The sequence below is a fragment of the Trachypithecus francoisi genome, unplaced genomic scaffold, assembly GCF_009764315.1.
Source record: "Trachypithecus francoisi isolate TF-2019V2 unplaced genomic scaffold, Tfra_2.0 Lachesis_group11, whole genome shotgun sequence".
Classification (NCBI taxonomy): Eukaryota; Metazoa; Chordata; class Mammalia; order Primates; family Cercopithecidae; genus Trachypithecus; species Trachypithecus francoisi.
Genome location: NW_022681456.1, coordinates 3,014,548 through 3,085,743, shown reverse-complemented (window position 1 = coordinate 3,085,743; position 71,196 = coordinate 3,014,548). Strand labels below are relative to the sequence as shown.

The 71,196-nt window shown below is 49.8% G+C and overlaps 2 protein-coding genes across 2 annotated transcripts; one reads left to right on the top strand and one right to left on the bottom strand.

The window, feature by feature from the left end:
• Nucleotides 1-51,700: 51,700 nt before the first annotated feature.
• On the bottom strand, nt 51,701-60,121 carry LOC117090769 (basic proline-rich protein-like). The gene is made up of 3 exons (XM_033223370.1): nt 59,614-60,121; nt 54,025-55,145; nt 51,701-53,702 (listed from the first exon to the last, which is right to left on the bottom strand). Exons 1-2 carry the CDS (start codon nt 60,119-60,121, stop codon nt 55,060-55,062), a joined length of 594 nt encoding a protein of 197 aa, XP_033079261.1. The 3' UTR covers nt 51,701-53,702; nt 54,025-55,059.
• Nucleotides 59,990-63,376, top strand: FZD10 (frizzled class receptor 10). Its single transcript, XM_033220111.1, has one exon. The coding sequence runs from the start codon at nt 60,573-60,575 to the stop codon at nt 62,316-62,318; it is 1,746 nt and encodes a 581-aa protein (XP_033076002.1). The 5' UTR covers nt 59,990-60,572; the 3' UTR covers nt 62,319-63,376.
• Nucleotides 63,377-71,196: the final 7,820 nt, after the last annotated feature.

The window sequence follows — 71,196 nt, the reverse complement described above, 5'->3', positions numbered from 1 at the left end:
TTGGGTGCTTTTCGTCACTATTAGACTGGGTTTGAGGGAAGAACGTCAGAGGTAATGTGCCGTTGTCTTCATGTCACATGGGGCAATCACGAGGTGTAAACCTTGGCAACCAGGTGGCGTCTGCCAGGTGTCTCCACTTTTCCCTTTCCCTGAGCTGTTCTTCAGAAGTGAGTCCCTAAGTGCTGGGGGAGGGGGTATAGGAAGGGTCAGTTAAGCTCCTCCTCCCCTGGGAACATCTACTCATTTTATTTGTCGTTCTTCTTTTACCTTTAAACCCTTCTGTGAGGTTTCCCTTTCAACCTATGCACGTATTATTCTAAAATTTAAACATATAGTTCCCCAAACAAACAAACAACCAGAAACAAATGTAAGTCGCTGGACAAAACTCAGGGGTCAGATTCCTTGGCCCTTAGCCAAAAGCAAAGCTTTCTGTTCTTCGGAAAAGAAAACAAACCGAGTTCCCTTTGAGATTCAGGGCAGGGGAGTGGAAGATGACTCGGAAACTCTGTTTTGAGAAGCACTTTGCTGTCCCGGATGAAGGGCCATTTCAGCCCTAAGCTCAAAGCAGGAGCTCCGACCAGCATCCTCCAGCATTCTCCGGACGACTGGGTGCTGGCCATGTGGTTGAGCCAGGCAGGAGGAGGCCTTGTCACGGGGCGCAGAAGAAACCAGAGACTCATTAGCTGGGACCCCAGCTGGGACCTTTGCCCCACAGGTGACCTTGGGAAAGCCTCTTAGCTTCCTTGGCCACTTCCGTGGTGGTCGAGTGAGGATTCCGAGTTCTGCCTGCCTGCGTGAAAAATATCTTTTGATGATTGATTAGCTAATGCTTGGAAACAGCTCTGGCACTGGAAGCCAGTTCCCCAGAAAGTGCTAAGCAGTGTTATTACGGGATCAAACAGGAAGGCCTTTGTGTGTGATGCCAAGATGATTTTGTTAAATTATGAAACTTGCTTTGATAAACTGCCTGGAGGTGCCATCTGTGACATGCTTAATGTTTTTTTTCCCCACTTCCCTGAGCTTATTGAATTATTTGTACACAATTTATTTTACTTTCATAGGGCATTAAATTACTCTGAGACCTTGAAATATTTTACAGCCAATTCAAGGCATCTGGATGCTGTCAGGAGAGTTTTTGATGGATTTTGTCTTTAGGAGATGAAACAGGGGGAGTAGTCTACAAATTAGGGAGGGGGGACCCACAGCGTGTAAAAGTTGCTTTCAACTCTGTTTAACATGGGCGCTTTAAATTTTCAGCTGCCGCAGAAATGGTTTTATAAAATAGATGAAGGAATCGAGGTACATTTAATCATCTCTGTATCTTAATCAGAAACATTTATCAAAGCCCTTTATTGGGGGAAATTTGAAATGTATACCAACGGAGAGAAAATATGATGGCTCCTGGTGGATTTATTACACCGCTTCAGCGATCCTCAAACCGAGGCCAGCTTCTGTGGTCTCTACACCTACTCCTTCCATGAACCCCACGGGGAAGTCTGAAGCAGCTTCCAGACACCACAGTGGCAGTTCGCGAGTAAATAAGAACGCTATTTTTGAGTAGCCCAAGAGCTGTGCTGGTCTCACCTGGGATGCATTAACTATGACCTCGGAAAAGCTCCTCCTCGCCTTGGCAGGGGTCAAAGCCGCTAGGAGGTGGGTCACTGGCTGGAACAAGCCAGGTGTGAAAAGTCAGCACTCACAGGGGACCCCAGTCCTGAATGTTCACCTTCCAGGACAGCATCTTCTGACGGGTCCTAGGCATGAGCGCCGCGCTCCTGGGGAAGCATGCTGAGGTGTTTTTATTGAATCATCTGTGATGTCTCAGAGTGGGGAGTCAAGTCGTCGGCACTCCCTGACAGGCTGTGCTATTTCAGGCACCCTCCCTTAACCTCTAGCTGCAAAGCTTCCTCCTCTAACCTTCCTTCTGCTGTGCTTTCCCGAAACGTGGTTCTCAAAGTTTTCTGTCCATTGGAATCTGCCGGGCAGCTGGCTACAAATCTCGACTGCTTTCATACATCACTGATGGAAGTGTGGGCTGATACAACGTACGGGGAATGCAATGGTGTCAAAACTATCGAACATTTCAAATGCATACACCCTTTGACCCTAAAATAGGAATCTGTCTCAGACAGACTTGCCCATGTGGATTTTTTATTACACCAAAAGACCTGGAAGCCATCTAAAATGGCTAGCCACATAAAAACATGGATGGGAGTTCCTCCATACGATGTAATATAATGCAGGCATTAAAAAGAAAAAGGGAAATTTCTAAAAAAGATAGCAGCAGGGCTGGGCGCGGTGTCTCACGCCTGTAATCCCAGCACTTTGGGAGGCCGAGACGGGCGGATCATGAGGTCAGGAGATCGAGACCATCCTGGCCACCACGGTGAAACTCCGTCTCTACTTAAAAATACAAAAAAAAACTAGCCGGGCAAGGTGGCAGGCACCTGTAGTCCCAACTACTTGGGAGGCTGAGGCAGGAGAATGGCATGAACCTGGGAGGCGGAGCTTGCAGTGAGCTGAGATCCGGCCACTGCACTCCAGCCTGGGTGACAGAGCCAGACTCCGTCTCAAAAAAAAAAAAAAAAAAAAGATAGCAGCGAGGTGCATAACTGTGGAAACAATGTTACCATGGGAGGAATGAAGACAGAATATATATGTGTGTGTCCTTGTGTGTAGGTATCAATATATAAATACAGATACTGTGATGGTTCATTTCTTGTGTCAACTTAACTGGACTAAGGGATTCCCAGGGAGCTGGTTAACATTCTTTCTGGGTGTGTCTGTGAGAATGTGTCTGGAAAAGATTGTCATTTGAATTGTTAGATTGAGTAAAGAAGGTCTGCTCTTGCCAGCGTGGGTGGCATCATCCAGTGTGTGGAAAGTCCGAATGGAACACAGAGGCAGAGGAGGGGCGAATTTACTCGCCCTGTGTGATCTGGAACATCCATCCTCTTCGGCCTGTGGGAATCACAGCTCCTGGGCCGCCAGCCTTTGGATTCGGATCAAGACTTACACTGCCTGCCCCTGCTTCTTGGGCCTTCGGACTTGCACCAAATCACTCTACAAGTTTTTCTGGTTCTCCAACTTGTAGGCGGTAGATCATAAGGCTTCTTGGCCTTCATAGTCTCATAAACCACTTCCTACAATAAATAAGTAAATATTATATGTATGTGTATATAAATATATGTGTGTATGTGTGTGTGTGTGCGGGTGTGTATTGGTTCCGTTTCTCTGGAGAAACCTAATAGAGATACACTTACATATCTATCTTCATAAAGGAAACCGAATGTATTTACACGCATAGATTATATGTCTATAATAGATAGACATCTACTTGCCTATACTCAAATCCACCATTTAACCCTTTTCCCATTCGCACTGAGAATACCTGCCAGCAGCACTTGTGGGCGGTGCGGCATTCTCCCCAAGATAACTTTGTCGTGAAATATCTCACTCTTGTTATCATTTTCACATCGCTCTAGTATGTCGACGTTGGAAACAAAATACATCGTTCTATTTATAGCCTTCTGTTTTCAGCAGTGGCAATTCCATTTACAAAATATGGTAATTCTCCATCACTGGAAATGTCATATCCTAGAACATGTAGCGTTTCTATGCGTGATGTTAACATGGTTCTTGAACAGTTATTAGCTGAGGATTCACTTGATGAATCGGTTTTTCTGAAGTAGACGATTCTTCAGATGATTCTGATGTTCGTTCTGTTTAGAAATAACACCCTGAAGTTGGGTGCGGGGGCTCAGGCCTGTAATCCCAGCACTTTGGGAGGCCAAGGTGGGCGGATCACTTGAGGTCAGGAGTTTGAGACCAGCCTGGCCAACATGGCGAAAACCCGTCTCTACTGAAAATACAAAAATTAGCCAGGCATGGTGGCCGGCACCTGTAGTCCCAGCTACTCGGGAGGCTGAGGCACGAGAATCACTTGAACCTGAGAGGCAAAGATTGCAGGGAGTCGAGTTCATGCCACTGCACTCCAGCCTGGCCAAAACGAGACTCTATCTGAAAAATAAATAAATAAGTAACTCCCTGGATAGGTTTTATATTTTATTTTCCCATGGAAAATCAGACAGACTTGCTTCAGTCTCAAAGAATGTGTTTATGTAAAATTCAGTGAGTGCTGGCAGTGAGCTGCACTTTTTTTTCTAAACAGGAAAAGTGTTAAACATATGTGTATATAGGCCTAAAATATCTCTGTAGAGATACCAAAGCAATTGAACCCATGTCCATTTGCTTCTGAGTAGGGGAACGTAGTGGCTGGAGGTCAAGAGTGAGTAGGAGGAAGATTTATGTTTTATAATACATTCTTTGGTACTGATAAATTTGGTACTATATACATATATCCCCTTTACATAAAGATAAATAAAGTGATTTGTTTATTTCCATTGCCTAGACCCCTCTCCAGACCTACTGAAGCATCCTCTTCAAGCATCCAGCCCAGGCATTCGTTTTTTTAAAACACACCTGCTCTTGTTCTCCTGACACACTCCTGCGCTGAGAATCTCTGCCCTCGGGTTCTGCACTTCTGATATAGATTAACATGCATTTACAGCGTGGGCAAGTGGCTATGCTTTGTCTCCCCAACTACCTAAGCTTTTGAGGGCAAGGACTGAATTTTTTATAGCTATGCATGGAAGATGGGAAAATTTTGAATGTATTCACTTCAATAAATGCCAAGAATACAGCAGTACCATAGCCTGATACTCACACTACTGCTTGGACCAACTGTGGTAGACAAAAAATGACTACAAATTCTTTGCTCCTTCTCCCATTGAGAGGTGGAATTAAATTCCCTTTCTCTTGAACATGAGCTGGCCTTGGTGATGATTTGCTTGATCCGTAGACTAAAGTAGAAGGAATGCTCTGAGCCTTCTGGGACTATGGGATAAGAAGCCTTGCAGCTTTCACTCGGGCCTCCTGTAACACTCACTCTGGGAGAAGTCAGCCACCATGAAACAAGTCAGTCTATCCTGAGACCACCATGCTGTAAGGAAGCCCAAGAAGCTCTGTGGAGAAGACTATGTGGAAGGAGCAGAGGCCTCCAGCCAGCAGCCCCAGCTGAGCTCCCAACTGAGAGCCGATACCAACCTACTGCCCACGTGAGTGAGCCATCCAGGCAGCAGATCCTCCAGCCAGGTCAGGTAGCCCAGCCAACACTGCATGAAGCTAAGATGAGCACCCTCCACCAAGTTCCACCCAAACTGCAGATTCATAAGCAAAATAAATGATTGTTGTTTCTTTAGGCCACTAAGTTTCAGAGTAGTTTGTCTTTCAATAAGAGATAACTAGAATACTCTCTGCCCAGTACAATTGCATCCAAGTGTCCTATTACACAATTTGTGTCAGAAGGTTCTATTAGTTCTCACTGATGAATAATTACAACCAGTTTAGGGCATTCACCATTTGCCAGCCTTCATGCCAAATACACTCTTTAAAACCTATGAGATACTTATTATCCCCATTTGGCAAATTTTACAGAGAACATAAATGCAGTGACCACCACCAAGAGACGTCTACTCAGCCTCCCTTTTCTTGAAACAGGCTCTCTTCAACCATACGGTTGCATCCAGGGACTGCCAGTAACTGTGTTCAAACAGTGTGGACCAGCAGCCACACACCAGTCGATGGAACCAGGAAAGGGCGTTTCACCTCAGTGGGACCAGAGAGTTTCTTCCCTGGGAATCAGGAAGTGGAGCTACGAGGTTGTTGGCTTCATTTGACTTGAAAAGATAGACTTCAACATAAGAGAGACGCTGGTGGCATTGCACCCCACGGACTGAGAAGCGATGAGGGTCAGGTCAGAACCGTGAGCGGAGTGTGTGGCAAACACATGCAGAGAAAAGTGAAGCAAGAAGGCAGGCCCAAGTCCAGCCAGTCTGCTCCTCCTGGGCTTCCATGTTGGGTCCCCACTCTTTTTCTGTGGGCTCTGCTGTTTTTTATCAGTTTTGAGGAAAGGGAATCTGCTTACATTCCGAGAGGAACATTTGCCCAGGACCCCAGCGCCGACTCGCTGCAGAGCCAAGATGGGAACCCCGGCCTGTGCTCCTGACCTCGACCCCTCAGTCGCTGCGGTGGCGGGTGGGTCCTTTTCTGCGCCCTCCACAATTTAATGAAAATCCAGCAAAGTTCAAGCATCCACAAGAACACTCAGCTTTCCCTCTAGCACTACAAGTGGGAGCCCTCTCTCCATTCATCCTGCTGACTTTCAGATCTATTTTAGACGAGGTAGCTGACATCCGTATCCTCCATCTGTAAATATTGAATATGCAGACCTTTCTCAATCTCCTTCCATAACAGAAGCAAACACCACATATCCCCACTACTCAGTGTTGACAACTCTTCCTGCTTTGTCCACCCTTGTGAGCCGCAGGAGTTTGTAACCAGCAGCAGAACAGAGGAGGTGAACATTATCTTCAAGACCCTATCTTTATAGCATTTTACAACAGCAACTTTAAAACATGCATTCAAGTTGGAAGATCTACAGCGTGAATACCCACTGCACCCATGGGTAGCACATACCCTTTTCACCATTGATATTTTCCCCATTTGATCTATCACACATCTCCCCATTGTCCATCCCTCTATTCATCCATTACTGCATCTTATTTTTAATATCATTTCCCCGTCCTTTGCAGACCTCAGTGTCCTCCCCACCTCACGCATCAGCAAGCACCTTTCTTGGACTGTGCTCTAGAACCGTGACCTCTGAGGTACCTCCCCACCACCCCATCGTCAGGGGCAGTTTTAAAAGGAGAAAGAAAAAAAACAACTTTGGAGCAGAAATTTAGAAGAAACTACAATGTTTGTGATATAACTCGTAAAATCATTGAGTGGATCGATTTCTCCTTGAGATGTCCTCTATAGAAACTGTCCCTGTGCAAACACATGACAAAATTAAAGGAAATACAATATAGGTTTGCCTCTCTATTACTGCATGAAATTAAGTAGCAGATTTGATTTTTGCAAAAATTAATTCCTATTTCAGAAGCGCCACATTATACAGGCACTTTACCAACTATACTACACCCATCCTTTTTTTCCCCCTCTAAGGAGCATTTTTATTAGTTACCAGATCTCTAACATAAAACATGTGCTTAAGAGAAAACAGCCCTAAGATCCCTTCCCCTTCGCCTAAGGTCTGTCGTTGGCATCTCTGGACTGACAGAGATTAATGGGCCATTCCCCACGTATGTTCTCCCTCTGTTTCATGCTCCGCAAGTTTTATTTTTCGCAGCAGTTGTAAGCTTTTGGAGATCAGATATGACTCGTAGACCTTAGCAGCACTGAGCTTAAAGAGCATTGCAGGAGAAAAATGGGCAGGGATACATCTCACGTGTAATAAATACATGATGTAATTCTCTTGAAGAGTATTGGTAATCGTCATAAAGATTTATGGAGCACTTACTACATGTCCAGCTCTATGCTGCACTTTGCACGTAGCTTCTTATCTAATCCTATCAAGGACAGGGAGGCCGTGAGCAAGTTGCTCCCTTCTTTAGGATCTAAGGCCAATCCTTTAAGTTGAAATTAACTTAATAAAGGGTCAATTTCTCTGTTGGCTGCACAAAATCAAGGTTAGTACTTCTGGTGAAAATGAACTTTGAGTGATGCACCTACCTTCGGAAAGAATAATCACAGATAACATCCACTGCACACTTGCAATGTTCCGGGCGCTGGACCAACACGGAGCTTTCTATCTGTCCCATTGACTTTTGCGATGCCCTGAGGTAGGTCCTGGTGTCTTCTCCATTTTGCACATGAGGAAGGGGAATTCACAAGAAGCTAAAGACATCTAAGTATCTCTAGAGAGTAAATGTTTTGCAAGCCAGCTATCTGCCCTATCAGTTGGTTCCACTTCTAAGGTTGAAGAGGCCAGGAATGGCATGATTCATTCCATGGACACAGGTTGATTGAAGGCCTCCCAGGTGCAAGCAGGTGTGAATGTGGGGTGAGCTCAAACAACAACACACAGCCTCACGTCTTCTCCCTGGCATCCAGCACAGCCAGATGGGTTGTGGAAGAGTCACCCATCTGTTTCTGTGCCGGCCCACTGACACCCTCTGTACATCCGGCCAGTGTAATTTATTCTCTTCCTCCTTTTTGATAATGAGTGTATTGCTCTTTGTCTCCAGACAGCATTTTTCACTCCCTCTTCTCTCTTGTCTGTAAATTAGTTGGTTGTATCTCCAGGAAGCAGAGACCAAACCAGAGAGCATCACTCTAGATGTCTAGCAGGGAGTGCCTCTGGGGTCAATACCCATGGCACATGGTATGTGCCAGAAATAGCCTCAGCAGTGTTTCCCATCCCAGCACTGGTGACTTCCCCATCAAAGGGTGGGGTCTATGCTCTATTGACGACGTCTTTTATTTTTTGTACCCTGAGGCTTTGACATCTGGGCCTTGCTGACCCTGGAGAGACTGGCCCTCCCTGACTTAGCCAATGTCTAGCGGTAGTGAACAATTCACCTGCAAGTGGTGTTTTCAAATGCAAACCGGTCAACCCGAGTCCATACCCCAACCACTACTCTGCAGGGCTCTCACAGCCTGGATCACTATCCACCTGTTTCAATCATGCCAGGACCAGGCACCGGACAACGAGGGAAGCTCCTAGGCCCAGTACCTACCAGAGTTACTCAGGCCAGTCAATGATGAGCACACTTACCCTGCCTTGCCTGCTGTATTAGTTCATTTTCATGCTGCTAATAAAGACATACCTGAGGCTGGGTAATTTATAAAGAAAAGAGGTTTAGTGGGCTCACAGGTCTACATGGCTGGGGAGGCCTCGCAGTCATGGCAGAAGGTGAAGGAGGAGCAAAGGCAGGTCTTACATGGTGGCAGGCAAGAGAGGGTGTGCAGGGGAATTACCCTTTGTAAAACCATCAGATCTCATGAGACTTATTCACTACCACAAGAACAGCACGAGACAGACTCACATCTGTGATTCAATTACCTCCCACTGGGTCCCTCCCACAACACATGAGAATTATGGAAGCTATAGTTCAGGATGAGAGTTGGGTGGGGACACAGTCAACCCCTATCACCTGCTCCTCCTACAGAAATCCCCAGAAAGGCTCTGGCCCACAGCTTCTCCCTCTGCCTCTGGCTTCAGCTCTATCTGGTGCTCCTGAGTGGCCTGGCATGGCCTGGCATGGTGTGGCCTGTCCCTTCCTCTTGGGAACTGTAACAAACTATCTTTTCAAAGGCCGACGTTTCCTGATTTGTTGGTCTTACTGTACTTCAAATGCTCTATTATACACTGTATTTAAAACATGCCTTCTCCCCTTAAACTAGGTCTCCATGCCTGGCTTTCTAATGAAGTCTAGCAGGACCAGGGCTGCCCAGCTTCCAAGACTAGGCTGTGAAAGGTGACACATCCTTCCCTGGTGCTCTCGGCAGGCACACTTAAGATGTGTGCACCACCATGCAGGGAGTCCAGGTGCTCCGGGGCATACTCTGGAGGGTCACATGCAGAGGCTGCCGAGAACTGGAATGGCCCAGAGAGCCCAGTGCTCCAGCCCCACCTGCGTATCCCCTGGAGGCCAGCCCTACACCCTCTTTCTGCATAACAACCACTCCAGTGCGTCTAGAATTCTGCCATTTATAATAAGATGACTGTGCTCTAAGCCCCCAGAGTTTGGAAGGATTCTTTACACAGCTGGAGGGGTGTGGGACAGCACCTGCTGAGGGGGAAAGAGGCAGCCTGGGTGATGGGAGACAGTGAGGTGGGTGCGGCCCCATGGAGGCAACAGCAACCCCCGGAGGCCCTGACACCGGGCCCTGCAGAGTCCTCCCACGCTGAGGAGGGGGGATGTGCCTTCATGCCCCCAGAGGCCTGCTGTCCATGCAGAGCAGCACGACCTTGGGGCAGGGAAGACTGCAGGGGGGACTCAGCCTCAAGATCTCTGCTGTCAGGTCAGCTGGGAAGCAGGGCTGGGTCTACAACCAGTGGAATCTGGCGGCATGGCGTCCATCAGCCCCAAAGCTAATGGTGCCTCCTGGGCAGCACCTGTCGGGGTCATACAGAGGAGTGCCCATGAAAGGATGGGTGTTTGCTGTGTGGAAAAATCTGATGGTTTCTCAAAAGGTCAAACTCAGAGGAATCCCATGAACTGACCAGTCCACCCAAGGGAAATGAAAGTGCATGTCCTCACCCAAATGTACACGCAGAGGGATGTTCATAGCAGCACCATTCCCAAGACCCAAAATGCGGAAACAGCCCCAAAGTCCTTCAGTGGACACCTGGATGAATAAACTTGGTGTGCACATGCGACGGAATATGATTCAGCCATGAAAAGGAATGCGTCACCAACATGAGTGCCAGGCTGGGGGTGCCAGGAAAGCAGACTTGGAGACAGAAGCCAGACACGGAAAGCCACATGGCCTAAGTCCATGTATGTGAAGTGTCCAGAGGAGGAAAACCTGTGGAGACTGGAAGGGAGAGGGCTGCGTGCCACAGGCTGGGTGAGGGGACGGGGACGTGGGGAGTGACTGCTTAGTGGGTACATGGTTTCTTTTGGGGGTGATGGAAATGTTCTAAAATTTGATATTGCCCATTATCACTGGACCTGTGAATATTTTTAAAACCATGATGAGTTCGAGATTAGCCTGGCTAACATAGTGAAACCCCACCGTTTCTACTAAAAACACAAAAAATTAGCCAGGTGTGGTGTCACACGTCTGTAATCCCAGCTGCTCAGGAGGGTGAGGCAGGAGAATCGCTTGAACCAAGGGGGCAGAGGTTGCAGTGAGCTGAGATCACGCCTTGCACTCCAGCTTGGGTGACAAGAACAAAACTCCTCAAAAAAAAAAAAAAAATGAAATTTTACATATTAAAATGGTGAATTGTGTGGCTGTGGATTATATCTCACTTTGTAGTAGATACAGAAAGCTCTGTTGGCAGAAGGCCAGGGCTGGAAACCCAACTGCCATCCACAAGCTCTGTGACCCTAAGGAGGGTTCTCAGCTTCTCAGGGCTCAGTTTCTTCATCTGCAAAGTGGGGGCAACAATTGGGCTGACCACACAGGGTCTGGACGGAAATGACTGATGTGTGTGCAGAGCTTAGGGCGGTGGTGGGCAGGTGGGGTGTGTGCCCTCTGTGTCGGCTGTGACTGCCTGCCTTCCCTCTCTCTCTCCAATTCCCATGTCCAGACCCTCCTCCCTCATTCCTGGGCAGCAGCGCACAACGCCTGCTCCAACTTCAGCCTGGAGGAGTCTGTTTCCTTTGCCTGAGAAAGCATTTGCTCATAGAAGCCTGCGTGGATGCGGCAGGTAGCAGGCTCTGGCCAAGGTGCCTCCCGCAAGCCCCCTCTGCCGTCTCTCCCACTCTTAGACAGTAGATGCCGTCAGGACCCCTGCCCGGGGCTTGGGGCATGGAATTGTCTGCAGGTCTAGCTAGAGGCAGGGTCAGGATTCCACTCGCTAGGCTGGAAGGTCCGTGGATAGGATGTTGTGTGACTCCGAGCTGCACCCAGAACATGGCCCACCCCGGCAGGCAGGAGGGGCTCCACAAACACTGGATGAATAGGCTGGGACTTCAGCAACCACCTGCAGGAAGGTCCCTGGTGACAAACACTGTTTGATGGCCAGTTCTCCACAGTGGAGGGTGCCATCAGGTGCTTCCGGGACTTCACTCAGCTCCTCTGTGAGCTGGTGCAGATGCGTAGGGCTCTAGGCCTGCCATACAGAGATGGCCTGGGCTGTGTGCCTCATTCACACTATCTTGGAGCATGAGCCAGCTCAGGATCCCCCTCACTGACCTGCCCAGCTTTTCTCAAGATCTGCAGGATTGAGGCTGTGGCTTCAAAGTGCAGGGAGGCCCAACGGAGCCCCTGCAGTGGCTCCCCTCCCAGAGAGGCCAGGAGGAACTCATCATGCCCCCTGGGCTGGCCCAAGGGCAAGACAGACTCTTGACCTCCCCATGGGGGCTGCTGACCCTGGAGCAGAGGCACCAGAGGCCGGGCTTGGCCTGGGGCCCTGCCAGCCGCAGGTCATTCCTTTCCTCCAAAACACACTGCCGTCTCAGAGGGTTTGTTCAGAGGAAGCAGTGGTATGCTCTTGGGAAGGTCTGAAGCCAACGGGGCTGGAAGGAGAGTGATTTGCTACTTAAACCTCAAAGATTTAATTCTGTTTGAAGGCCACCCCTCCAGTGCCACTTCCTAGAGATAATTGTGCAGTTTATAAGAAACTATGAGACTCATTTCAGAAAGCGCTTCCAGGAGGCTGAAGCCAGGGGTCTGGGAGTTGGACGGGCCCTTCCTCCCACCTGCAGGGGCTGCGGGCGCAACCTCACTGCGGAATGAGCAGCCTTCTCTGGAGGTGAAGCTGGGTGGGAGGGTGGGGGACGAGAAGCGGCTGCAGAGGAGGTGGGGGCTCTGAATCCACCCAGCCAGGCCAGCCCTGTCTCTAGGACTACGAAGAATGTTCTGGAAGGGTTAGAGTGCTGTTTGCCTCAGGGGAGAGGGCGTGGTGGGCGGGCTGCTGGACTGGCAGAGTACCAGGGGGAATTCCTAGGACCTCCGCTGGCATCTCTGAGACCCAGCAGGGCAGGGGGTGGGCGGGGCTCCCAGACCTGAGCTGTGGAGGTGGGGCCCTGTCTGCCCCTCACTTTGGAAACCTAATAGGGTTTGTTTGCTTATTTATTTATTTTTTAAAGAAATTTGCTGTTTTCCAGGCAGCTTCATTGAAAGCCAGGGTGTCTTTCCTCTATAGTTAGGTTGTTTACATTGCAAAAGCCTAATCCTCTTGTTAGGCTATATTGTGTCTCCTGGGCTCCTTAATGAAAGGCGTTTGTCCAGGATTATTCCTTCACAGCAGATGAGAGCCTCCAAGACAGCTCCACTCTGAGAACGGGCCTTGGGGCTGCAGCGTGAGCATCAGGGGCTCCAAAGAGAGGGTCAGGCTCGAGCCACTTGTGTACGGGTGCTGCTCCTGGCCTGAGCACCCCAGGCTGGCTCCGAAATCTAGGGTGAGCAGAAAGGGAGGCAGATTCTCACTGTAAGAAGCACAGGGGGAAGACCCCATTTGAGTGGGCTGTTTCCCTTTTGGTTTTGAGCCTGCGGTTTCCCCAAAGGATGTCCACATCCTAATCCCTGGAATCTCTGGGCATGTCACCTGACATGGAACAAGGGAAGTTGCTGATGTGATTAAGGACTCAGAGATGAGGAGATGATCCTGGAGAATATAATCACAGGGGTCCTTGAGGAGGGAGGCAGGAAGGTCAGAAGAGGAAGCAAGAGGCCAGAGTGATCCCAGGAAGGGTTCAAAAGCTATGCTATGCAGGCAGCTCCAGAAACTGCAGAAGGTGGGAAACAGACTCTCCTGGGAGCCTCTGGAAGGAGCACGGCCAGCCCTGATTTCAGCGCTGGAAGACTCATTGCAGACTTCTGGCCTCCAGAGCCGTAGGAAAATGAAGCTGGTTGCTGTTTTGTTTTGCTTCTAGAGACAGGGTCTCACTCTGTGACCCAGGCTGAAGGGCAGCAATGGTGGCAAGGTGCAATCACAGCTCATGGTAACCTGAACCTCCTGGCTCAAGTGATCCTCCCACCTCAGCCTCCTGAGGAGCTGGAGCCACAGATGTGCACCTCCATGCCTGGCTAATTTTTCTTTTTTTTCTTTTTTGTAGAGATGGGGTCTTGCTGTGTTGTCCAGGCTGGTCTTGAACTCCTGGGCTCAAGTGATCCTCCTGCCTGCCTCAGCCTCCCCAAGTGCTGGGATTATGGGCGTGAGCCACTGTACCTGGTCAAGTTGTGTTGTTTTAAGCCATCAAGTTGTTGGTTGCTTGTTACAGCAGCCACAGGAGACCCATGCAGCCAGAGTCCCTCTCCTGCCCTGCCCCTGACGCCAGTCAGCCACGAGACTGGGAGGGTCCTGCCCTGGGAGAGTCCGGCATGAACACAGGGACCAGGTGCAGCAACTGGACTCCAGACAGGAAGCGCTCTGTCCTGAGAGCTGCCCACACCAAGATTAGGGTTTGGGCCCCCAAGAAACCCCCATCCAATCTCTTCCCCACCTCCTTTGTCCCCCAGCAGCCTTGCTTCTCACTCACGTTCTTTTTCTCCCCTGGCTCCAGCTTTTTTCTAGACCGCCTGCCTCCAGCAGAACAAATCAAGAAGATTACAGGGCAGGCGGGTGTGAGAGCAGCTCCCGGGGTGAACCCAGAGGAAAATCCCCTGGCCCTGTTTCCTCAAACCTCCCTTTGATTTTTAATTTTTTTCAAAAGTTTCTTCATCACAAAATTTCCGGATGCGATGTCCCTGGCAGCTCACACAGCAAGTTTTGGCAAACACCAATGTCTTACTTCTCATTGGGCTGCAAGAAATTAGAGTAATCACCTCTGACACACAAAGGCATGAACTCCCGATGCAATTAAGGAGAGGTGAGGGGATGAAAGGAATCCTGGCTGTGGATGAACTCTCCTTCTCTTCTTTTCCCTTAGAAGTCACAAGAGGCAACTTGCAGTCTAGTTGGCTTGGGGGCACCTGGGGTTGGGGTGTAGCAATGTGGGCAGGAGGTGGGATCCTTGGCCTCAGCAGAGGGGCCCCCAAGGTCGTACTTTTTGGCCTGGTTCTGCCAGAGATGATGTGAGCTCCAAGTTCTGGAGCTCCCTTTCAGCCTCGTATCTTCACTTTGGCGCAAGAGGGCAGTTAGGGCAAGTTCCTAGCTGTCCCCAAGGCTCCTCCGCCCCTCCGCTGGGAAGTGGGGTGGTGATACCACCTAGCTTTCAGAGCTGGGTGCAGGTTTAAGGAGGCACGATTGAAACCTGGTGCCTGGCACAGGGAAAGCTCAAAAATGCATGGTGCCATTCTACATGTCATCCACACCTCCACCCCATCAGCACCACCTCCCATGCAACCCTCCTCAGCGATGACAGTGGCTGTGGCTTCATCTCCTTCCATGAAGACGAGCGTGGCTCCCTCCTCTTTGTGTTGGATCTGAGGCCCCGGGAAGAGCTGGGCACACGGCTGGTGTGCAGGAGCGGTTCACTGCTTAGACACCACTGTCTACGGAGGGTCCCCTACTGGGTTGTGGTTGCTGTTCTAAGGCCTCTTATGGAGTCACCATGACACATCCCTCAAAGTCATGGTGCGAGTTACATCCCATCACCAGGCCAAGCACCATCCACACAGCAGCCCCAGACGTGGGGAGCGTCACTGTGGTTGTTATGGCCGACTTGCCATGTAGGCTAAGATCGTGCCCCTTACACACACAGACATCCTCTCTCTCACACCCTCACACAATCCCACACTCATTCACTCCCACATTTACACACGTACACGCTCACATGCATGCATACAGTGGGGCATTCATTTACACACACTCACACCCATGCACACACACATCCTCACACATATGCATCCTCACACACTGTGAAACACACAAGCACTGGCTCCATGGTCACCCCCACACCCACACACTCTACGAGGGTCACACAGGCCTCTCCAACTGTGCCCTCCCTGCACCATGCAGACCCCCAGATCTGGCCTGGGAGGGGACGCACACGCACCACTGGGAGCAGGCCTCTGGTGTCCCATCCCCTGTCCGGGCTGGTGAAAGTGCAGGTAGCTCCTTGGCCACCTGACCCCGTGCAGTGGATGCTGCCCATGGGCTGGGCCGGAGGTCGCCGTTCCCTTGCACACACCAATGCCCTGTGAGGCATCACGGTGGGGACGGGAGCTCACACCTCAACTTAGAGACCCAGTCTACTCACAACCACTTTTAAGGAATGCAGTTAAAAAGGGTGCTCATATCCCTGTAGGGCCCTTCTCACGATGCCCACCATAACAGCCCAGCCCTGCAGGTGCCTGGCAGGGGTCTCCTTCTCTCCAGCACTTCAAGACCTGGCAGCCCCATCCAACTTTGGCGGCCGCAGGGCCTGACCTGGACTGAACCCCGGAGCCCATGACAGGCTGGCCACTCCAGGGCGGGGCCTGAATTCTGCAGCTGCTCCTGAGGCCAAAAGCTGTTCTGAGGGTGGGGTGGGCTGCCAGGCTCCATTGACGCCCTCCCGCACTGCAGGCGCCTCTCTGGAACCTCCCGTATGTCCACCATCAGATTCCATGGTCTGTGGCCTGCGGAGAGGGTGGGGACCGACTCTCTCAACACCTCTGTGTGAACTGGATTCCCTGGGGGACTGGGGGGAATAACAGAGAAGCTCGCAGAGTGCCCCCGAGCCCAGAGCTGTTTCTGATCTCTCCTTAAAAGCAATCTCTGTGGAAATAGCCCAAATGACCATCCGTGGATGAACAGCTACACAGTTGTGGTCCATCCACACAGCAGAATATCATCCAGTCACAGAAAGGGAGGAAGTGCTGATCCATGCTACAACGTGGATGAACCCCAAAAACATGATGAGAGAGGCCAGATACAAAAGGCCATGTAGCATATGATTTTATCTCCACAGAATGCCCAGAAGAGGTGAATCGCAGAGGTGGAGAGCAGAGGACCGGGGGAGGAGCTGGGGGGTCGGGTGGGAGTGAGCAGCGACCGATCACAGGTTCAGGCTTTCCTTTGGGGTGAGGACAACGTTAGGAAGTAGAGAGAGGTGTTTACACAACCTTGTGAAGATATTAAATGCCACTGAACTGTATGCTTGAAAAGGGTTCATTTTATGTTACACGCATTTCAACTCAATTTTTTTAAGTGACCTCTGATTTTTAAAATATGAGTCAATATTCCCAGTGACTCATTTGACCATGGGAAAATCCACTCTTTTATGGGCCAAATGTTTGCAAGGCTAGAGTTCTGTCTGAAATGGAAACTTCATCAACAGCCGGGCATTCGGTGGCCAGGCTTTTACTTGGAAAATTGGACCCGATTTCTTGGCCATCATCTTAATTGTGTTCAACACAGAGGGACAGAAATTTCTAAATCACAACTTTGTCTGAGTGGAGAAATCAAGCCCCAAATTCTTAAAGGGATATAGGAAAGCAAGTCTCTCAGCCATGCTTTTTGAGAGGGATGTTGGTGAAGGGCGTTTAGTCCTCCCCATCATAGAAGAGGAGAATCTGGCCACCCAAAATGCGGGAACTGGGTTCTGTGGACTGGGAAGGTTTGAGAAGAGTATCAAAAATGGGGGAGGTTCGCCTTTCCCAACTGCAGCCAGATGACACACAAGGCTCTCCTGCATGTGCTTCCAGAATATCTCCAGGCAGCCAGAATGTGTCCAAATGCCAGGAGAAAAACAGAGTACAACAGTGTCAATGACCACAGCAGTAATGAAAGCCATAATAATCGTGATACCCTCTACCAAGCCCGGCCCCATGTGTCATCCTGTGCAGCAGCTAGGACGACATTAGTGCCCCATTTCATTCTCCCGTGTCTCCGTCCCTACATCTGAACAACCGGATAAATAACAGTGTCCACTTCATTATGCTGTCATCATTATTGAATGAAGGTTCAACTACCAACATTCCATTTTTTAACAAAAGCCTCAACTCACATTTATTGGCAAGTGTTGATGTCATCTGGGTCCAGTTCTATGCTGCCAACAGAAGAATCATTCCTTATCTTCCCACGATGCGCTATACTTCTCAACAGCTTTGCCTGCATTTGGCAAGCGAGAGTCATCCATAGCCTGGAGTCAATGAGAAGTTTGCAAAGTTGCTGAGAGGTCAGGTTTTTGTGAATGAATTAGAAGAGGATAATACAAAACAAAAATAATAAAATACCCTAGGGAAAAATAATTTATCTCATGCCAACTAGGCCTTGAGAAGGTCATTTCTAAATTACTGTCTCAAGCTGAATTATAAACAATCACTGCAACAGCCCTTTATGCTAAAAACGCTCAATAAATTTGGTATTGATGGAACGTACCTCAAAATAATAAGAGCTATTTATGACAAACCCACAGCTAATATCATACTGAATGGGCAAAAACTGGAAAAATTCCCTTTGAAAACTGGCACAAGACAGGGATGCCCTCTCTCACCACTCCTATTCAACATAGTGTTGGAAGTTCTGGCTAGGGCAATCAGGCAAGAGAAAGAAATCAAGGGTATCCAGTTAGGAAAAGAAGAAGTCAAATTGTCCCTGTTTGCAGATGACATGATTGTATATTTAGAAAACCCCATCGTCTCAGCCCAAAATCTCCTTAAGCTGATAAGCAACTTCAGCAAAGTCTCAGGATACAAAATTAATGTGCAAAAATCACAAGCATTCTTATACACCAGTAACAGACAAGCAGAGAGCCAAATCAGGAATGAACTTCCATTCACAATTGCTTCAAAGAGAATAAAATACCTAGGAATCCAGCTTACAAGGGATGTAAAGGACCTCTTCAAGGAGAACTACAAACCACTGCTCAGTGAAATCAAAGAGGACACAAACAAATGGAAGAACATACCATGCTCATGGATAGGAAGAATCAATATCGTGAAAATGGCCATACTGCCCAAGGTTATTTATAGATTTAATGCCATCCCCATCAAGCTACCAATGACTTTCTTCACAGAATTGGAAAAAACTGCTTTAAAGTTCATATGGAACCAAAAAAGAGCCCGCATTGCCAAGACAATCCTAAGTCAAAAGGACAAAGCTGGAGGCGTCACGCTACCTGACTTCAAACTATACTACAAGGCTACAGTAACCAAAACAGCATGGTACTGGTACCACAACAGAGATATAGACCAATGGAACAGAACAGAGTCCTCAGAAATAATACCACACATCTACAGCCATCTGATCTTTGACAAACCTGAGAGAAACAAGAAATGGGGAAAGGATTCCCTATTTAATAAATGGTGCTGGAAAATTGGCTAGCCATAAGTAGAAAGCTGAAACTGGATCCTTTCCTTACCCCTTATACGAAAATTAATTCAAGATGGATTAGAGACTTAAATGTTAGACCTAATACCATAAAAACCCTAGAAGAAAATCTAGGTAGTACCATTCAGGACATAGGCATGGGCAAGGACTTCATGTCTAAAACACCAAAAGCAACGGCAGCAAAAGCAAAAATTGGCACATGGGATCTAATTAAACTAAAGAGCTTTTGCACAGCAAAAGAAACTACCATCAGAGTGAACAGGCAACCTACAGAATGGGAAAAAATTTTTGCAACCTACTCATCTGACAAAGGGCTAATATCCAGAATCTACAAAGAACTCAAACAAATATACAAGAAAAAAACAAACAACCCCATCAAAAAGTGGGGAAAGGATATGAACAGACATTTCTCAAAAGAAGACATCCATACAGCCAACAGACACATGAAAAAATGCTCGTCATCACTCGCCATCAGAGAAATGCAAATCAAAACCACAATGAGATACCATCTCACACCAGTTAGAATGGCAATCATTAAGAAGTCAGGAAACAACAGGTGTTGGAGAGGATGTGGAGAAATAGGAACACTTTTACACTGTTGGTGGGATTGTAAACTAGTTCAACCATTATGGAAAACAGTATGGCGTTTCCTCAAGGATCTAGAACTAGATGTACCATATGACCAGCCATCCCACTACTGGGTATATACCCAAAGGATTATAAATTACTCTACTACAAAGACACATGCACACGTATGTTTATTGCGGCACTATTCACAATAGCAAAGACTTGGAATCAACCCAAATGTCCATCTGTGACAGACTGGATTAAGAAAATGTGGCACATATACACCATGGAATACTATGCAGCCATAAAAAAGGATGAGTTTGCATCCTTTGTAGGGACATGGATGCAGCTGGAAACCATCATTCTTAGCAAACTATCACAAGAAGAGAAAACCAAACACCGCATGTTCTCACTCATAGGTGGGAACTGAACAATGAGATCACTTGGACTCGGGAAGGGGAACATCACACACTGGGGCCTATCATGGGGAGGGGGGAGGAGGGAGGGATTGCATGGGGGAGTTATACATGATATAAACGTCATGCACATGTACCCTAGAACTTAAAGTATAATAAAAAAAAAAAAAAAAAGAAAGTTACAATTTAAAATATGAAAAAAAAATAAAAAAATAAACAATCACTGAAGGTAGAGAAAGGCGGGTGGGGAAGCAAGTGTGGACAGGGCGCAGAAGGCTTCAGGAAAGACAAAACCAGGGAGGGAGTCAGACTTTGGGAGAGGAGGCTGTAAATCTGTGGGTCTCAGCCTGTTCAGATTGCTGTAACCAGCTACCATAGACCACGTGGTTTATAAGCAAGAGAAACTTATTTCACACAGTTCTGAGGCTGGACATCCAAGATAAAGGCAGGTTGGTGTCTGCCGAGGGTGTCTGCTGAGGGTCCTTCCCACATAGACGCAGGCGCCTTGCTGTGTGTTACAAGGTGGGAAGGACAAAGGGGATCCCTTGGGCCTCTTTCCTAAAGGCACTGACCCTCATCCACGAGGCTCCAGTCTCATGACTGATCATCTCCCAGAGGCTCCATCTCCTAGAATCATCAGCTTGGAGGTAAGAATTTCAACACAGGAATTTTGTGGGGGACGCAAATGTTCAGACCATAGCGTTGTGCCCTCTGCAGAGCTGGCTGAGATTATAAAGTGCCCACTGTACAGAAAGGACCTGAAGCAGAAAGCGTGCCCAGTCTCACCCAGGATGGAATAGTTACTGCAGCGTGGACAAGGCAGGCATGTCAGAAAAAAAAAAAAAAAAGCGCCATGACCATCATCATCGTTATCACCATCATCACTAGCGTTTCCTGAGCCCTTGCTGGTTCCAGAGATGGTGCAAAGTGCCTTACAGGCATCATTTCACTCAATCCTCCCAACAGCCCGGGGACGTGTGTTCTACAGTTACCTCATCTGCTGGATGAGGAAACTGAGGCTCAGGGAGGTTAACAATTTGCCCAAGGTCCAGTAGCAGGTGGGGAGTGTGGGGAGTGGGACCCACAAGAGCCATGGCGAAGCTGAACGTTGAACACCTGTGCAAGGGAAGCCAGGCTCTCTGCAGGGCTCCCACAAGGGCTGCGTTTCTGCCAGGAATAATTGCCAGATACCATTCTTTGCACTGTGACGTGCAAACTCACTGTTTTTCACTAATTCTAAGACACATTCTTTGTATTTTAACCCCTCTAAAGTTAGGATGCTGTGTCATGGCTTAGTCTTAGATGGCAACAATAATGGAATCAATGGTATCTTAGCCTTAATGAAAAGTTGGGTTCCCAAACCCGAGTTCCTAGAACTATTAAGTTTTTGTTTTATGGCAGGCATTTATTTTCTTCTTGTGGCCACTGGAGTTTAAAAAAAAAAAAAAAAAAAAAACAACTTCTAGAGCAGGAGTGTCCAAACTTTTGGCTTCCCTGGGACACAGATTGTCTTGTGCCACACATAAATTATACTAACACTAACGATAGCTGATGAGCTTAAAAACAAAAATCACAAACATTTCTCATAATGTTTTAAGAAAGTTTACAAATTAGTGATGGGTTGCATTCGAAGCTGTCGTGGGCCACATGCAGGCCGTGGGCCACAGGTTGGACAAGCTTGTTCTAGATAAAGAAAAAAAATGTGCGCGTATATGTGTGTGTGTGTGTGTGTATTCATATATATATATATATATATATATATGGGCTGTTAATAAACTACTCAGTTTATGGTGCATGTTATATAAATAACCTAGTGTTCAGATTTCAGATTATCTATTGCTCTTTAACAAATAAAAAATTTAGCAATTTATAAACATGGTTTTCTTGCAATTCCATGGTCTGGAATTCCTGCTGGGCTGGGCTGGGTGACTCTTCTGTTCTCCTTGACCTGGACAGGGCCCATGTGGAGGTATCTGGTTCCAAGAAGAGCTGTTCTGGAGGGTCCACAGTGACTCTTCTGTTCTCCTTGGCCTGGACAGGGCCCATGTGGAGGTATCTGGTTCTGAGAAGAGGCTGTTTCGGAGGGTCCACATGACTTCACTCATACCCTGGCAGGAAGGGCTGGAAGGCTGGGCTCAGCTAGGACTGTGGGCTATCCACATGGCCTCGCCAGCATGCCATCCTCAGGTAGAAGTATTTCTTCTGTGGTGGCTGAAAGCTCTGGAAGCACGTGTTCCAGGAGACCAGGCAGAGCTACAGGGCCAGGATGGTGTAGCCTAAGAAGGCATGCATCATCTCCTAACCCTGTGTGGGATAGGATGGCCTAGATGGTGTAAACTTGGAAGGAGTGCATCCTCACCTCCTGACTCAGTGTGGGAGAGGACGGCCTGGGGGGTGTGGTCTTGGAAGGCATGCATCCTCACCTCCTGGAGATGCTCCAATGCCCAGTCTGGAAAGGGTGCCACCTGCCTCCTGACCCCATTTGGGAGAGGATGGCCCAGATGGTGTAGCCTTGGAGGGCGTGCATCCTCACCTCCTGACCCCATGTGGGAGAGGATGGCCTGGATGGTATAAACCTGGAAGGAGGACGGGCGCGGTGGCTCAAGCCTGTAATCCCAGCACTTTGGGAGGCCGAGACGGGTGGATCACGAGGTCAGGAGATCAAGACTATCCTGGCTAACATGGTGAAACCCCGTCAGCACTAAAAAAAATACAAAAAACTAGCCGGGCGAGGTGGCGGGCGCCTGTAGTCCCAGCTACTCGGGAGGCTGAGGCAGGAGAATGGCGTAAATCCGGGAGGCGGAGCTTGCAGTGAGCTGAGATCCGGCCACTGCACTCCAGCCTGGGTGACAGAGCGAGACTCCGTCTCAAAAAAAAAATAAAAAAATAACCTGGAAGGCGTGCATTCTTACCTCCTGACCCTGTGTGGGAGAGGACTTCACCAGGGCACAGGTGCCAGAGGCTCCCACACCAAGAATGAAGATGGTCACCTTCATAACCTGTTCCAACTCACCCAATGGCTACCATTGGACGCCTACTCTCTGTCAAGCATTTCCCTCGGCAACAAGTAGAAAAGACACTCAAATGATGTCCTCAAGGCCGTTACGCTGCAGTGATGTAAGAGGCAAGTGACATAAGAAAAACAGGATCCTTGGAAATAGTGATAATCACTCTAAAGAATGAAACAGGGGCCGGGGCCTGTGACTCATCCCTCTAATCCCAGCGCCTTGGAAGGCGGGTGGATCGCTTGAGCTCAAGAGGTGGAAACCAGGCTGGGCGCAGTGGCTCATGTCTTTAATCCCAGCACTTTGGGAAGCCGAGGCAGGTGGATCAGGAGGTCAGGAGTTCAAGACCAGCCTGGCCAACATGGTGAAACCCCATCTCTACTATGGGCATGGTGATGCACGCCTGTAGTCCCAGCTACCCAGGAGGTTGAGGCAGTGGAATTGCTTGAACCTGGGAGGCAGAGATTTTAGTGAGCCAAGATCGTGCCACTGCACTCCAGTCTGGACGTCAGAGCAAGACTGTCTCAAAAAAAAAAGGTAGCTGGAAACCAGCCTGACAGACATGGTGAAACCCGTCTCTTAAAAAAGTACAAAAAAGTTGGGTATGGTGGCGCCCGCCTATCGTTCCAGCTACTTGGGAGGCTGAGGCAGGAAAATAGCTTGAACCTGGGAGGTCGAGGCTGCAGTGAGCAGAGATAGCACCACTGCACTCCAGCCTGGGGGACAAAATGAGACCCTGTCTCAAAAAAAAAAAAAAAGAATGAAATAAATAGGAAAACGTAATGACATAGTGGAGGCTGGAATGTTAGAAAGAATGATCACAGAGGCGTCCTGAGGAGGTGACCTGTGACAAGCTATCTGAATGATGGCAGGGAATGGCTGTGGGACTCCCTGGGAAAGTGCATTTGGGGACGGGGAAGAGCGCATGCCAAGGCTGCAGGGTGCAGCAGAGTGGGCTGGGGTCCCCCAGGGACAGAGGATGGGTCTGTGAGGGCCCGGAGTCGGGGGGGGCTGGGACAAGGACCAGGAGGAGATCTTCAGGAGGTCAGGAGCCAGGCCAGGGGTTCTCAGGGGCCATGGCACAGGGTGTGGGTTATATACCAGGTGCATTGGGACCCATCCTAGCACCTGCTTGGAGGCGGAGTCACTGAGCAGCTGAGTCATTTGTGGCTGGTGACCAGCAGGGTCTATCTGGAGGAGGGGTGGTGTGGCGAGCTCAGCCTGCCCTTAGCACACCCGCACAGGGGTGAGGCTGGGCTGCACCCACCCGCCTCCGGGCCGGCCCCTGCACCTCAGATGACTCCTCCCGGGCTTGTCATTCCTGCCCACGCTTGGCTCACAGGCCTCACAGCCACTTGGGGCCTGTGCTTCCCGGTGACAGGAAGCCTCACACAGTTTAGAAGGGGACCTGGGCCTCTGCCACAGTCGGGGTCAGGGCAAGGAAGGGCGGGGTGGGGGCAGCCAAACGAAGCTGGCTAGGAGAAAGCATCACCTGGAGACGCTCCAACACCAAGCCTGGAAAGGGTCCCACCTGCCTCTGCATTCGTTTGGATGCGTCTTTCGTAAAAATCAAAGAAAAAAAGCAATGCTTGTTTCAGCTGTCAACAGGAAGCTCCAGGGTTGCCCATAAGTTTAGGAGAAGCCATTCTGTCCCCCTTGATATCCCCAAAATATCAAACGCTCACTGGTGCGGCCTTCTGCACTGGGTGTTTCGTCAAGTTTTCTTGATTTTTAAAAACTTTTTTACAACCCCTTTAGCCCTCAACAAATATGCAGTCCACATCAAGTGCATAATAAATGTCTGCTAATTGTGTGGTGGTGGTAGGCAGAATAGTGGCACCCCCCACCAAAATGTCCACATCCAAGCCCCTGGGCCCGAGAATATGTCACCTTACATGGCAAAAGGGGCTTTGTGGATGTGAATAGGGGTTAGGAACTCTTGAAACGTAAAGATTTTCCTGCATTACCCAGGTGGGACCAGTCTAACCACAGAAGTACTAAATGTTGGAAGACTGTTCCCAGCTGTGGTCACAGAGAAACAGGATGGCAGAAGCGTCAGAGAGATGAGAAATTGGTGGCTCTGAAGATGGAGGAAGGGGCCACATACCAAGGAACGTGGGTGCTCCTACTGGCTGAAAAAATAGGGGACTAGATCTTCCCTGAGAGCCTCCCCAAGGAACACAGAACTGGCGACTCCTTGATTTCAGCACTTCTGACCTCCAGAGCTGTCAGAAAATAAACATGTTTATTTTGTGGCTTGTTTTAAGCCACTAAATTTGCGGTAATTCATTAGGGCAGCCATAGAGTCTCCTCCAGTGACGAACTCGTGCCTCCTCCCCCTATTCTGTGGTGAGACGCACATTCTCCTGAAAGACCCAGTCTATCATTTTTGAGATAGGATGTTTTTTGCCCCAGGCCTTTTTCAGTTGCAAGTTCCTAAGACCAAACTCAAATGTCTAAAGGAAGAAAAGAAAAGGAATGCATTGACTCTGATGGCAAGAGAAGGATCTGGGCACTGCTAGATTCAAATACAATCGTCAAAACCATCTCTCAGCCCTGCTCTCCTCCAGGTGTCCTCGTTCTCAGGCAGTTTGCTCCCCACGATGTCCCTTATGCAGGGTTCCCAGCTGTATCCTCTTTGCTTCAAGCCCAGAGGAAATGAACCTTGTTTTTCTCACCTGTGTGAACTGACGTTCTAAGCCTGGTGACTATTGGCCAGAACGGGGTCACATGCCTATCCCTGAACCAATCACAGTGGCCAAAGAGATGCAGTGCTCTGATTGGCCAGGTCTGCACATGCCCATCCCTGCAGAGCAATAGGGCTGAAAATAAGGGGAGATGAGTTCCCCAGAAAAAATGTAAAATCCCGCTTCTGGGAGATGGGAGAAATGGATGCTCAGTGTCGAAACAAATGTCTCCTGTGGGAATATTGAGAATTCACTGGTTTTGCAAAAGGTCATCTGGAAGCCCTTTGATGAGGCGGTGTTTGAAAATTTGCAATGCCGTTTGCAGAAATGATGCTCCCAGTGAACATTTGGATTCACCCGTCCCGATCCCTCCAGCATGAGGCACGGACGTCACCACCGACCCTTGAGTCCGATGGGAAAGTCCACCTCCTGGGCCTGGGCATGGGCACCTCGCCCTGGGGTCTCTCCCAGTCCTGGTTCCACCCTCTGGGAATCCCTCCTGATTGTTTTCTGTCCTGCTGGGACTGGGAACATTCACTCTTGTGTTTGTTTTCACAGAGTTTGCAAACTTGAGCCTTGGCCTTGAACCAGGGAAATAATCGGCTTTTTCCATCCGCCCACTGCCATCCCCAACTGGCCCCTGGAAGAGCCCTGGGAACACTGTGGGTAGGACCTCTGCTTAGCTGGAGAAAAGACGGTATGCCAGTCAAAGCTCCCAGCTGAGCTTGGCTGAGCTTGGCCACCCCTCAGCACAGCCCATCACGGCTGGGCTGTGTGACTGTCACCCAAGCCAAGTCCTTCCCTCCCATGAGCGATGATTTACACTCTTCCAGCTACCCCAAGACCTTGTTCAGATCCTCTGAAATGGCTCCAAAGGTGTGGATCCCGATGAGACTCAGAGGTCAGGGCCCAAGCCCCTCCCCACCCCATTTTCTCATCAGTCTCTGTCATATCACCCCACTTTCAAGGGTCAGACGCTACAGTACTGAAGGCCAAACGCACACACACCCAGGGGACGTCAGTCCTTCAGCACAGCAACAGAAGGTGACTCACAGCTAATTCTGCTTAGGCTACACTAAATTGGCACAGCCAGACTAAAATATTTTTGACTAATTCATTTGGCAAGAGCATCAAAGCCCAAAAAGGCTTGAGTCCAAGTTTCCCCCTCTTTTAAAAATAAAATAAAACAGAAACAAAAACAAATCCTGGCATGAAGAGAGGCAAAACTCTGACTATCTTTCATCTTCTGTGTTCACAAGAATGGAGGTACCACAGGGCATGACCTGCGTCTGGGCCGTTCACTGTGACATCCTGCTCCTAGCATCCTGCCTGGCCCAGAGCAGGTGCTCAAGAAGTGTTTGCGGGATGGTGTTGCTAGACAAGAAAACACCCTACATTTAATGGCACAAAACAACCATTTGATTTTACTCACGGCTTCTGAGGAGCCAGAGCTTGGACAGGGCATACTTGGGCTGTTTTCCCTCTGTTCTATGTTCTGGGGCCTGGGCTTTGAGCACTTGTGTGTGTCCAGGACTGACTCGGTAACTGGAATGCAGACCTGGAGGTGTCTGGTCACACATGTGGTGGTTGCGGTTGACTGTCTGCAGATTGGAGTCTCAACTGGTTTCTTGACCACAGCACCTACTTATGTGGCCTCTCCATGTGGCCTCTCCACATGGGCTGGCTTGGGCTTCCTGGTAATATGGCAGCTGGATTCCAGGAGTAGCGTCTTCAAAAGAAGCAGGAGGACGCTTTGTTACTGTCTATGGCTTATCCTCAGAAGCATCTTATCCTCATAGCATCACTTCTGTAGTCACAAGCCCACTCGAATTCAAGGGGAAGAAATATAGGCCCCTCCTCTTGATGGGAGGGTTGGGGTCAGAGTCACCATGTGAGATGAGCCTGTGGGATGGCAGGTGGTGTTGCAGCTGGTTTGAGGAACATGGTGTGCTGCAGATGGTGGATGGATGAGACCCAGATGGGAAACTAAACCAAAGCATCTTTGAGGTGACTTACTCAACGCCACTGAAAGGTTTCATATGTGGCCTTAAGTATAATGGAGAATCACTACAAGTGGCCAGATGGACCTGAGGTTTGGAGATGAATCACCGTCAGCCTTTTAACCTGCATGGCAAGGCAGTGTTGCGGCTAAAAGTGAAGCCTTGCTGGGCATGGTGGCTCACACCTGTAATCCCAGCACTTAGGGAGGCCAAGGTGGGAGAATTGCTTGAGCCCAGGAGTTCAAGACCAGCCTAGGCAACACGGTGAAACCCTGTCTCTCCAAAAAAAAAAAAAAAATAGCCGCTAGCCAGGCACAGTGGCATGTGCCTGTAGTCCCAGCTACTTGGGAGGCTAAGGCAGGAGAATCACTTTAGCCCAGGAGGCGGAGGTTTCAGTGAGCCTGGATCATGGCATTGCACTCCAGCCTGGATGACAGGAGTGAAACCCTATCTCAAAAACAAACAAACAAACCCAAAACAAACAAACAAAAGTGAAGCTAGATCAACATCAGTGTTCCAGCCATGAGGTTGTGTTATCATTTTGCAAGACATTATCATTAGGAAAACTAGGTGAAAGTTACATGGGATCTCTATATTATTTGTGAATCGGCAATTATCTCTGTAAAAATTTCAATTAGAAAAATGTGGAGCCAGGCTGCCAGGATGTAGGCTCGAGTCTGTCACTCACCAGCTGGGCAAACCCAGGTCCACAGCTTACTCTCTTTGTGCCCAGTTTCCTCATCTGCAAAAGGAGGCTAATAATAATAATAGTAGTAGTAATAATATCAGCTTCATAGAGTTGTGGGGATACACAAAGCTAATCCGCAGAAAAGGGTTGGAAAGAACAGCTCGTGCTGAAATGTCCTCATGGAATTTCACCAGCTTTCTTGTGATAGGAGATGTCTTTCCATAGAACCCACAGGCCCTGAAGATGACCCACATTAAAATTAGGAACAAGCAGGACAAGGGAGCTGGTGATGACTGTCTTGGAAAAGTCACACCCTGGAGACATCTGTCCAGGAGATCCACTGGAAAGTTGTATGTTAGCCAAAGCAGTCCGCTGGCTGTAGGCATTGCCCATGACACCAGCAGAAAGAGCCAGGGTGGAAAAAGATAGCAAGTGTTTAAAAGAGCTGGCCTGTGGCATCAGGAGGCACAGGTCCCTAGGACAGATAGCCTGCATGCCGTACCCTCTCCCAGACACTGAAAGGTCTGAGCTTGGAAAGGAAGACGTTCGAGTTCATGATTTGGAGGGTCATGCTAGGTGCCAAGCTCTCTAGCTTTTTTTCTCATATTTAATACTTACAACAACTTATAAGACAGCTTTTATGACATTCCCACTTGACAGCTTAGTTTGCAGAGGTGCAGAGAGGACAAGAAACATGCCTAAGGCCACCCAGCTAGGAAGTGAAGCAAAACAGGAGTTGAAGCCAGCTGGCTGGCTCCATCTCCTTCGTCTGCTCCTGGCTGCCTGCATCAGAGACGACCCCTTGGGCTGGGGCTGCACACCTGGCTCTCACCTGCCCCCAGATACCTTGGTGCTAACTCCTGCCTTTGCATTTTTGCCTATCCTGTGATTGCAGATGAGCTGCTTGCCCTACTGTGTGCACGGATGGCTCAGAGTGGGCGCAGCCGGCTGCTGGCACAGTCCACACTGTGATTAGCAGCAGCAGAGCCCCTGGATACCCCTGCCCGGAGCTCCGCGGGGTCAGCCATGCAATGGCACCATCAGAGGAGCTGGCAAGGGCCTCCCAGACAGGCAGAAAGAGGGCTTGGCAGCTGCACCATGTGTATGTAAGTCCCAGGTGGATGTCCCTGGCCTCAGTTTGTCAGTCTATAAAATGGGCATCATTTGGCTGTTCTGAGGATTAAATGAAGGATTACAGGCAAAGAGCTTTGGGCTCAGCCAAAAATCCTGAAGGCCCTTGGCACCTTTTTCCTGTACTCTAGACAGATGCCATCTCCATGGCGTCATCTGTGCTCACACCCACAGCCCCACTCATCTGTCAGGGGCTGGGGTGGAGGGCATTCTTCAGCTTTCTTGGGATTCTCCCCAACAAAATTGGAGCAGTTTGTTCATTCTTGAGTCCACCCCACATGCTGTGGGCCCTGCTGGGCACGAAAGGAAACCACCCTTCTTGCCTCCCTTGCTGCCTGGCTGCTAGGTGGGTTCAAACAAAGGAGGCCCTGGCAGCAGAAACCTGGAGGCCAGGAACAGAGAGAAGCTGGTGTCTGTCCCTCTCTCTCTGCCCTGCAGAGGCAGCTTTTCCTCACGGCTCTGCCTCCCACGGGACAGGCCTCCTCCAGGGTCCCTGCTCCTGTCCAGGTGGCCGTGCGCGCCTCTAGCTCGGATAGGCCCAGGTCAGGTGACATATCTCCTCCCGGTGTCCCTCCAGCCCACGGGAGGTGGAGCTCCCTGCTTCTGCCTGTCTCTGGGTGCTGTACCAAGGCTACCTGTTTTCTCACTGTCCATCGCTGCGCCTCCAAGCCCCTGGACTTGTTTTCAGCTTCCTGTGTTTCAGCTTCCTTAGAGTGATTTTGATGTCTTCTCTGGACTCCAGACTTCCACGTAGAGGTAGCAGGAGTGCTGAGAATGCACAGAGCTCCCTGAGTCCCGTGTGAGTTATGTTTCCTATAGAGCCAGGAGGCTTCTTCCATTGTCCTTTATTTTTATTCATTCATCTATTCAGCCGGACTCGCCGAGCACCCATGATGCATCTATGTGATGCCATCTGGGGGGTTTAGAGAGTTTATTAATAGTTTACACAAAAAGTGCTTACGGGGTGCATGGGTGTGACCCACAGACTAGTGGAATAGGAGTGCGGACGGTGCTGAGTGTGGGGACTGAGCCAGCCAGCGGGGAGGGGTCCAGCTGCAGACCAGGGACCCCTGAAGCCACAGGGCAGGGCAGAGCGAGGACCCCAGGCAGAGCCAGGGGCATCTCAGCAGGACCGGCCAAATGAGTGGGCGAGTGTTCCTTCCCCTCTCCCAGAACGTGGGTGGTTTTGAACAGGAGGTAGGCACGCTCTGGGGCTGGCATCTCTGCAGGCGGAGAGCAGCTCTCGGTGGGCGTATTCATTCTGCTTGCCACAGAAGACAGACAGTGCTCTTTAAAGACTGTTGGAGATTGTGAGAGGTGGATTGAGGGGCTCCCCAAAGATGTCCACGCCCTCATCCCTGAAACCTGCGACTGTGTCACCTTACAGGGTAACACGGACTCGCAAATGAGCTGAAGAGATTTTCCTGGGTATTCTGTGTGGGACCAGTGTCACCCCCAGGGCCCTTAGAAGAGGGAGGCAGGAGGGCTGCGACAGAGGAGGAGAGGTGACCAGGGAAGCGGAGGTCGGAGGGATGGAGGGTGGGAGTCAGGAACATGGGCGCCTCTGGAAGCTGGAAGAGGAAAGGAAATGGATTCCCCTCACCCCCCGGAACCTCCCGGGGGACAAAGCCCTGGTGACGCCTGAGTTTAGCTCCGTGAGACCCATTTTGGACTCCTGACCTCCGGGACTGTAAGGTGAGTCATCCGTGTTGTTTTAAGCCCTTAGTTGGTGATTTGTTACAGCAGAAATAGGAAGTCATTATATACGGGTAATAATGGCTGACCTTTACTGAGCATCTCGACTGGGAGCCAGCCTCTTGGAAATGATCCCTTTGATCTCACAATGCCTCTCTGAAAGAGCACGGTTATGCTCATTTTACCACAGAGAAACTGAGGTTTACCGCAGACAAGCAACTTGCCCAAAGTCAGAGGAAAAGGAAGTGGGCACCTGGGTGAGACTCTACCAGGCTCTGCTGGGAGCCCTTCATGTGTACGGGCTGATCTCAGGCTTGCAGCAAGCCCATGAGGTCCAGGCAGTCACCATTCTCCTCATGCTTACAGACGGGGAAGCCGAGGCACGGCTCATCTCCGAGGTTCCCGTGTTAGGAAACGCCAGAGCCAGAAGTTGAACTTAGGCAACTTCTCGACGGAGTCTGCGCTCTGGATGCCCCAGGGAGGGATGAGATGGCAGCCAGGCATTTACAGAAGCCAAGACCAGGGAAGATCATGGACCATGGACAACAGCACCCCTGAGCCATCGAGCCCCTGCCACACTTCCCAGAATGCTCTCTGTGGAGCATTGAATAGTGTTCACCCAAAAGTCATGCCCTCCTCCAAATGTCACCTCATCTGGAAATGGGGACACTGCAGATGTCATGAAGGTAAGGACGGAAAAGAGCACACACTGGAGTAGGGTGGGCCTGAAATCCAAGGAGAGAGCCCTTCCAGGAAGGAGAAGAGGAGACACATAGACACACATGAAGGTGACGCGGAGGCACAGGCGGAGACTGCAGTGGAGTCATGCGTCCACAAGCCAAGGAACGCGGAGGGCTGCCGGCACACCACAGCTAGGAACGCCAGCTCTCCACAGTTGCACAGAGGCCTGGAACAGATGCTCCTACAGAGCCTGCACAAGGAGCCTCTTCGTCCACACCCTGACTTTGGACTTGCAGCCTTCAGAGCGCTGAGAGGAGAGGCTCCTGTTGTGTGAGGCCGGCAGCCCCAGGACACACACTCTTCCCCTGGGGCAGCTCCTCCCTCCCCAGGACCACAAAGCGCCCCAGAGAATTGGGCTCTTGACTCGGGTGAGGCAGGAAACTCAGGCTTGCTCTTTAAAACATATTGAAAGGATCCTGCAAAGGGTAAAAAAAATAAGCAGATGAACGAGATAAGCGTTCCACCTGGACCTGAAAGACACAGAAGAACAAGCTGCAGCCAGGTCCTGGCCAAGTTCTCCGGTTCTGCTTCCTCTGCCCAGGCGAGGTCCTGGCCATGTTCTCTGATTCTGCTCCCTCTGCCCAGGCGAGGTTCTGGCAAAGTTCTCCGGTTCTCTTTCCTCTGCCTGGGCGAGGTTCTGGCAAAGTTCTCTGGTTCTGTTTCCTCTGCCTGGGCGAGGTTCTGGCAAAGTTCTCCGGTTCTGCTCCCTCTGCCCGAATGAGAGCCACCAGGCCTTCCTGTTTCTGCAAGCAACGGTCCCCAGCCCACTCCTCATGCAGAGCTCCCTCTTGATGCCAAGGCCTGTGGTGTGTCCCCGCCACTACCCAGCTATCTCTACTGCAGAAACACAGGGTGGTCAGGGCAGGCGGAGTTCTGCAGCATGCACCCCCTAAACCTGGGGCCAGGCACACAGACAGCGCTCCCCAGCATACAGACAGCACTCCCCAGCATATCCCTGCCGATGCAGGCCTGGGACCCAGGGGACTGTGGTGTGTGTGTGTGATGTGTGCATGTATGTGTGTGCTGTGTATTATATGATGTGATTCAGTGTGTGTGCATGTGTGTACAGATGTGTGTATATGTGTGTACATGTGTGGTGCATACATGTATGGTTATGCATGCATGGGTATGCATATGCATGTGTGTGATGTGTGCATGCACATATGTGTATATCTGTGTGCATATGCACATGCCTGTGTATGTTTATGTGTATGTGTGTATCTTTGTGATATATATATATATGGGCAGTGCAAGTGTGTGTGCTGTGTACTATATGTAGGTGAATCTGTGTGTGTGCATGTGTGTATGTGATTGTGTGTATAAACCTGTGATTGTGCACGTGTGTGGATGTATGTACATATGTATAGGTGCGTATGTGTATGTGTATCTGTGTGCATGTGTGTTTATGTGTAGTGTGTGTATATTTGTGATATGTGTATGTGCAGTGTATGTGTGTGCTATGTACTATATGTATGCACATCTGTGTGTATGTGTGCATGTGTGTATGTGTAGTGTGTGTATATTTGTGATATGTGTATCTGCAGTGTATGTGTGTGCTATGTACTATACGTATGTGCATCTGTGTGCATGTGTGTATGTGTGCAGTTGGGTATGCAGATTGTGTATGTGTGTAGTGTATACACGTGTGGTTGTATATGCATGAACATGTATGTGCATTGTGTGATGTGTATCCATGTGCATGTGTGAATGTGTGTGTACATGCTTGTATATCTGTATTTGAGTGATGTGTGTTTATATGCATGCATGTGTGTGTATGTGCGTGTGTATGTTTACATGTCTGTATTTGGGTGATGTGTGTGTACATGTGTGCATGTATGTGTGCACATGTATACGTCTGTATTTGGGTGATGTGTGTATGTGTATCTGTGTGCATGTGTATGTGCACTTCTGTATCTGTGTATGAGTATGTGTATCTGTGTGCCTGACGTGTACATAGAGGTACGTGAATCTGTGTGAATCACATCAGCAAAGTCTCTTGTGCTGTAGAAGGAGACATAGTCACAGGTTTCAGAGATTAGGGCCTGGATGCCTTGCAGTCCACCATGAGCCTGCCACAGGAGGTGTTCCACAACCCCCACCGGGTCATCCTCAGTTTCCCCTTTCTATGAGTAAAAAAAAAAAAAAAACGACACTCAGGTTCCAGCTCTGCCTACAGATGCCTCCGTCTACCCTAAGTTCTTTTTTTTTTTTTTTTTTTGAGACGGAGTCTCGCTCTGTGGCCCAGGCTGGAGTACAGTGGCCGGATCTCAGCTCACTGCAAGCTCCGCCTCCCGGGTTTACGCCATTCTCCTGCCTCAGCCTCCTGAGTAGCTGGGACTACAGGTGCCCGCCACCTCACCCGGCTAGTTTTTTGTATTTTTTAGTAGAGACGGGGTTTCACCATGTTAGCCAGGATGGTCTCGATCTCCTGACCTCGTGATCCACCCGCCTTGGCCTCCCAAAGTGCTGGGATTACAGGCTTGAGCCACCGCACCCGGCAACCCTAAGTTCTTAACAAATTCTGTTTTGTTACCAAGATGTACAAATCAGGTCATTTCACTCCCATGTCCAGTCGTCCAGCTTCCCTTGAGTAATCAAGGCGTCAAGGCTCTGCTGGCCGCTCTCTTCCATGGGAGTAAGTGGCTGGGATTCCCTGGGGCTGCCCCTTAGAGGAGGCCTGGACCATCCAGTTTGCCACAGACCTCACCGCTCCTTCATCCTCCGTTCCTGAGAGCAGAAGTCTGCCAACTTTTCTCACACACTTGCACTTCCTCTGAAATGTCTCCTCATAGTGGAGTGAGGGAAGACTGGGGCGTTTCTTGTACGCACAGCTCTATCCCAGGCCCAACCCAAGCTGGATGTGCTGGGCGGCTGTTTCTAACCCAGGACTCAACCCTCCTTCATGCTCCCAGCTGGGCCCCCACGGGCGTTGGTGCCTGTGACCCCCACTCTAAGTGTCTGACTTTCCATATTCTTTGTCTGCTTTTCTAGTGTGACCAAGGAGCTTGTGTTTTTAAGTCCTGGAATAAAACATGGGTTACTATTGTGGGTTGAACTGCATTCCCTGAAAAGATTGGTGGAGGTTCTAGAAACACAGGACTCCAGCATGTGACTGTGTCAAGAGACAAGGTCATTGTAGATGTAGTTGTTAAGATGAAATCATACTGGAGTAGGCTGGGCCCTACTCATCATAAGAGAAGAGACATATAAGAGACACAGTGTCATCATAAGAGAAGAGACACAGAGACTCCACGTGGAGACAGAGGCGGAGATGGGAGCGATGTGGCCACAAACCCAGGGTTGCCACAACCAGCAGAAACTAGGAGGAGGCAAGGCAGGAGCCTCCCCTGGAGCCTCCAGAGAGAGTATGGCCCTGCCAACACCTTGATTTTGGACTTCTTTTAACCTCCAGAATTATGCAAGAATAAATGTTGCTTGTTTTAAGCCACCCAGCTTGTGGTCCTCAGTTACGACAGTCCCGGGAAACTAATACATCTAGTAAGTAAAATAAGAGAGGTTTCTCCGCGTGAATTGAAATGATTGCGAGCTCTGCGGGGACAGTTCGCAGACATCTGAAAACAAATACTGTCCAAACCTTGGTAAACAGCCGTCTTTTATTTCAGTGAAAGCCTTTGGGCCAGTTTTCGTATGTTGGAAGCACTAAATCTCTCGCTGGCAGAGATCTACAAGCAGCTACAAGCCAGCAGCTCACGTGCAGCAAAACGCCTGGAGGCAGGTCCACGCAATGCCCACATCTTGCATATCATTGTGAAGTTAAACAGCTCGTGAGCCAGAGAACACCTGCGCCCAGACAGCTTCCCAGGCGGTAAGAACTGTATTTGACCTCCTGGTAGCACGAATGACTGAATAACGACAATTAAACAAAACAGGGCAGTCTCTGTGTTTCAAAATGCGCACTTCAACCTAAAAGAAACACAGTGTGTTTACTTCCTGAGTCTGGCCTCCCCTGGGTGCACAGTGAGCCACTTCTGAAAGCTTATGGGCACACCCGCTACAAAAAAACAGCTTACACTGGCTCGGTTGCCAGTCCTGGGGCATTTCAGAAGAATTGAGTCAGAAAGGTGTTTTCTGTGGGTGATTCAAACGCTCCAGGTCTCAGGCAATTTGTTGCATGAAATGGAGAATAACTAGTCTTGGGCTCGGGCGTGGCCGTGTGCAGCTTCAGAGGTGAAGCTGCTTGGAGGCCTGGTGCTTGGATGCTGGGGTGCAGATCTGGGAATGGGGTGATAGCCCGGTGGAAAGTGGAAGCTGGCTTCTGGGTCTTGGAGAGAGGGTGAGAATATAACCACGGATCTGTCTGAAAGCCAGACAGTGGAGAGTCAGCTTGGCTGTGAATTAGGCCTAGTCTGAGTATAAAGACAGGAAGTGAAAACAGAGATAGGGAGGTCAAAAGGGAGGGGGAGGTGAACAGAGAGGCTTAGGTCCCCGTTGATGACAATAGCTAATGACATGTGAACATGGGATCTCTTTGCTTTCTTCTTCTTCTTCTTCTTCTTTTTTTTTTTTTTTTGAGACAGGGCCTCGCTCTGTCACCCAAGCTGGAGTGCAGTGGCACAATCATGGCTCAATGCAGACTCAACCTACTGGGCTCCGGTGATCCGCCCATCTCAGCCTCCAGAGTAGCTGGGAGTACAGGGGTGTGCCACCATACCTGGCTATTTTTAGTACTTTTTGTAGAGAAGCGTTTTTGTTGTTGTTGTTGTTTTTGCCATGTTGCCCAGGCTGGTCTCGAACTCCTGGGTTCAAGTGATCTGCCTGCCTCGGCTTCCCAAAGTGCTGGGGGATTACAGGTGTGAGCCACTGCGTCTGGCCAAGGGATATCTTTTGAGATCTTCTTCCCCCAGAGTTTAATTTCAGAATCCAGTGTGACTGTTAAAGAAGAAAATAAACAGGCTTTCTATTTTACCTGGAGCATGTCACCAGAGCAACCTTCATCCAAAGACCTAGTTCCACGGGGCTCCTTCCCCATGCTCCCTACACACGCTCCTGGGAATCAATTGTTTTTTATGATTGTCTGAAGTGTGTCAAGCTCGTGCACACACACTCTCCTCCTCTTTTTCTCTGTCTTAAATTGCCAGAAATGTACAATTTTCCTAATAGAGAGTTTATTTCAGGCTCATCAAGATAAAATAAACTCCACTGATGTGCACCCGGCCAGGCGCAGGGCAGAGCTGCAGCAAGCGGCCCGCGGGCAGAGGGGGCAACGAGGGTCCAAGCTCAGTGTCTGAACATCATATCAGCATCTGGGGGGGCCTCCATGTGTGGTCACGTGAACTCCGAGAACAAACCTGGCTGAGCACAGTCAACCTTGTCACTGTCATGACCCAAGGCGTCCTCTGTGACTGGACGTGGGGCTGGGTGCATTACATAGGTGACTCGTTAAACCCTAGTGGCTAACTGGGTGCATCCGTCAAGGCTCTGCGGAGATGTGACCGGCAGAAGGCAGACATAGATGACGCTGTGGATATGGGTGTAAATATGGGTATGGACAGTTGGTCGATAGAGAAGGGTTTGACGGCATTAGCTCACACAATTGTGGACGCTGGCAAGTCCAAAATCTGTAGGGCAGGCTGGCAGCTGGAGCCTCAGGGAGGATTTCTATGAGGCAGAGTTTATCCTCCTTCAGGAAACCTGCTTTCCCCCGGAAGGCCTTCTGTGGCTGGGTGATGTGCTCCCATTCTCAGGGGTAAGCTACTTTATTGATTGTAGGCATCAACTCCGTCTTCAAAACCCTTGCCCAGCAACCCTGAGATGAGGATTTGGGTTCATCTCCAGGCACACTAAGCCTGGCCACATAAAACTGACTGCCACACGCTGACATTCTCAGATGAGAGGTGGGAGGCTCAGAGACGCCACCTCCTTTGCCAGGGTTGTGGAGCAGTGGGAGGGCTTGTGTGGTCAGGTCTTTGGGCCTCATTGCCTGTGGTTCTAAACCAGCAGAGTGTGGAACGCCTCGGCTTCCACTGACCCTGTGACCCTGGCAGGGCCTCCACCATCAAGACCACCGAGCACACCCTCCTTCCAGGAACGACATCTTCCTTCCTGAGAAGTTTCTCGTGGGTGGGAGGGATGGGAACGGGACTCCTGACACCTCCATGGCACCCCAGCCCCACCCTCGCATGGGAGACCACCCAGAAGGTTCTTCCAGCCCCTTCTCCAAAGCCCTCCTGCCTCACTTAACTCAGCCCAGGTTAACGGATGAATGTGGGAAGAGACGTTCCCAGCAGCACACTGTCTTGTAATCCCAGAGGCCCTGAAAGAAGGGGCTGGCAGCAGCACTGTGGTCTCGGAATCCATGCGAGAGGAAATGCGTCTGTCCCTGCATTTTCCGCAGACCTCCCCCCCACCATCTCCCCCACGTCCCCACAGGCTGTCATATTGTTTCCAGTTGTGTTTATGGTAAACTGAGGCCATAACGCGCCTCTGTCGTTGTAAAAGATGGGAAGAGTCTTAGGAGAGAAATGTTCATCCCAGGCCTTTCAGCGGCATTTTCCCAGGGGTAGAGGTGAACGGGAAACATGAAGGGGCTGCCTGCAGAACCGTTTTTCCCTCTGTGCCAAGGACAAAAAGAGAAAAGCATTTGCTGAAGATGGAAAGGAAAGAGACACTGTGCAAACTGAACGTGCACAGTTCCTGAGGAAATGGCCTGTGCTGGGGGCCGTGGCCTGCTGACGTCTCTCCAAATACGCAAGTCAGAGAAGGGCTGACTCGCAAGTCACAGATTGCAAAAACTATGGCACAAGCCTGACTTCGAACTTTCAAAGGGACAAGGACGTGCACGCCCCAGCCCCAGCCCCAGCCCAGGGTGTAGGCCGTGGGGCTCCACTCCCTTCTGGGCATCACTGCTCTGTGTCCTTGGGAGAGCGTCTCTACCTCTCTGGCACCTCCCTTTATCCTGGAAACCTGTCCATCAGGCCAGGGGACTGGGGTGGCATGCGGCCTCCCTCCTCCCACCCTCCTAGCCCAACCCCAAAACCAGAAAAGCAGCCAGCTTGCACTCTGAACCCAGAACGAAACCAGGATTGAGCTTGCTTTGTGTGTGCCACAAACCAGACACTGCATCCAACCTCCAGCTCTAGGGCCAGGAACTCCAATCACCCAGCATTTTGGGGAAACTAAATCAAAGCTAGATAGCTTTTCTAACATGTTATATTGTGTTAAAGATTAAAAATGACATTGAGAAGTAAAAATACATTGGAAATAGCTGGAAAAATCTAAATGTTCAGGAACATTGGGGGATTCATTAAAAATTCTGACCCAATGGAACGTTGACGAGTCACAATGATCTTTCTAAAGAATGTTCCCTGCTGGGGAAAGATACTCATGGTACCTTACATGAAGAATAAAGTAGGCCATGGAAAGCATGTACAGTAAGATCACACTTAGGAAATTCTATATAATCGTGGTGCTCAGGCTTTCAGAAAAAAGACCGGAGGAGGTGCACGGAGTCACAGGGGCATAGAGTCTGGGTGGCGGGCCTCTGAGATTTTCACTCTCTCTGTGTATGTGTATTTCATGTGTTGTACATTTCATATAATGAATGTATTAATTCTATGATCAGAAGGAAGTCAGTGTTTTTGCGTTGTGTGTACGTGTGTCTCAGGGCAGTGTTATAAAAGGGACTAGGTCATCAGCTTCCTCGGCTACCCCATGGCAAACCGCCCTTGTTCTTTTTTTAACCTACAACAGCTCAGAAGCCAAACTTCAACTGTTCTCTTTAAGGGTTTTTTTCTTCACTCTTAAGAGCCAGAGACATAGCAGAGAACCCGGCCCTGGAGCAGTAGGCACAGGTTGCTGACCGGCTCTGCCCCGCCTCTGGGACCCTGGGCAGGCTGCTTGACCTCCCTGGCCTCAGTTTTCCGAACCGTGAAATGGGAGCACTCATGACACGATCAACCTCTGGGAAGGTTGGGTAGGGTTATATAATGAGAACACCGGTAAGTGCTGGGTCATAATTGGTGTCACCAGAACTAACATAAATGGCAAGAGAAGCAGTCAGTGCCTGCACATCCAGGCCATCTGTCCTTCATCCCTGCATTGCATCGCTACCCAGCCCTGCTCTAGGCTCCACAGAGAGATGCAGACCACCCCCTCTCCCCACCAAAAAAAGAAGAGAGATATCTTGTGTCTTTAAAGAGGCAATGTCTTCAGATGTCCAAGTCAAACAGAACAGAAAAGTTAGGCCACACTCCACCACCTGTCCCTAGGATGCAGATCACAGAAGTTCAAGGGAAGATGGGGGTCAGGGCAGAGGCAGCCAAGGCTGGTTCTAGAGGGAGGGCAGGGCTGGGAGCTCAGTGGGGAGCTTCACCCAGCTGGAAGCAGAATCTCCTCCATCCTGGTGTCCCAGGACGGGCTTTTCATGACTTGTAGTGGCGGCACTGACTCGCGCCCCCCTCCTCCCCCAGTTACAGCCATCATCCACTGCTTTGCCACAGGTGGCTTTGGAAGGACCTGAGCAGGGACCTGTTTTACAAGCTGCTCTGGGTGAGCCTACCTGAGCCCTAGAGTCCTGCCTTCTTGTTCCCAGCTTTAATATTGGCCCAGGGGTCAGCAGAGCTGTTTCCCGTGTGTCCTCGGGGGCATGGCAGTGAGGCAGGAGGACCTCCACAGCTTACCCAGACACCTCCCTCTCTCTATCTGTGCAAATCCTGCAACTACTGTAATGTCCTCGATGGCAAGAATGGGCGCCCCTGTCCCCCATCAAGGCGCTGGCTCCTGCAGGCGGTGCCAGCCTTGCAGTGCTGTAGTGAGAGGGGCATGCTTTGTGTTAGAACACCAGTCTCTGCAGAGGTGGAAAGCACCCTCACCCCTGGTACGTGGTCCTGTCTTCTCCAGGCAGAAACAAAGAGCACCCACAGGACAGCCCAGGCTTCACCCAAGCAGAGCCCTGGAGAAGGGAGTGATCTTGTCTCCTTCCTGCATCATCTTTCAAGTGGAACAGGATCCGAGGGCAAGACCAGCAAATCGGAGCTGCCTGCCTGGGCCTGGGAACGTCAGCGTGGGATCTCCCGCCCTTTCCCCTGCAGCTTCAATCCAGCTAGGGCTTCATTCCCTCTGGAAGGTGCTAAGTGGTTCCGGGGTGTGATAACCCTTGTCTGGTCATCTGGCACGCTGGGAGACCTCGCTGCTTAGTGGGATTTCAAAGGAGAGGGATGTTGGAAGTGGGAAGTTTATTATCCTTAATATTAGAGTTTTGGTGAGGTGCCCACGGCTGAGAGAGTTTGAAACATCCAAGGGTGGAGATTTGGACCCAGTATCATCGTTGCTTATAAGGAAAGTCAGAAAACACCACATGTATACGGAGCATTTGCGTTAGACATCAGAAGCTAGAGGAGGCGCCCTTCTCTGCAGCAACCTCAGCTGCCCTGGGCCGAGGCACCTGCATGGAAAATGCTTTCATGGTTTAGAGACATAGATGAGCCACGCAGCCCTGTGTCAATCCAGTGGGGCCAGCCCTGCTCGGAGCCTGCTGCAAACAGGCCTGTTTGTGTTGGCCGGTTTGTGCCTCCATCAGCCAGGGTGACTCACCGGCATTTAGCTTGGGGTGAGAACCAAAGGCCAAGTCCTGGTGAGAACCCTTTCCACAGGTCCTAATCGAGTCATCTCACTGGGCTTCGCAAGCAGTCATTAGGCTGAACAACTCCTGACTGTACATATAATTATGCTCCCCACACACAGGGAAACTGAGGCCAACAGACTTCACTTTCTTAGTTCTGTAATTGGGCCAGCATCCAGACTCTCTTGTCTCGTTGTCTAACCCAGAAGCAGGGGTTATTCCGGATGAACTGGGAAGTATTCTTCCAAGCCTGGTGTCTGGATCAGACATCACCTGCTCTCTACCAGGCAGCCGTGCCAGCCACAGAAGGGACGGTCGAGACAGTAGCACGGGGCACAGGAAGAACTGGATCCCAGCAGATGTCCTGTCTACAGCACACGGTGGCTACTCACCTGCAGCTGGAGCTGTGCCCAGAAGGAGATTTTTTGAGAAGCTGAAATCTCTGGTTTTTGTGTGAAATACGATGATGTTTTAAAGTTCACTCACAAATTCAAATGTCTTTAAAACACTGCGCAGTCCAAATGCAGCAGGTGTGGAGTGGATTCAGCCCTAAAGAAATGAATATGGGCTGGGCGCAGTGGCTCACATCTGTAATCCCAGCACTTTGGGAGGCCAAGGTGGGTGGATCGCCTGAGCTCAGGAGTTCAAGACCACTCTGGGTAACATGGTGAAACCCCATCTCTACTAAAATACAAAAAATTAGGTCCACATGGTGGTGGGTGCCTGTAATCCCAGCTACTTGGGAGGATGAGGCATGAGAATCGCCTGAGCCCAGGAGGGAGAGGTTGCAGTGAGCCGAGATTGCGCCACTGCACTCCAGCCTGGGCGACAGAGTGAGACTCCGTCTCGAAAAAAAAAAAAGAGAAGCATGTAAAATGAATTGTGATAACATTTTATTTAACTCGATGATCCAAATGATGCTCATTTCAATGTAAGATCCATATGAAGATTACTAATGGGATGATGAATCTTTGGGGTCCTGGGTGATTTCTCCCCGCCACGCATCTCCATTTGGGCTGGCCACATTTCAGGTGCTGAGTGACCGCTGGGGCCATCACACAGGCCAGCCAGAGATACCATCAGATCCAGTACGTGGGGCACCCGGCTCACACCAGAACTCCATTCACCAAACCCGAATCTCACCTACCAGGTGGAGAACATTTTCAAATGTCTCTTGAATGCCTGGGACTTCTGGCATGCTGGGAGAACTCGCTGATTAGTGGGGTCTCAAAGGAGAGGGATGTTGGAAGTGGGAAGATGATTAACATTGCAGTTTTGGTGAAGGGCCCACGGCTGAGAGTTCAAAACATCCAAGGGTGGATATCTGGACCCAGCATCATCATCGCTTCTAAGGAAAGTCAGAAAGTGCTACATCTATATGGAGCATTTGCGTTAGAGGTCGGAGCCAAAGGACTCAGCCTTAGGTTCTTGCTTCAAGCTAAATACAAGTGAGTCACCCTGGCTGATGGAAGCACAGACCAGCCAACGTAAACAGGGCTGTTTGCAGCAGGCTCTGAGCAGGGCTGGCCCCACTGGATTGACACATCCTTTTTTCTTCATCATTCTTTTCCTTCTTCATTTCCAAAGTCGTTGCCATCGCCCTCATTGCCCTGAACTGTTTCAGTGATATCCACGTGGCTTCTCGGCCTTCTCTCTGCCTCACCGCTCTCCTCCCAGAGTTACCAGTGTAATCTTTGGAACCCGCATCTGATCTCACCACACACCAATGGCACCCCTGCAGATCCTCTTCCCTCCCTAGGGGTGCCACGGAGCTTCAAGACACAGCACCTTTGTGCATTCCGTTCCCTCACCTGGCACCCCCACCACCTTTGTTCAGGTTGCGGAATTCCTAACCACCTTTCTAAGACTGTTAAATGTTGCCTCTTCTGGGAATTCTTCCCAAATAACCTTTTTCTACCCCACACAGCAAAACAAATCCCCCTTGGATTCTAGGCCCTCCACTGGAACACCTGCTGTGCAGTCCTGGGCTTGGCTCACATGCACTCCCTCTACGCCTCTGAGTCAGGATGATCTGAGCACATGCTCTGCACTCTCTGTACCTCTGAGGTCTACGTGAATTGTACGCTGAGGGCTGCGGTGCAAAACCTGTGTATGTGGCAGGGTGTTACAGCCTTTACACTTTGTTCACAGAGTCCTCATCCAACCTTATAACGCAGCTACAATTATTATCCCCATTCTGCTGTTAAGGAAACCAAGACTCACAGAGGCTCATCAACTTGTTTACAGTCACACAGCTCCTAAGCAGTGAAGCCAGGATTCAAACCCAAGACATCTAACCATTCTGTTAGGCCACCTCTGAATTCCTGCATGGTGACAGGGCCAGGACTTGTTAATATTCTAGCGCCATGATGGGGCACAAGTGCTTCCTGGGCCAGTGCATCAACAAAGAACAACAGCATGAAGGCACAAGCAGAGCCTCCCAGCCAGACCTTTGCCTGGCTGCCTTGCCCTCATCCTTCAGCTCTCAGGGACGCGTCACCTCCTCAGAGCCAGCCCTGACCACCCCAGCTAAGCAGGTACCCTCCCCCCGTCCCCATCCCCAGAGTTCGTCCCACTTTCCTGTTTTATTATCTCCACAGCACACGGCAGTGCCTGAACTTATCCCCCTTGCCAATTTGTCCATCCTACATCTCCCCCACTATGATATCCATTCTAGTGAGAACAGGTGCCAGCTGAGCACGGTGGCACATGCCTGTAATCCCAGCCTTTGGGAGGTTGCTGTGGGAGAACTGCTTGAACCTGGGGGACAGAGGTTGCAGTGAGCCTAAATTGTGCCACTGCACTCCAGCCTGGGAGACAGTGAGGCTCTGTCTCAAAAAACAAATAAACAAACACAAAAGGAGAACAGGTGCCCTTTCTACCGGCAGTGGCTACATCTGCAGTTCCTAACACAGTGCCTGCACAGAGATGATGCGTGCTGCACACTCACTGAATGGCTGAACAAAAGGGTGAATGACTGCATCCCTGGCTCCCCTCAGACACTGCCTTCTTTACCAGGTACTGGCCTTTGTCAATCTGTCTGGACAGAGCTCTCAGGCCAGACAGCTGAGAAGTGGCGTAGAGGCCACTAATATGTCATAGAGTTATAGCAATAAGGTGCAACAAGGCTGAGAAATCTCCATAGGCACAAGCAAATGGAGTCGCTTATCCCAGTGATGAAACTCCTCATTCTAAAGCCAGCAAACATTTCTTATAAAGATCTAGATAATAAATGTTTTAGACATCTGGGCCAGATGGTTTTTGTGGCCACTACTCCATTGGAGTGAGAAAGTGACCATCTGTGAATTGTAAATGAATGGGTATGGCTGTGTGCCAATAAAACTTTATTTACAAAAACAGGCATTGGGTCAGATCCCAGGGCATAGTTGCTAACTGCTAATGAAATAGCTTCACATTGATGAAAGAACTAAGCGGACATCTAGCAGAGTTTAAATATTATACTGGAATAGGGGGTGGAGGTATTGTATGCAAAGAATTTGTTTAGGAAGATTTGCCTATTTCAAACCTGCATAATTCAAGGCTGATTTTTGCAAAGAAGCACACATCACTGAGGATTTGTTCTGTATTTCTGTTGACCAGCTCAAATGGCACTGACTTTCCACGCTACAGAAGATGTGGTTTACTATTAACGTAGGCAGCCTGCTTTAAAATCACGTTTTTACTAATTTTAAAAATTGGGGTGTGTGTGGTATTTATTCCAATTTTGGTCTAGTGAAAGTCCATAAATATTTGTCAGATTGCCCTAGTCTGAAATCCCAGAATTTGAATTCATATAAAAGGCAGCTCTGTGGCATGTGTTGGTTTTGCTGTCTCTCCCCTTGGCCCACGAGCCACTCGGGAACACAGCACTCCCTTCCGATTCTCTCTGCATAGGGAGATTTGATGTAGCAGGCACCCAGCACACGGACCACACAGAGGTGAAAGCACCTGCTTTACCTCTCAGGTTGAGAAGGAGTTAGCAGAGCAGCAGGGACCTCAGTAACACAGCGGAAAGCACTCTTCTCTTTTTCGAGACGGAGTATCACTCTGTCGCCCAGGCTAGAATGCAGTGGTGTGATCTCAGCTCACTGCAACCTCCACCTCCCAGGTTCAAGAGATTCTCCTGCCTCAGCCTCCGAGTAGCTGGGATTACAGGCGCCTGCCACCACGCCTGGCTATTATTATTATTATTTTGTACTTTTAGTAGAGCCAGGGTTTTGTCATGTTGGCCAGGGGGTCTTAAACTCCTGAACTCAGGTGATCCACCTGCCTTGGCCTCCCAAAGTACTGGGATTACAGGCATGTGCCACCGTGCCTGGCCGGAAAGCACTTTCTGATTATAAAGAACGTATAGCAGCGATTATAAAGAACATATAGCAACAATTATAAAGAATGTATAGCTGTGATTCTGATCATAAAGAACGTATAGGTTCTGAGGTCTTTTCTCCTGGAAGTTTGTTTGATAATAGCTAGTGTGGACTCAGTCCTTCAGGAAGCAGGAGGAAAGAGCAGAGAATATTCCTGGCATCCTTTCACACCTGGCATCTAGGAAGGAAAATGTTCTCTACCAAGTATGACTTGTGCTTTTTCTTTTTCTACACACTTTACCAGCACTTAAAATCCACGGTGACCGTGGCCTCACCACTCAACCACATCAGACGCATTTTGCAACAATGCTTTTTCCTCAATGAAACCTGCAGCTGTAAGTGGACCTGCTATTACACTGGTAATTAAGCCACTCCCTGGGCCAGTGGATACACATTCAAGCTGCCAAAATATGGTACAACAGGCGCCTTCCTCAGTGGGGCCCTGATGGCCTGACTCCCCTGTTCCCCTTGATACCGTGTTCCAATTCCCATAGATTTGCATGGAAGTTGGAGTGGGGACTACCTGTTGCCATCACCGAGGGGCAGACAGTGGCTTTGGGACCTTACCCTTCCAGTTTCAACCACACCCATCCAGCAGCAGCTCACCCCAGCAAGCAGCTCACCAAATAGCCGTATGGTGACCAAAGAGATGGTTTCCCAGGGCACTCACTGGAGACAAAGCAACCACAGCCATCCAAGTGCTGCCATCCTGTTTATTATGCCCACCAGCCCCGGGAGGATTGAAGGAAGTCCTCTGAGTGACCAAAGGACACCTGCCAGTCCCTGTCCTCCCCTGCCTGCTGAGGCCCAGCTCTGCTTGGATGCCTGCCTCCTCCACAGGCTCTAAGGGGTGCCTCCTAGCTGGTCTACGCCAATCCCAATAGTCTCCTGTGATGCTGTTCTGGCCAATGAGATGAAACAGAAAGTCTCTTGTGGGGTTTCTGGGAACAGTTTTCATGATTAAAAAAAAAACAAAAACATCGTAGAGACACAGGACAATGTGATTCCTCTTTTGATTTCCTTTTGTTCCACTGAACAGGCACTGCTTGTGGATGTGATGGCAGGAGCAGAGGCAGCAATCATGAGCGTGAGAGGACAGCTGGCCCAGGCCAAGTCAACAGGCTGGAAATGGCACAGCAGAAAGAAGAAATGAATCCAGAACCTCAATGAATTTCTGAGTTGCCATAAAAACCAACCCTGGAACCATCCCAGCTGTAGAATTTCTCCGTCTAGCAAATGACACATCCCTTCACTGTTGAAGGCATTTCCAGTCAAGTCTTCTGTTACCTGCAGCCTGAAGCATTCTAACCTACAGAGAGCCCACTCCTAGATTCTTCCTGGATCTGGTTTGTAAGAATTACTCAGATTTAATGACTTTGATCCACGAAATGATGGAGAAACACCTTTTCTGGGCTAACAAGGGAAGAGGTACCAGCTCTCCCCTTCTCTTGTCCCAAACCCAATGGCTTTAGCCCAAAGGGCGGAGGAAAAAGTGCAGAGCAGACGAAGCCCGGGAGCTTAAGCACTGGATGTGCTGTATTTAAATTCCAAGTGCCACCTGTCTATTCACAGGCGCAAACCCCAACCCACAGGAGATGTTGGCTGCCTTATGGTTGCTTAGCAACCAGTGATCACCCTTCTCCTGTACTGCAGTGCCCAGCTTTACTTTTGGGGGACCTCCTCTACCCGATTCTCAGCACAGTTAGCTCAGAGAGGTCTGACTTCTTCCTACCTAATCAGGATACCCCATCCCTCTGGAAACAGTGGATGGTTCAGAACTAGGCACACAACCTGAGCCAGTCCAATGAGACTCCACCTAGGTCCTTGCAGGGCAGTCTGCGAAGGGTGAAGCCACGACAGTGAGAGGCAGAGCCAAGAGCTGGAGAATGGCTCAGGCTTAAAAGCACAGCTGGATCTCGGCTTTTCAATTCCCCAAGCCAGTGAATTTCTCTTTTTCTTTTCACAATCCAGCATAGCTTGGTCTTCTGCCCTACCTATCCAAAGGAATCTTAAGTAAGGCAGTTCCCCCACGAGGGACACTGACCCAGACGCTGGGAACTAGATTCAGCTTGCACCTCTCTCAAGACCATGCGTTGAGACCGAGGTGCATTTCTTATGTATAACATGGTAGATTGTAGTAGTGATAATACGGTTTCCCATAAAATTCCCTGTTTCCTTCTGGTAAGGGAGCCCCTCTTTCTTCCAGGGAGCTGTACCATGTAGTAGAGATGAGGTTCAGTGAATCTTCCCTCCCACACCCTCCCCGCCCAACACCCTCCCACACACACCCAAAGAGTCCAAGACCACGGCCTGTCCAGCTGGAACTAATCCATTAAGAGCGGCTGGTTTGGGGCGAGCCCATGACCCAAACTGGGCCATTCATATTGCTTCATGGGACGTTTGCTGAAACGCATGGAGGAAAGGGTCTTTCTTAAAAGGATGCTCTCAGCTTGGCATTGCTGGGGCCGTGTTTGCCAAACTGGGGGAAGCCTTGAAGAGAAGGACGCAGCACAGAGGAAAGCGGGGCACAAATGTGCGTCCTCGTTTTCCAGAGCCAGCCTCTGCCAAAGCGTCACCCTTTATACTCCCAGACACAGGAATCTTGTTTAGTGTAAGCCAATTTGAGTTGGATTTTTGTCACTTCCTAACAAGACTCCTAATGAATGCATTCAATAACAAACGCAGCAACACCAGCAAAGATCGGCACTTGCGAGTGTCCCCGTGGCAGATACTGTGATAGGCTTTTCTCATGAATAATCTCTAATTACCCACTGAGGACACAACTCCCATCTTACAGATAAGGAACTGATGTTCAGAAAAGTGTCCTAACACATCCAAGGCTATCTACAAGGTAACCATTAGCCTTTGTGAGAATCAAGAAAAGGTGTCCCCTCTCAGAGGAGGCCTCCGAGGGGCACATGGTTAGGTGGATGGGATCTCAAGGTCTCTATGCACATTGGAGAGAGGAGAGAGCCCTTCCTTAAGCCAGACACAGACCCATGCCAGGGTGCATGGCCTAGGAGTGCGGTGTGGGCTGGATGGCAGCCCCCCCAACCCCAGGCAACCAGGCACCTTGGTGCAGGTCACACTCATGCACCTGAAGGATGCCCCAGCTGCCCAGACCCAAATGACCTCACTCATATACTGTACAACCAAGCCTGGAATTTCAGTCCTCCTCATCAGTTCCGGTCCAGCCAGAGAAATACAACCTGTAATAGGATGTAAATATATTAAAAGATGCATTGCAAGGAATTGTCTTATGGGATTCTGGGAGCTTGGAGGCAAGTCCGAAGTCTGAAAAGGAAGCTGGAAATTCTCAGGCAGGAGGTGACGCTGCGGTCCGGGGCAACACTTCATCCTCCTCCAAAATCCTGGTTCTGCTCTCAAGGCCTTTCAGCTCCCTGGATGAGGCTCACCCACATCCTTGAGGATAACCTCCTGTACTGAAAGCCAACTGATTGTAGATGTTAACGGCATCCGAAGACCTTCCAAACAGCACCTAGGTTCATGTTTGATGGGTTTACTGGGGACTGTCACCCGGCAGAGTTGATGCATAATGAATGCAGGTGGTCTCGCCACTCAGATTCCTCTCCAGGAGTCTCCAGCCCTCATCTTCTGGTGTGGGGCCATGGCCTAGACTTGTCTGGCAGGGTCCTGGTTCGCCCTGCCTGCCCCAGCATAATTAGCAGCCCCCTTTACACTTTCAATAATGTCTCGTTTGCATTGTGGAAGACAGCATAGAAATTCCTTAAAGACCTAGAGGCAGAAATACCATTTGACCCAGGAATCTCATGACTGGGTATACACTCAAAGTAATAGAAATAATTCCACCATAAAGGCATGCACATGAATGCTCATTGCAGCACTAGTCACAGTAGCAAAGACATGGAATCAACCGAAGCACCCATCAATGACAGACTCAATAAAGAAAACGTGGTACATATACACCATGGAATACCATGCAGACATTGAAAGGAATGAGATCATGTCCTTTGAAGGACACGGATGGAGCTGGAGGCCATTATCTTTAGCAAACTAATGCTAAGGATAATTGGGTGGAGGACACAATCCCACAAGGTGCTGTCCCTTGCACGGCCACGGTAGAGGGAATGAAGAGGCTCCTCTGCATTGGAGCCCTGGGACTCCTCGTTTCCCACGTCCCTCCTTGGTGCATAAATAGGTTAGCAGACAGCTCCACACCTTCCAGCTCCAGAGACAGCAGGGCCGAGTGTGTGTGGTGTCAGAATAGGTCAGGAGCCAGCTCCACACCTCCCAACTCTGGAGACAGCAGGGCCGAGTGTGTGCGGTGTCCGTGCAGAATAAGTCGTTCATTGAATTATTGAAGAAACACACACGGAACACTGCCCTTGAACTGGGAACACGTGGAGGCTCCTGTTTGGTTCCTGCCTTTATGCAGCTCACACTCTTAGGGGGAAGCAGGTGGGCATAAGAACGGATGCAATGCCTCACACCCAGTGCCCTGCACAGGGAAGGGAGGGAAAGCCCGGGAAATTTCTAGCCAATTGCAAGATGCACGGATCCCAGCCCCAGTGAAACTTAGGATCCAAGGTGGTCACAGAGTGAAGCCACTCACTGTTCTCTTCACAAGCACAGCTGCAAGGAGCTAAGGCTGCAATGCTGGCACCGCCATGCTGCTGTCTTGGGATCCACTAAGCGCACATTAAGGCCGTGCTCCCAGGCTGAGCTCAGGAAGAAGAGCAACACACCATTTTTGCTTGACTCCACTAATGGGCAACCTTGAAACCAAAAGACTGGCTTCCCTTGTCTTCTAGGCCGGAAGACCCACTCCCGGGCCCAGGAGAGATGAACAGGCATCCTTGGCATAGGCCGCAGGCCCCACTGGGAAAGTGGGTTCTCTAACCCCATGAGGGCTGGGTGAAAGTCGGGCCCCGCCATGGACTGGCTGTGTGCCCCAGAGCCTCTGTTTCCTCCTCTCTAAAGTGGGAAGACTATGGCACCAGCCCAGGAGAGGATTCGATGACGTGACACTTGGAGACCACTTGGCAAAAGGTCTCGCCCTATTTGGGCTTTCCAGGGGCACAAATTGGGTGGCTTAAAACTACAGAAATGTATTGTCTCACAGCCCTGGAGGCCAGAAGTCCAAAATCAATGTATCTGCCAGGCTGTGCACCCACCAAAGGCTCCAGAGGAGGCTTCTTCTGCCTTTGCCAGCTTCTGGCAGCTCCAAGCATTCCTTGGCTCACAGCCACATCACTCCAGTCTCAGCGTGGCCTTCTCTTATATCTTAAATCTCCCTCTGTTTTTCTCTTACAACATCACCAGTCATTGGATTTCAAGCGCAGCCAGATAATTCAGGGTCATGTCCTCTCAAGATCCTTAACGTGATTACTTCTGCAGAGACATCATGTAGAGCTTTTTCCAAATCAGATCACAGCCACAGGTTCCCAGGATCAGGACGTGAACATGTCTTTTGGGTGAACACCACTTAACTCACTAGAAGCACTCAGCAAGTGACTCTCAGAAACGGGGGCTCTGAGAACAGCGGCTGTTGGGACTGTCAGTTCTCTGCCTGTCTCTACCCTCCCTAATCCTAGGGAGAAACTTCATTTACTCTGCAAACCCTAGGACTCCCTAAACCTAGCTGAGGTCTCTCCTGCATAGGATTTCAGAAGGCTTAAAAATAAAGCTGTACAAATGTGTAGATATGAAAAGTCACGGAGAGGGTGCCAGCTTTTTGCTGTTGGTGGTGGCGGTGTTTTATCTTTTCTCTCTTAAGGAAAACAGTAGGATGGAGTAGAAGAATGAGTTTTCTGGCAGGGCACGGTGGCTCACACCTGTAATCCCAGCACTTTGGGAGGCTGAAGGGGGCAGATCACAAGGTCAGTAGATCGAGACCATCCTAGCCAACATGGTGAAACCCTGTCTCTACTAAAATCCAAAAAAAAAAAAAAAAAAAAATAGCTGGGCGTGATGGCACACACCTGTAGTCCCAGCTACTCAGGAGGCTGAGGCAGGGGAATCGCTTGAACCCGGGAGGTGGAGGTTGCAGTGAGCCGAGATCGTACCACTGCACTCCAGCCTGATGGCAGAGCAAGACTCTGTCTCAAAAAAATAAAAAAAGAAGAATGAATTTTCCATCAAAATGGACAGACTTGGTCCATGGTCAAAATGGACAGCCAGCCCAGGTTTGCGTGGTGGTTCTCTAAGCAGAACCCAACCCCTGCTGACGATGTTCTCTTCTGCCTCCGGGGTCCAAGCCACCATCCTGTCTCCTCTGAACCACCGTGGCTGTCTCCTAACTGTTTCTCTGCTTCACTCTTCCCTGCTGCTATATGTCCTTGACGCAGTAGCCAGAAGGGTCTGGGAAGACTGAAGTCAGAGGCTCTCTCCAGAACCCTCCATGGCTCCCCATTTCACTCAGAGTCAAAATCAAAAGGCCCGTAGATGCCATCATGGCCCGATTTCTTTCCCTCCCACTACCTCTCTGCACACCTCTTCTGTCACCTACCTTCTGATGCTGGCCCCGATGCCCTGCCTTCCAGCCACTGGCCCTCTTTTTCTTCCTCAAAAACCCCAGGTGCAGTGGCACCTCAGGGCTGTGGCACTGGCAGACACCCCATTATCCCAGCAGGCACTTCCAGAAGTACCCTCAGCTCTCTGCACCCACTCCTGGTGTCTTTGCTCAGTGGTCTCCTTCTCATTAAGGCCTTCCCTGCTCATCTTGCTGAAATCTGCAACAACCCTTGCCTAGCCCTCCAGATGGCACTGAGCTACTCACCTGCCCCGCACGCCACTCACCGTGGAACACGCTCTACCACGCACGTGTGCAGACCCCTGCCATCACCTCCTCCCACTGGAAGGTGAACTCCGTGAGGGTGGAGACGTCTGTCCGTCTATCCCCTGCTCTATTTTAACCGTCTGGCAAAGCAAGCACACTCAGCGCAGTACTTATTAGAAGGCAGGGAGCAGAACAACTGTTCTGGGACTGACTTCCTGGTGGAGGAGGAATAGAAAATAAACATGTAAGCAGACAAGTAAGACAATCGACGGGTGGAAAAGTACAACAAACAAAATAAGAGTAAGGCTGCTCCAGGACAAGGGGCTGGGGAGGGGGCCCCTGAGTAGGAGGCGGCCTAGTGGACGCGTCAACCATGAGCAGACATCAGTCAGCCACGAGGAGGCTGGGGACGCAGCCCCCTAATGTGTCAGCTCTGAAAGCTAATGACTGTGGCTGCGTGTGTGTGCAGGACATGCATGAGCCGGAAATGCAGCTCGATAATTACGTTATATATGTCTGTGTATATGTATGTGTGTGTATGTATCTGTATGTCTGTGTGTATAATATACACACACACGTGTACATATAAAACCTATATATAGATATATATAGATTGTATATGTGTACAGTATATATACACATAATGTGAATATATGTGTATTATACACACACACACATATATATGTACACATATATAATCTATACATCAGAGAGACTGACCTGCCAGGAGATGGACAGACATTTGTTAGAGGGGACAGAGTGGACATTTGTCAGAGGGGAGAGAGTGTCTTAATTCCTGAAGTTGGTTTCTCAGCTGCCAGGGCAGTGGCCAAGCCCTTCTCCAATCTTACCTTATGAAACAAGGGTGACAGGCATTCAGTGATAGCAAACCCATCTTTCCCATCCTATTTTGGGCCCTAGAGAAAAGTGTAATTGTGCATGTAAATTGTCGTTTGGGATAAGGGGAGCAGAGCACATAGCTATTGGAACCACAGTTTCTCTTCATGCTATCACATGAGGCTGGAACCTGAACTATATCTGGGAGGCTGTGGAAAGTGGGAACGGAGTTTCAGATCCATGCTGAAAGAACAGCGAAAGGCTCCCAAAGGGCTCCGGGTGGCATCTGCTGCTGAGTCAGCAAAGGACTTGTTCTGGACACAGGGGCTGTGGGAGCTGAGCACGGGATTTCAAGTCCTGCTTCACCTCCTTCTCACAAGGAAGAAGCTGTCCACTGCTCACTCCTGGTTAAATTCAAGGAGGAAGGGACATGCAAGTGTAGCAGCCCTACAGAAAAGAGAAAGACTTGTAAGTGATGCTATTAGTAAACCATCTTGCCTTCCAGCCCGTGAAGATAAATGAATTCAACAAAGAAAAGTCAACTAACCAGAAAGTTTACAGACCAGTGAATCCCAAAGGGCTAGCATTATGTGCCCGACTGGGTTCTCAGAGCTTACTGAGTTATCTCACTTCATCCCTACCCCAAACCTGATCAAGTAGGTGTCATTGTTCCCATTTTACAGCAGAGGAAACAGAGTCTCAGAGAGGCTAAGTAACTTGCCTGGGGTCACACAGCTGAGGACACGGGTAAACGAACACATATTAATACCTCCCACATTGCTTCTTCCACCAGTTCCTCCCTGTTTTTGGCTCTGAAGAATCCCTTCAGACACCATCATGGGGAATATCAACATGATAGGAAAGTGGTAGCCTTGGCCCAGGCCAGGAGTCCCTGAGCAAAGCCATCAACCACGACTTGGTCGTCACCTGGCTACGGACAGGAGAGCAGAATGAAGTCCCATTCTGAAAGTCAGGCTGCATCACAAGCACCGACTGTGCCTGCATCTCTGTGGAGGCAGGAGCCAGGCGTAGGTGCCTGAGCCCCTGGGGGAGGGGAACGGTGTTGGTTCCACCCCCAGTGGCCCCATGGCCTGGGTCAGTTCCTCATCTCTGAAATGGGAACCTTCTCTGGACCAGCTTCCCAGGGTACCTGTGAGGAGGCAGTGAGCTGCTTCCTATCAAGGCTTAAGGCAGCCCCTGTCAAATGCTCTGTCAGCCTTGGCTCTTGTTAGCCTTTTGATTATTTGCTTGCCTGATTCTCAGCTTGTGTTACTGTGTGCCTGACCCCGACGTGTCTCCAAACTCCTCCCCACAAATGTCACGTCCCAGTGCCTCTCCTTATTGTGTTCTCTCCTTCCGTTCATATTGCATTTCAACAGTAACGACAGCTACTCATCACTGAGCACTTGTTTGGTGCTTGGTATTGCGATCAATGCTTCCGAGTGTGTTATGACATCATCCTCATCGTGCCTTGGAAAGTGGGAACTCTGCTGGTCCCATTTTACAGATGAGAAAACTGAGGCAAAGTGATGAGAAGCGGCATAACTGAGGTCACGGGGCTAGAAAGTGGAAGAGAGGGAATCAGACCCACGCATCTGGACGGTTTCCTCCCCTGCTCATCACTGTGGTGTCGGGCTGCTCACGTGTTTGGTGAGAGGCCGAGGACTCAGAGTCCACCTAAGGTGAAAAGCAGGAACAGGGTTCCTTCTCATTTCTTTGTAAGGCAGAGCCAGGCTCGTGGGTGTCCCCACTTTGTCCCTGAAGGGACAGCTTCTCTGTGTCATCTTTGTCTCCTCTGTCACCTCTACGGGGCCACAGGCCTGTGACGAGCTGGCCCACTCAGCTCCCAGAGCAGGCAAAAGAAAACGGTCCCAGGGTACAGGAGGGAACCTGAAAGAAAACAGATGGGAAGGTGAGTGAGTCATTAAATCAGCACATCCCAAACAGCTAAGGGAGGGGACAAGGAGCAAAGCAATTAAGGCCAAGTATGAAGTCTGAACTCACAGAATGGGCACGTGCTTCCGATAAACCCTCCGCTCAAGCTGCTGGGAATACAAACACCAACCACAACAACACATGCATATGCTCTTTTGTGTCGTGTTTCTGGAATTCTGTGATGTCTCTTTTCTCATAGAATTCTTCCAGAAACAGCCCAGTACAGAATTACAGGTTGAAGCACTGTGAATAGGGGCTAGCTCTGCCCCAGGTTAAGGGTTAATTTGTTTGAGTTTCAGAACAGGCAGGCGAAGCTCTCCTGGATTTTAAACAGATAATGTCCTTGTCATGTAAGAGCACTTAGATAGAAGGCTGGCTTTGTCTCTTTAAAAAAATAAATAAATAAATACATAAATAAGACGATGTTTGTTGTTATTGTCGTTGCAGTTGTTGCAGAGATGAAAAAGAAATCTGTGTCTTTAAACGAGGAGGGGCTGCGTAAGGAGGCTTGGGCAGTAAAAAGGCTAATACGCTGTGGAAGAGAAGGAGTTTAATCTAATTTAGTTGGAGGGTGTCTGTCTGCGGTGTTGTTTTTTGGAGTGTGGGAATAGAGGCGGGAAGCTGCCCCCTTGAATGGTCCCTCCTGAGCCAGGAGCAGTGGGGAGCCAGTCGACGCCAGCGATCCAAAGCCCGGCCTTGAAAGAGGATTAAATCAATGCTCTGATTTGCAATTCACACTAATGCACCCCGTGGAACCTTTGGTAATATTTCAAACCACATTTCAAGGGAAATGGCCATAAAATAGCTGCCTAAATTGTGCTGGAGCCACGTCGGACACCCCACTCATCCGCTTTAGGATGGGGGTGCTTTGGGGTTCATTCCTCACCTTCCCCAACCCTCCACATCTCACCACCAGTGTTTTTAGGGGGGAATTAAAACTTCTGCGCCTGTTGAATTCGCTGCAACTTGCATGGCCTTTCTGGTGGAACAAAGTGTGTTTTCTTTGCTAAGTATCACTTCAGATCACTAAAGGTATTTTCCCTGGAGAAAAAGATGGGGGCACGCCACGGGGAGCATGCCTACTTGATCAGAAAACATAATTTTCTGTGCATGTTTTATATCTGATAAGCTTCTGCAGAAACGTGACACTAGATGAGGTCAGAGAAAATAAGGCCTATTCACATCAGACCTCTCTGCATGTGAAGCAATTGTTGGTAAATAGATCAGTTTTCATTCTTATACTTGAAGGTAGAATTGGAAATGTCCCGGACTAAATACAAATATTGACGACCCGAGAAGACGAGAGAAGAAACACAAGAATCACTTAACGTGGATCCTCACACTTGAATGTGCCAGGAGAGCTCATTCAAGCAGCAGTTACTGAAAAGGCATTACCACAGCCTGAACCACTTTCTAGCTCAACCCTCACCAGCACTATTTCTGTTTATGAGCTTCCTTCCTCTTCCACGAGTTTACTCTCGCAATCAGCTTGTAACATGCTAAGCTTATGGTTTAATTTATTTCTATTGCTGAAAGACTCAGTACTTTTTTATCTTAAAGAGATTATTTGGGTTTTCTCTAATCCCATTTCAGAAAACCTTGCACAGTGTTTATAATTTCCATTGACTATTACATAATGAGAAAAGATACAACTTTGATTTTTAGCAATATCCGTGTCAAAGTACTTTATACTTTTGACTTTGTGAGTTTAAATGGAATGAAACTGGGCCTCTCTTTCAATTCCCCTCCACCTCCAACAAATATTTAGTTCTTGTTCAAAACGCTGCCTGACTCCTGAAATATTCTCTTTCAAAAACCTCATACTTTCTCTGGTGAACGTTTGCAAGAACTTGAAGGTAGATAGTGTTTACTGATAGCTTTCCGATAGACAGATATTTTTAGGTGGTTGGGGGTAAAAACATATTCCTTGTCTCTGCACGTTATGTGAAATCATGTTTAATTATAAAGTTTCATTAAAAACCTTTGCTCAAAATTTTAGAAGCCTAATAAGATTTCCATTAATTTAAACATATCACTATTCCCACGACAGCTCCAAAGCTTTCTTTTCCCTCTTTCATCCATGGTTAAATATGTAAATAAAATGTCTAAAGTCATTCTTCAAAGAAGACAAAAGAAAAAAGAGCTGAGGGAAAGACAGCCATAAAATTCCTCCCAATTCTCCATAACATTTGCCAGAGGGGGGTCGGTTGCCAGCCAGGGCTGAGCAGCGGGGGACCCCGGCTGCTCCTTAGACTCACACATCTCAAATCCCACACACAGAAAAAAAATAAAATAAAATATCTTTTCAGCTGGGGCCATCAAAAGAGCCTTTTCATTTATTAGTTACAGACTTATCTTCCAGTTGCTGATTTCTCAGAACTCTCATTTCTCTATAATAAAGTCTATTTGTTGGTTTCCATCTCAGCTGGACAGGGTGAAGCACTTCTGCCTACATTTTTATAAAAAACGAGAGAAAAAGGCAATCTGAAGTGGTTATAGCTAAAATAATGGGCCTGAACACGGCTGAATTAAAACAGCACAGAAAAGATCAATTAGGAGGCACTTTCTCAAATACTTCACACCCAGCTCCTGGCGTTTGGCTCTCGCCCTTGCACTAAATATTTCCAATAGTTGCTGAGGGAGAGACACTAAAAAGGAAAAGAAGGAAAATGGGGCCCAGGAAGGACCTTTGCAAGGAAAATTCTAGAAAAGCCAAGTGATTTCCGCTGAATCAATTTTAATTTAAAGGTTCTGAAAATTACTCACTAGACCAAAACAAAACAAAATAACCCACTATCATCATAAAAATGACATCCTTTTAAAAATGAAATCATGCGATTTTTCACTTGGGAAATAACACAGTTGAAGGTGGTGTTCTAACTGCCCGGAGTTTCTACCTTCTTTTTCACTTTCTCCCTCACCCGACTTCCTCCAGCACCTCCCAGTGAGACCCAGGACACCCAGGGACAGGGACTCAGGGATGGGTGCCTGAACCTGCCTATTATTTCTGGGATTCTGGGCGCTCAAATGTCTGTTGAGCGGATGAATGAATCAGTGGAAAGGTGAGATTTCCCCAAGTTTCTTACCGCTATAAAAATTGTAGGGCTTGTTTTAATTAAAAGCCAATACTCTCCGAGGAAGTGGCCCACTTCTGCACGGCGTGCAGAAAGCTGGTCAGTGACGGGGGTTCCTGGCGGGCCCCCTCTCCTTCCCGGGCGCTTCCTAGGGAGACCTTGCCCCGTGCGCAGCGTCCCCACCGCGAGGGCCCGTGCAGCCGCCCCCCAAGCCGGGTGGAGCGCCCCCAGCCCGGGAAGCCCCAGCACGGCCTCCAGTCATGTCCGCACACCCCACCCTGCTCCGTGGAATGAACCTCAAACGGGCAGGGGGGAAGCGAGGCCGGTGGAAGCGGGACTCGCTCCTCTGACCTCTCACCGCCACCCCCCGGCCCCCCGCCCCGGAGTTAGCGGGAGATTGCACACGCGATCCTGGGAGTTTCCGAACTTTGAAAGATCGCGACCCGGAGAGACCCTGGGAGGAGAGGGCCGGCCACCTCCTAGGGGTGCTGTTTATTTAAGGGTCAACCCAGGACGCTACGGGAAGCACCTGGCGCATCCTCGGGAACCGTGGGGCTTGGGGGGTGGGCGCCCACCGCGAACGCCCTGGGCGGGGAAAGGGAATGGGGAGGGGACGTCCTGTCCTAAGTGACCCCGTCACGGACCCGCCCCAATCCGAAGGGGGTGAGCTCAGACGACCGGCCCAGGACGCTCCTTCTCCACTTTCCAGGAAAACCGAACGGCTTGCGCGCCTCCGCGTCCCTGCGGGAGCTGGAGGGTCCCCGGGCAGGCGCTAACGCACTCCTCCCACGACCCATCCCATCACACCCATCCCACCCCACTCCGGGTCCTCCCACGGAGCTGCAGCCAAGGAGGGCGCTGGCCGGGCACATCACTCGCCAAATCACATAAATACCCCACGAGCGAATGACTTCCTATAATAAATAAACTCAGCCGCCGAGAAGGCATCTCCAGCCCTGCTGGCGCGAGGCCCCAGCTCTGCGGCTTTGGAGGGGGCGGGGGTCACCGCGGTACAAACCAAGCCCCCACTTCCCGCGGGGTGGGAGGCGGTGTTCAAAGTCCCGGGACGCTTCCCGCCCCTCCCCCTCCCCTTCTTCTTAGAGGAGACCTCGGAAGAGCGGCCCTAAAATCCGGATTCTCAGAGCCCCTCCCCCTCCCCTTAGCTCGTCTCTTTGAAATTTCAAAGAAAACCCCTCCTCAGAGCCGGGAGCCTGGAGCCCTGGGCTGCCAGCCGCTCCCCAGCCTCGGGAAGATGCGGGCAGGTTTACAAGCAAGGGGCCACTTTATGGCCCAGGCTATAAAACGCAAATCCCACCTCTCTTTGAAAGCGCCCTCCGCCCGGGACTCACCATAAAAGGAAGAGAAGATGCGCCCCGCGCCCCTCGCCGCGGACAACCCACCCCCTTCTCCCGCCAGTCCCCGAACTTCCCGTAACCTCGGCGTCCTCGGGGTTCCAGGGACCATCCCGGGGACCTCCGGGAAAAGGGGCGCCGGTGGAGAGGGCAGCGAGAGGCAAAGTTGGAGGCCAGGCAGAAAGAGGGCGAGGAGAGGCGGGCGGGACTGCCGGAGAGGGTCGCGGCGCGCAGAGCCCCGCGCGCCAGGCGGGCTGTCCCGGAGCTGGCGGGCGACGCGGGCGGGACTCGGCGCTGCGCCCCCCGCGGGCTGGGCTGTGGGCGGGGGCGTATCGGCCCCCGCGGGGCCCAGGAGCCCGCGACGGGGCGGTGGGGAGGAGGGTTGTCCCGGGCCGCTGCGCTTTCTCATGCAAAGCAGTGGCGGGGCGGGGCGCGCGGCCCGGGGGCGGGGCCTGTCAGCGCTCGGCTTTTCTGCCCCCCTTTGCCTTTTTGCGAGTCTTCTCATCCCGGGACGCAAACCTCGAAACAGCTGCGGGCTGGGCCCGGCCGAGGCCGGCGCAGGGAGGGAGAAGCCGCGCGGGCCGCGGGGGCGCCGCGAGCTGGCCCGCCCGCCCGCTCCAGACGCGCCACCTGGGCGCACCAAGAAGAGGCCGAAGTTTGCCGCGGCCGTGAGTTGGAGCTCGCCCCGGGCCGCTGCGCCGGGAGCTCCGGGGGCTTCTCTCGCTTCCCGGTATTGTTTGCAAACTTTGCTGCTCTCCGCCGCGGCCCCCAACTAGGCGGACGCCGGGCGCGGAGAGCCGAGCCGGGGGCTCTGTGCGCAGCGCTCGGGCCAGGCGGGGCGGGCATGGGCGGGGGCCCGAGCAGGGGTAGAGAGCGGGGGCTAGCAGCAGCCCGTGCCCGGGAGCGGCGGCGCTGAGGGGCGCGGAGCTCCCCGCGAGGACACGTCCGACGCCAGCATGCAGCGCCCGGGCCCCCGCCTGTGGCTGGTCCTGCAGGTGATGGGCTCGTGCGCCGCCATCAGCTCCATGGACATGGAACGCCCGGGAGACGGCAAATGCCAGCCCATCGAGATCCCGATGTGCAAGGACATCGGCTACAACATGACTCGCATGCCCAACCTGATGGGCCACGAGAACCAGCGCGAGGCGGCCATCCAACTGCACGAGTTCGCGCCGCTGGTGGAGTACGGCTGCCACGGCCACCTCCGCTTCTTCCTGTGCTCGCTGTACGCGCCGATGTGCACCGAGCAGGTCTCCACCCCCATCCCCGCCTGCCGGGTCATGTGCGAGCAGGCCCGGCTGAAGTGCTCCCCGATTATGGAGCAGTTCAACTTCAATTGGCCCGACTCCCTGGACTGCCGGAAACTCCCCAACAAGAACGACCCCAACTACCTGTGCATGGAGGCGCCCAACAACGGCTCGGACGAACCCACCCGGGGCTCAGGCCTGTTCCCGCCGCTGTTCCGGCCGCAGCGGCCCCACAGCGCGCAGGAGCACCCGCTGAAGGACGGGGGGCCCGGGCGCGGCGGCTGCGACAACCCGGGCAAGTTCCACCACGTGGAGAAGAGCGCGTCGTGCGCGCCGCTCTGCACGCCCGGCGTGGACGTGTACTGGAGCCGCGAGGACAAGCGCTTCGCCGTGGTCTGGCTGGCCATCTGGGCCGTGCTGTGCTTCTTCTCCAGCGCCTTCACCGTGCTCACCTTCCTCATCGACCCGGCCCGCTTCCGCTACCCCGAGCGCCCTATCATCTTCCTCTCCATGTGCTACTGCGTCTACTCCGTGGGCTACCTCATCCGCCTCTTCGCCGGCGCCGAAAGCATCGCCTGCGACCGGGACAGCGGCCAGCTTTATGTCATCCAGGAGGGGCTGGAGAGCACTGGCTGCACGCTGGTCTTCCTGGTCCTCTACTACTTCGGCATGGCCAGCTCGCTGTGGTGGGTGGTCCTCACCCTCACCTGGTTCCTGGCCGCCGGCAAGAAGTGGGGCCACGAGGCCATCGAAGCCAACAGCAGCTACTTCCACCTGGCCGCCTGGGCCATCCCGGCGGTGAAGACCATCCTGATCCTGGTCATGCGCAGGGTGGCGGGGGACGAGCTCACCGGGGTCTGCTACGTGGGCAGCATGGACGTCAACGCACTCACCGGCTTCGTGCTCATCCCCCTGGCCTGCTACCTGGTCATCGGCACGTCCTTCATCCTCTCGGGCTTCGTGGCCCTGTTCCACATCCGGAGGGTGATGAAGACGGGTGGCGAGAACACGGACAAGCTGGAGAAGCTGATGGTGCGTATCGGGCTCTTCTCTGTGCTGTACACGGTGCCGGCCACCTGTGTGATCGCTTGCTACTTTTACGAACGCCTCAACATGGATTACTGGAAGATCCTGGCGGCGCAGCACAAGTGCAAAATGAACAACCAGACTAAAACGCTGGACTGCCTGATGGCCGCCTCCATCCCCGCCGTGGAGATCTTCATGGTGAAAATCTTCATGCTGCTGGTCGTGGGGATCACCAGCGGGATGTGGATTTGGACCTCCAAGACTCTGCAGTCCTGGCAGCAGGTGTGCAGCCGTAGGTTGAAGAAGAAGAGCCGGAGAAAACCGGCCAGCGTGATCACCAGCGGTGGGATTTACAAAAAAGCCCAGCAACCCCAGAAAACTCACCACGGGAAATATGAGATCCCTGCCCAGCCGCCCACCTGCGTGTGAACAGGGCTAGAGGGAAGGGCACAGGGGGGCCCAGAGCTAAGACGTGGTGTTTTTCTTGGTTGTTTTTTTTTTTCTTTCTTTCTTTTTTTTTTATAAAAGCAAAAGAGAAATACATAAAAAAGTGTTTACCCTGAAATTCAGGATGCTGTGATACACTGAAAGGAAAAATGTACTTAAAGGATTTTGTTCTGTTTTGTTTTGTTTTTTTCCAGCGAAGGGAAGCGCCCCCAGTGAAGTAGCCTCTTGTGTAACTAATTTGTGGTAAAGTTGTTGATTCAGCCCTCAGAAGAAAACTTTTGTTTAGAGCCCTCCGTAAATATACATCTGTGTATTTGAGTTGGCTTTGCTACTCATTTACAAATAAGAGAACGGATAACTGCTTTGCAAATTCAAGAGCCTCCCCTGGGTTAACAAATGAGCCATCCCCAGGGCCCACCCCCAGGAAGGCCACAGTGCTGGGCGGTATCCCTGCAGAGGAAAGATGGGACCTGGGGCCGCCTCACACCCCAGTGGACTTGGAGTCGCTTAAAATAGACTCCGGCCTTCACCAGTAGTCTCTCTGCAAGACAGAAACCTCCATCAAACCTCACATTTGTGAATTCAAATGATGTGCAATACATTCTTTTCTCTTTCCTTGAAAATAAAAAGAGAAACAAGTATTTTGCTGTATATAAAGACAACAAAAGAAATCTCCTAACAAAAGAACTAAGAGGCCCGGCCCTCAGAAACCCTTCAGTGCTACATTTTGTGGCTTTTTAATGGAAACCAAGCCAATGTTATAGACGTTTGGACTCTGATTTGTGGAAAGGAGGGGGGAAGAGGGAGAAGGATCACTCAAAAGTTACCCAAAGGGCTTATTGACTCTTTCTATTGTTAAACAAATGATTTCCATGAATAGATCAGGAAGCACTAGGTTGGCAGAGACAAACTTTGTCTAGTGTATTCTCTTCACAGTGCCAACAAAGAGTGGTTTCTGCTTCTATGTATTTGTAATATATGATATTTTTCATGCTCCACTATTTTATTAAAAATAAAATATGTTCTTTAGTTTGCTGCTAGTCCCTGGCTCACGGTGAGGTTTCCCTTCTCTGTGTGTGGAGAGAATACAGGACACTTTCTCCCTTTGCTTTTTAAGCAAATTCTGGGGGTGTGCTTCTAGCCAGAGAGTACTGGTTCATTATCTATATGAAATTGCAGATCCGAGGAGTCCAAGATTGGAAGAATGATTCACTTGTGAGTTTCAGAGGAAAGGCAGGCAGGCAATGTGTGAAGCTGGAAGTCGTTTCTGTGACTGTTGGTAGCTGGACATGAGGGCTTAGTTGTAGACACAAGTCACCAAAGAGAGCCTCACCACTAAATATGGACCCACTCATGAGCCTGGATTAGCCTGTTTTAATATATTCAGAGAGCAGAGCTAACCAATTAGGAGAATTAAATCATTTGTATTCAATTGACCTGCTAGCCTCAAATGGTACCTAAACAGAGCTGCATACATCAGCTTGAAGTGTGCTGGCTTTGCGGTGACTCTGAACCATGAAGACATTTACAAAACAGATTATAGACCTGGACGGGATCAAATACCTGCTCAGGGTGGTGAATCCTTAAGAGGAAGTTAAGCAGCTTTGGAACTTCATGGTACTCGGTTCTTCTCCAGGGTTTGCTGTTAGCACTGGGTAGCTGTAAAGAACTGGCCCAGGTCTGCTGGTCAAAGGCACAGTACACTCAAGTTCCAGCCAGAAGGAAGCAAGGGCACAGTACAGTCCTACTGTGGTGAGGACTCTATTAATATAAAGCAAGCCAAGCTGCCCCTGGGGCCATGCTTTGTCCAGCTCCAAGTTAAACAAGGAACTCTGGAGAACTTGGAGCATGGATGACACGCTTACCAACAATGAGGGGAGCCTGGAGCCAGTGCAGTCTGTTTTCTGAAGAGGGTGTTCAGAAATTCAACCTGGTAAACATAAGCTCACCCATCAACACCAGGGCTGGAAACAGACTTACATTGGTTTTGGGGGGCTACTGCACATGGCCGTGAATATTTGCAGGGCACAGGAGCGGGCAGGTCGGTGGTTTGGGAAACCCCAGCTAGGTAGGCAAAGTAAATGAATGCAAAATTCCAAAGAGCTTTCAGTGCATTAAAAAAGAATGTGGAAAAGCTTTAGAAATGCCCCCAAATACAAATGTCTTTGTTGACTGCTTTCACCTAGTCCGCCAAAAGACTACACAGAAATATTGATGTCTCTGTGCATGTATGTGTATAGCATTTCCTTTTTGTCACTCTTAGGGAAAATTAAAGTATTTGGAATAGAACTTTCAAAAAGTCCAGAAGGGTAACGCTGTCCGGGTGCTGCTGCAAGCCACAAGGCTGGATATCACCCAGAGACGTTTGGTTCTAAATACCTGGACTACAGCAGCTTCAGACCTGCCCATGCTCAGGTATGTAGGCTTGAAAACGTGGTCCCAAGGAAAGACATATTCAACAACATAACTAAGAGCCTTTGTTGTCATGTAGCCCTGAGTGTATCTCACTGTGGATCCATCCCAGAAATGACTGATCTTGCTTACGAATGTGAAGGGATTGTGACATGTGGTTGGGTTGGGTGCAGCTGGGTAAGTTTAACAGTGAGCAGTGCAAATAGCAGCTGTAGAACTTCCAAGCAAAACACTCCAAGGTCTCTCTCTCTCTCTCTCTCTCTCTCTCTCTCTCTCTCAGCTGAAATCTGACCTTGCCTCACATACAAACAGTGAGTTTTAGGAGAGGCATCAAGGCCTAAAAGTCAGAAAGCTGAAAAAAAAAAAGAAAAGAAAGAAAATAGAAAAGAAAGAAGAAAGAAAGAGAAAGAAAGGAAAGAAACAGAAAGAAAGAAAGAAAAAGAAAGAAAGGAGGCCGGGCGCGGTGGCTCAAGCCTGTAATCCCAGCACTTTGGGAGGCCGAGACGGGCGGATCACGAGGTCAGGAGATCGAGACCATCCTGGCTAACACGGTGAAACCCCGTCTCTACTAAAAAATACAAAAAACTAGCCGGGCGACGTGGCGGGCGCCTGTAGTCCCAGCTACTCGGGAGGCTGAGGCAGGAGAATGGCGTAAACCGGGAGGCGGAGCTTGCAGTGAGCTGAGATCCGGCCACTGCACTCCAGCCTGGGCGGCAGAGCGAGACTCCGTCTCAAAAAAAAAAAAAAAAAAAAAAAAGAAAAGAAAGAAGGGAAAGAAAGAAAGAAAGAAAGAAAGAAAGGCAAATCACTAGTCCTTAGATTCTCTTTAGCTCAGTGCAGGGTTTCCAAAGGAATTATTGATAGCATTAATTTGGAGATTTCTCAGCATCCATGCCCCATGGCCTTAGTTTTGGAAAAATGGCAGCCTGTTTTGGATGGCAGTGGTGGAGTCATAGAAGCCCAAAGAAGGAGACTGTCCAAGATCTACACCCATTCATCCCTCCCTTCCTTCCTCCAGCCTCCAGCCATTCACCACCCACCACATGCTGAGGCTGAGAAATAGGACTGGCACCTGGTCTGTGGTTTTGCGGTGGACAGGAGAGACTCGCATGGCACATCTTATATGTGCTTCTGTGAAGCGTCAGGGCAGGAGTCCTAAAAGTGGATGTATTTCCACAGGTCCTCTAAATGCATATACAAAGCAGAAGATGCAGCCTGTGTGAGGTCATAGCAAGGGGAAGCTGCAGGGTCACGTAGAAGGCAAGAGAAGTTATCAACAGAATCAAAAACTCCATCAGGACCCAGACTGGGTCTGGCTCGTGATCCCCTATGTAAGCCCACACCTTGCAGAGGGCTTTGCACGTAGTAAGAATAACTACAATAATAGCAATGGCTGTGATAATAGTAATTGTAGCAGCACAGCCCTGAGAGCACTTGCCGTGTGCTGAACAGGTTACTGGGACTATCTCAGTGAATCCTCACAGCGCATTCAGGGAGGTACTGTCATCAGCCCGGCTTTACATGTGAAGACCCTGACACACAGAGGTTAAGTAAATTCCTAGGGTCACATGACAAGAGACCCAGAACAGGAACTGGGTGGTCTGATAACAGTTCTGGAACCCCCAATTCAGTAAGCAATTGTTGAATAAATGAGTGAATGAAGGATAGCTGACCATTTTACATGCATTCATTCAATCCTCTGACAAACTTCGGTGGTACTACTCTCATGCTCATAATATCACAGATGAGGAATTCGGAGCACAGAGAATTTGTGTTGCTTACCCAAGGTCACACCAGCAGCAAGTAGAGAGTCTGGCATGCACACCTGGACTGTGGGGCTCCAGACCTGCACCTCTGACCACCAGGCTTTCCCACCTCTCTGGTTTCTCAGGACTTGACTAAATCATTTCATCCTCACAGCAGCACTGCTGCACCTTTATTCCAAGCAAAAGGGGAACAAGGTTGCATGGCAAAGAGCAAAGGCCACTTGGCCAGTGTAGGGGAGCCCAAGGGAGAAGGCTGTGGCAACCTGCATTTTTGCAGCAGTGGGGAGGGTGCTAGCAGTGGGGTTGGGGGGAAGCAGGTGGATGGAGAGGTGCTTAGAAGGTAGAACCAGGATTAGGTTTTATGTAGAGAGGGAATAAGAAGGAATGGTCAGGGAGGACCACACCGTTTCTGACTTTGGTGGCAAGTAGGTCTCTCCAGGGACAGAGGAGGGAGAAGGGCAGACCTCAGGGCCAGGTGAACAAAGAGGAGGTTGCAAGGGGAGCTGTGACTGGGAGCAGTCCCTTAACCACCTGGGCGCCGGGTGTCCATTTTTACTATAAGAGGATTGGCAGAGGAGATTATGTAAATGGCCTTATCCAACGTCAAAATACGTGATCCAGATAGCGCTAAGGGGAAATGCAGCAAGCGTCTTACAGGAGTGAGTTAGGAGGATCCATCCACTCCTGCCCATGGTAACTCAGCCTCTAGATCATTAACTTAACCCTTGGGGGACCCGAGCAAAATTAAAATCAACTCTAAGAGCTCATAGTTTTAAATTCTCCACTAGCATCTTTGGAGATGCTGCTTCAAGACAGAGAAACAGAAGAGAAAAATCAAGAAGTATTCTTGAGGCCATAGATATTATCCTACATTCTAGATTATTTTCTCAGAAGGAGGAGAAAGACACATAGAAAATGGTAACAGATTGGAGTGCAGACCGGCATCTTACACTTAAAGCATGTGCAGATATAAACCTCATTTAAGACTAAACTATATCTTGCCTTCTCTATGAGCTGGTTTTTAGTTTGACTCAACCACTTACACATTGCTTCACCTTGAGCAAGAAACCAGAACTTTCCTGCCTCTGTTTCTTTATCTGTAAAATGGGCGTGATAATGTTACCTATCTCACTGGACTGTCACTCACGAATAGCTCTCGCTTACTGAACAAGTATTACATGCTCAATTGCTTTAAGTTCTCTGTGTTTATTAATTCATCTACTCCTCACAACAGCCCTAGGAGACATGGTATGAGATGAAATGAAACCATTTGTGTAAAGTACTTGGAAGGCTGCTTGGCGCAGAGCAAATGCTCAATAAAGTGATCTATTTTTATGTTTTTTGTCCCTCCCCACAAATAAAGTTAAATCCTGTAAGCTAATGAGTAGCGCTTTTTAAAAAAAAGTGAGTTTTTTTCTTACAGAAACACTTTTTCCAATACTGTGTTCAGGTTCCACAGAAAACCCACTGATCTTTCAAGTTTAAAAGGCAGGCACAGAGACTCTACAGCAGTGAAAAATATTCTCTGTCTTTCCCTTTGAACACAATAGCATCATAGCTGACTTCCCAGGAAACCAGACCTCATGCACGGACACCTCTATACGCAAATGGATAAAGATGGCTGTAATATGGAAATGCAGAAAAATGGTCAGACTTCAGGGAAGCTTGCGAAACGCGCACAGGCAGCATAGTGTGGGGTGTTTTTAATGTTTTATTAAGAGTGATAAGGCCAAGCTGGAGGGAGGAGGGAAGGAGACGTTTGAAATCTGAAAGAATAAGTTTCAGCTGCTGAGGTGGGCTGTCATAACTGGGGACACTCCTAGGAAAATGACTCTGTTGGATCCCACACAACGTCCGCAGCCCATCCGGACTTCCCCAAAGTCTGCGCGTGTCGCTTTGTTGTTCTAAGACTTTCTGAATGTCTCTGTTTTTATATACATTGTTTGGTACCAGGCTGCCCTCCCGGGGCCTTTGGTTTATGGGAAGGGGTTCATAACAGCAACCCTTGCCACACGCTCATCTCCTTCCCAGACCCTGGGGGCTTCAGGGGTTCTGTAGACGGGATGGGATGTTCCCAGGTGGTCTTTTGCAACAGATGTCCTCAAAGGATGCACTTCATGGCATTTTAGGGAATATTTGCACTTAAAAAAATCCACAACCTGTCCTCACAATGTTTTAAGTATTTTAGGCAGAACTACAAAGTAATCCACCCTGACATGACGAATCCGTACCCGTTTTCCGAGGGGGCGATGGTGATCGGGAGCTGCAGGTGTTGACTTTGATCAGAATTGACAAGCTCGTGGGGTGGTGCAGCTCTTCCCCTCCCCAACCCTCCCCATTCCACCCTTGCCCCCAGGGCAGCAGCACCTGTTTACCTCCCGCACTCTCCCTGCACTATTTTTGCTTCTCATAAAACACTTGGATGTTGTTGGCTCTGAATAAGGTCATTCGTTTGCGAACTGCCTCTCTTCCTGAAGCTCGTCTGAAAAAGTCTTATTGAACTTGGGTCAATATCACCTCGGTTTCTTTGGCTTCCAGGATCACAGCAGAAGGCTCAAATTTGAACTAAATTCAGAAGCATTTTAGGTCAGCAAAACTTTTTTTTTCTTCCAAGGGACTTTATGTATTAGGAATGTAAGTGCCAACTTGCTTTTCCACACATGACACAGGGCAAAGAGAACATGAGATAGGAAGAAGTGGTGATTCTGATTTGCTATCATGATGACTCAGGTCTAAGTGGACAGAACAAAAGCAATGAGAACAAGAGAACAAGGCCAAGTATAACATTTGACATTCTTCCATGGTAGTCATGATTGTGACCATTTTCAAAAAAAAAAAACAATCCTACAGCAATGTTTTGAGCTGAATCTTATCTCTTGAGTAAACAGAGGGCATCAGAGCAAAAAACCATACAATAGAAAGGAAGCATCAAATGAAGTTGGAAATGTAGGATTTTTATTTTTAACTCATCTCTACCTTCTAAAGGCTCTATTCTTTCCAAGACAAAAATCTTCACACATGTCCCAGGGGATGAGCCAAGGGAAAAATAAAATCAGGTAAAATAATCCCTCTGGGTCGGGGGTGTGCATGTCACTCGGTCTGGTCAGTGAGATGTGAGGGGAGCTTTCCTGGTGAGATTTTAAAAATGGGGGTGTGCGTGTGGGAGTGAAGGAAGGTTCTAAAAAAGATTTTGCTTCATGATAAAAAAAAAAATGATGAGGAAACCTGTTCTTATTTTTCGGCACATAATGTGGTGGGCGAGAATCACATATGGAGCTGTTGCAACCATTTCGTGACCATGAGGCAATACGCCCAACATTAAAGCCAAAATTCTGAGATGGCAGGTAAGCAAGATAGAGCCAGCCTCGTGAGCACTCATTAAACGACCGCACTGCCAGGATTCTTGTTATGCCAAGTAACCAACACTGCCTGGATCCCCTGAAAGTGGCAGGTGGGGTGTTCTGTGCCTCTTAGGAAAATACACCTGATAGAGCAAACTAGTCCCTGGTGTCTCAAACCCCACTATGCACACAAATCACTGAGGCTCTTGCTAAAAGGCAGCTTCTGATTCTGTAGGTCTGGGTAGGACCCCAGATTCTGCATTTGTAATACATTTCCAGGTGATGTCGATGCTTCGGATTCTCCTGACCCCTTTGAGTGAAGAATGTATTTGGCCACCCACGTGAAGTTCAGAACAGCCCCACTTATTCGTGGCTGTAATTATGTGGACACATCTCGGGCATCACTTCCTGGGTGTCCTATAGTGGACTAGCTGTCAATTAAAACAATTTCTTACGTTGAGTTAAAATTTGCTTCCTTGTGACTGTTTCCTATTATTATCTCTACTTTTACCACATAGAGCTTCACAGAGCAAGTCTACTTCTTTTTCCATGGGAAAGCCCCTTATGTATGGGAGCTTTTTACAAATGCAGAATTTGGGGTCCCACCCGGATCTACTGACTCAGGAGCTGCCTTTTAGCAAGAGCCCCAGTGATTTGTATGCACAGTAGGGTTTTGCGATGCCCAGGACTAATGTGCTATATCAGGTATATTTTCCTAGGAGGCACAGACCTCCCCACCTGCCAGCTCTCATGGGATCCAGTGAGTAATATGTGCTCCCTAGATCTTTCTTTTTATTCTTAAAACTGTTGCCCAAATAACTTGGTTTCATCTGGCTGGCTGTCCCCTGAATGTGCTTACCATGGTCTCAATTCTTGCCAAGGAAGAATGTGCCCAAGTAGAGACAATTCTCCAGGAAGCGTCTAACAAGGAGTGGGCTCATTAGACACCCTCAGCAAATGTTATACAAGACGATGGGACACTAAAGGCATTTTTTATTAAAACCAGGGACAAAACAAGGCTATCTACGATTACCAGTCACTACCCCGAACATGATTCACCCTGAAGTCCAAGAAGAAGAGGAAAGAAAAAGGAAACCTTTGTAGGGACATGGATGCAGCTGGAAACCATCATTCTTAGCAAACTATCACAAGAAGAGAAAACCAAACACCGCATGTTCTCACTCATAGGTGGGAACTGAACAATGAGATCACTTGGACTCGGGAAGGGGAACATCACACACTGGGGCCTATCAGGGGGAGGGGGGCGGAGGGAGGGATGGCATTGGGGAGTTATACATGATATAAACGTCATGCACATGTACCCTAGAACTTAAAGTATAA

Excerpts from the sequence above, each read along its gene's own strand:
- LOC117090769 (XM_033223370.1), bottom strand. The coding sequence starts at position 60,121 with ATGAGAAGACTCGCAAAAAGGCAAAGGGGGGCAGAAAAGCCGAGCGCT. Across the intron at positions 55,146-59,613 it reads CATCTTCTCTTCCTTTTATG|GTTCCCTCCTGTACCCTGGG; the intron begins GTGAGTCCCGGG and ends GTTTTCTTTCAG.
- FZD10 (XM_033220111.1), top strand. The coding sequence starts at position 60,573 with ATGCAGCGCCCGGGCCCCCGCCTGTGGCTGGTCCTGCAGGTGATGGGC.